This window comes from Macrosteles quadrilineatus, unplaced genomic scaffold, assembly GCF_028750875.1.
Source record: "Macrosteles quadrilineatus isolate MER2022 unplaced genomic scaffold, UCM_ALF_1.0 Scaffold_6__1_contigs__length_79288215, whole genome shotgun sequence".
NCBI lineage: Eukaryota > Metazoa > Arthropoda > Insecta > Hemiptera > Cicadellidae > Macrosteles > Macrosteles quadrilineatus.
The window spans coordinates 13,273,297-13,335,326 of record NW_026542599.1 but is presented as its reverse complement, the minus strand read 5'-3'; the positions used below and the strand labels follow the sequence as shown (position 1 = coordinate 13,335,326).

General features: G+C 35.2%; 3 protein-coding genes across 5 annotated transcripts; 2 read left to right on the top strand and 1 right to left on the bottom strand.

The window, feature by feature from the left end:
* The first annotated feature begins 1,817 nt into the window (after window positions 1-1,817).
* On the top strand, window positions 1,818-14,405 carry LOC128996327 (actin-related protein 2/3 complex subunit 4). Of its 2 annotated transcripts, none has more exons than XM_054421581.1 (2): window positions 1,818-1,954; window positions 13,573-14,405. In XM_054421581.1, the coding sequence occupies exon 2, from the start codon at window positions 13,643-13,645 to the stop codon at window positions 14,147-14,149; it is 507 nt and encodes a 168-aa protein (XP_054277556.1). In that variant the 5' UTR covers window positions 1,818-1,954; window positions 13,573-13,642; the 3' UTR covers window positions 14,150-14,405. The 2 variants fall into 2 exon arrangements, with proteins under 2 accessions (XP_054277556.1, XP_054277557.1); XM_054421582.1 differs by lacking the exon at window positions 1,818-1,954 and adding an exon at window positions 12,766-12,891.
* LOC128996326 (polyadenylate-binding protein 2-B) lies at window positions 1,818-30,486 on the top strand. Of its 2 annotated transcripts, none has more exons than XM_054421580.1 (7): window positions 1,818-1,954; window positions 17,782-17,908; window positions 19,076-19,190; window positions 23,791-23,858; window positions 26,297-26,491; window positions 27,068-27,195; window positions 30,200-30,486. In XM_054421580.1, the coding sequence occupies exons 2-7, from the start codon at window positions 17,786-17,788 to the stop codon at window positions 30,225-30,227; spliced, it is 657 nt and encodes a 218-aa protein (XP_054277555.1). In that variant the 5' UTR covers window positions 1,818-1,954; window positions 17,782-17,785; the 3' UTR covers window positions 30,228-30,486. The 2 variants fall into 2 exon arrangements, with proteins under 2 accessions (XP_054277555.1, XP_054277554.1); XM_054421579.1 differs by having other exon boundaries at window positions 30,197-30,485.
* Window positions 30,487-31,154: 668 nt separating this feature from the next.
* On the bottom strand, window positions 31,155-53,600 carry LOC128997001 (SAGA-associated factor 29). Its single transcript, XM_054422573.1, has 8 exons — window positions 53,263-53,600; window positions 51,349-51,505; window positions 50,742-50,876; window positions 48,751-48,873; window positions 44,524-44,682; window positions 44,091-44,213; window positions 33,440-33,539; window positions 31,155-32,210 (listed from the first exon to the last, which is right to left on the bottom strand). Exons 2-8 carry the CDS (start codon window positions 51,385-51,387, stop codon window positions 32,020-32,022), a joined length of 870 nt encoding a protein of 289 aa, XP_054278548.1. The 5' UTR covers window positions 51,388-51,505; window positions 53,263-53,600; the 3' UTR covers window positions 31,155-32,019.
* Window positions 53,601-62,030: the final 8,430 nt, after the last annotated feature.

The following is a 62,030-nucleotide window of genomic DNA, read 5'->3' as shown; positions in this document are numbered from 1 at the left end:
AAGCTTAGAGAAGTTATTACTGAAAACTACTTGATTACCATTTATCACTACTTAATTGTTCCATGGCCATATATATACTGTACTGTATGGAATAATACTTTGGGGCCAATCTCCTTCAGCCCAGGAAATAATACTTCTGCTAAAGAAAGCCTTGAGAGTCATATATAACATCTTCCACCCCAAGAGAACACTGCCGACCTCTTTTTAAAGAATTGGGTATACTGCCCTAGACAGCCTAGTACTGTTAAATGTGGTGACACACTATCGATCATTTCTCCGATCAAAACCCCGAACCGAGCAGGGAGAAGGGAGGTAAATACAAGTAAAATTTCAATACGAAAATTTCCCCGAACGAGACTAAGACCAGACAAGTTCTACCGAGCGCGGCAAAAGGGAGTTTAGAGATAGAGATGGAGAGCGTGTGTGAGTAAGAGCGCGAATAAGGCAGTGATAATTAAACAGTAATAAAAAATGAAATAGGTAACATATGTTACAGAATGATAACTTTAATTGCCTTTAGTAATATTTATATTAATTTTAAAAGAATTTTAACATAAATTACATTGATTTAACGGTTTCAACTTGTAAAATACATTTTCAACCTTCACCAAACAAACACCACACATTTACAACACAAATGCTTAAAATATATAACGGCAAAATATTACACAACATTTATTTTTATTTTATCAATTTAAGAGTTTAATTTCCATATTAAATTAGAATTATCAACGCTAGTGCAGTTAGTTGGCCGCTCGGTGCAGCGCTCGCGACGACGTGGGCAAAAATATGACGTGGCACACACTATCTATCACTCCGTTCATCGGCAATCGGATCGACCTTTTATTTGATCTTTCGCCAAAAAAACTGCCTCCAAAGCACTCGTCTGTGTCTCCCTACTCGGCCTGATGTCTGGTTACCGACTAGATCGGGTGTACGGACCCGGGACCCCTGACCTAGGAGGATTTAACATTAAGGACAGGGATGACATGCTGTTTTTGTTTCGTTGAAGCCAGCATACTTTGAGGGGGGAGGCCTCTCATGTATTTATTTTTATCAACGGTTCCACCAATTTTTACAAAGTGAGTTAATAATAACAATCAAGACAGCTAGATTTTAAATAAATAACAAACAATAATATACAATCAATTAATAACAATATTACAACTATAATCTATTTACAATAAAGATTTTGCAGTTTACTCATACTGCGTTGTATGGGTTACTCGGAGATTTGGTAACAGTAATATCAATTAACTATTTAAAAATTAGACTACATCATGCTAAGAAAATTAAAAACTTAAATTCTAACCATAATATTGGGAACCTGTTAAGAGGATGGGATGGACCAGTAGTACGTTGAATGTGGATCAACGTGTAATCCATATGTTAACAACAAAATATTTGCATTAATTTCCTCATGTAATAAATTGTCAAGGTAAATGATTCATACGATGGATAATTATACTTTTCAAAAGCATTACCTTTGTCTCTATATTTAAATTTAATCTGTTGGTTTTAAGCTCTTCATGATTTTTAAATTCTGCCTGCGAAAGAGAAATTTAACTAAAAAGTGATTTACTACTGGAAAGAGGTTGATAAACCCTGATAAACCCCAAACCCGGACGTTTCGTTTCTGCTTCACTCCACTCCACTTCCACTTTTCCACTTCAGCTCTTCAGCTCAGCCAGCACTTAGCTGTTCTTGTTCTTTCTTCTTTCAGTTTCAGTTAGCTCGGCGTCGGCCATTTTGAATTAGGTGCCCACCGGTGTTGTCAAATTAGATTTCTTTACCATTATTAAATTCGATATAAGTAGTTTAAAAGTGTTAAAAATTGGGTTATAAATAGACTTAGTTTGCGGCCAAATCCAATATCGAACCAAAACTTCATTGTTGTAAAAACAGTACACAGAGACATCATCTTATTTCTCTAATTGTCTGGAAATTTTACGAGGTGGGTGTGAACAACTTGTACTTTCCTTCTTTCACAGACGATTTTGAGTTTAGCTATGTAAAATACCTAGTCGATAATATTTTTAGCCTTAGCTTATAATGTACAAACTAAAATCATAACCTGATTCTAAGAGCTGAACTTAGCCCTTAAGTAACATAAAAATAAAACAAAACAAAGGTAAGCCTAGCCTAATTCTGCTACCCTAGGCCAGGGTTGCCACCTTAGGTTAGGGGAAAATCGGGACATGGCCCCCCTCCCCCCGGATTAACATAGGCTTAACCCTAGCAGTGGCCAATGTTAGAAGTGGGGAATGGCCAACCCATTTTGGCGATTTTGCAGACCTTTTTTTGAAAATTCGTAAAAATTCAACCGTACAAGTAAACCTAGCCAACCTCATATTCATTTTGTTCGGAAAGAACAGGAGAATTTAGAAATAGTAATATCATAATGATTTAGACAGTGTATTTTATCGATAAAATGAAAAAAATAAAAAAATTTGAATTTTTTTTTTGAAATTTCAAAAGCGGCCTTGGTATTTTTTTTCTACGGATTTCTTTATGGGAAATTCATTATATACATTTTGTAGAAAATCTAATTCCCTACATAGAAATATATAACATGTTAGGAAAATATTTTTTTTTTATAAGTTTTTGGGGCAAAATATAATGACAAACGGAGAACCGAAAAAATTTAGAACCGTACAGTGTTAGTTTATGTTGTAAAAAGTTCTATAATACATGTGTATACTAATAATGATATATACATGTTTGTAAAGCTAATGAAGTAAGGAATCAAAAAAAGTCATAAAGTTTATGGTAAAAATAATTTTTTACCTATAAACATACGTATATAAAATAATGTTTATATATTTTAGCGATTTCTCGAAAAACAAAATTCACAGTACTTAGTATACAACTTTTGTACCAAATTTTTTTACTTCAAACCAACATAATAATCTTGTAGTGTATTCAATTACCAACATAAAAATGTATAACATGTTAGAAATATTTTTTTTGTAGGTACGTAATAGGGACATAATAATACAATAACCGCAAAACCGCAAATAAGTGTAAACTATAGCCTACAGTGTTTGCTTGTGTTGTGAAACATTATGTAGGCTGATGATATGTAGCCTACATATTTGTAAAGCCAATGAAGTAAGGAATCCAAAAAAGTCATAAGTATGATGGTAAAAAGTTATTTTCACCTATGATTATGTAGGCCTATCAATTTGAGAACGTTTTGAATTTTTTGCGCATTTCGAGAAAATGGAGTGTACAGTATTTAGTAGCCTATATAATTTTTTACCAAATTTTTTACACCCAAACCAATATAAACATGTTGTAGTGTATTCATTTACCTTTATAAAAATGTATAACACCTTGGGTAAATCATTATAACCCCTCTGAATGTCAGAATCGTCATTTTTGGACATGATGCTAACAAAATAGCCTACAGTAGTAGGCCTATTTAGTATAGGCTATAACTTTTTTACAAAATTGTTTACCCCCGAACCATTATAAACATGTTGTAGTGTATTCATTTACCTTTATAAAAATGTATAACACCTTGGGTATATCATTATATAGGTACAACAATCTCTGAATGTCAGAATCGTCATTTTAATACATGATGCTAACAAAATACAACCTTTTATGAACACTATTCCACACAATTCAGTAATATTTATGCATGAAGATAACTGTTATACACACACACAACACTTCACTTACACTAACACTACGAACTAATAACATATTTAGTAATAAATCGCGGATAAAACTATTACGGCAACAACACAAACAAACAATGGCAATACAAGACAGCTGACAGACTGTGGCAGTAATGACTCACTTCCGTCGTCTACATCACTGTCTACATGCGAGCATACAGAAATAACCCTGAGTGCAGGGCTGCCACTCTCTGAATCTAAATTTCTTCCTCTTCAAAATGATATACTATATGACTAGTAATAATAACTTTCACTGTATATAATTCGTATTTTCCATACTGTCACCAGACGACTGTTGGCCATTTGTTAGAAATTTCGAAAACAGCTGTTTTCATAAAATCGTACCGATTGTGCAATCAATATTTAGTTATAAATATCACTATCACAATGAAGATAAAATCAATGGCTATCCAGTGGTATCACCCGCAACATCCCAAGACGAAAATTACCCGAGCAGGGTAATGCCAAACAAGACGTGTTTTGCCAGTTCCCAAGTGTCGGCTGCAAAAGTCGTACCGCGCCAAAATTTCATTTGATTTCTAATCGTCGTGACATTGTTATATACCTGCTACAGGGTTTGTTTATGTAATCAAATGAAAGTTCAGAATGTGATCTTTCGAATGGTATATATATTATTCTAATCTGAGTTGATTGTAAGTGTTTTTTTTACCGTTAAAAAAATTTCGGCCCATACCGTAACCAGACGACTTTGGCCATTCTAAGCATCAACGTCATACCGTAACCAGACGACGGTTGGCCACTGCTAGGGTTAAGTGCAGGCACAAGGAACCAAAATCGGGACTGTCCCGGCAGAATCGGGACTGTCCCGGCAGAATCCGGACTGTCCCGGCAGAATCGGGACGGGTGGCAACCCTGCTCTAGACCTAGGCCGAGGCTACTTAGGCTCATGATAGGCCCTAAGTTAGGCAATGACTGTCGTTTTCACTGGAAAAGTCAAATAGGCCTAGGCTAAGTAAAATCGGAAAAAGACACAAACTTTTCAATTATCAAGCCACATATTTAGCCCACTTCCTGGGCTATGGACAGATATAGGCTAGGCTATCCGTCAATCTCCGTTAAAGGTCTAGGTGGGAAACGGATATCCTATATCTGTCCTGAGAAAATCCTTTTCTGGGCTAAAGACGTAGGCTAACTTAAGTTAGCCTATATCTAGTGATGTAAAATACCTGGGTATTTAAAACTCGGGGTAAATACCCTGGGTATTTACCCGGGTAAATACCCATAATCCAGAAATACCCGGGTATTTCTGGGTATTTATGAAATCGATTGAAATTAATTCATATTTACCACTAAATATCTTATTGTTATCATTACATGATAAATTAGGATAGTCTATAACACCTTTTACAGTAACTTGAAGCTTTGCTAGTACCTTTTATTGAATGATTTAGCACTTTTTTGTTATAAAATCAAGACAACACCTCATCAGAGAAATAGTGAACCTAAACCTACTTCTATTGTTATTAAACTAGTAGTACGCTTATTCTTCACGTAACAGGATGAGTGAACATGAGCGCAATAATGAAAGAGTTTACCCACACCTAGCACACTTACCGGTGTCACTGGTGTACACAAAAATGTTATTTGTATGGGCAAATCAACCCATGAGTCGGGGCAAATAATGGTGAGTCGGTGACTCAAGTCGGTAGCGTCACGCGAACTTCGGGCCCAAGGCAGCGATGTAGTGAGTTCGGATCCTGGTCACTGCCACTAAATTTTATCAGTACAGTTCACCTTTGTACTGTACCGGCTCACCAATTGCTTTGCTGTAAACGATCCACGCACGGGCGAGGTTAAAAGAGGCTGGACCAACCTCTTAAAAAAACCAAATCTCAGTCAACAACAATCCTAACTTCTCGTCCATTGATTAACCAAAGTCATTGGTAATATACGTAACGTATTTCCTGTTTCCCTCTCTTCTCATAGCATTTTATTATTGCTGATACGTTAATCTAACTGTCACAAAGAGTTCCCACACTCTGGACTGTTCACCTTGACTACTTCCTTTACCACTTCCTACGTCGTGGACCTGTTTCCCTCTCTTCTCATAGCATTTTATTATTGCAGATACATTAATCTAACTGTCACAAAGGGTTCCCACACTCCGGACTCCTCGCCTCGACTACTCCCTTCGCCACTTCCTACGTCGTGGACCTGTTTCCCTCCCTTCCAATAGCATTTTAGTATTGCAGGTATATTAATCTAACTGTCACAAAGGGTTTCTACACCCCGGACTGCTCGCCTTGACTACTTGCATCACCGCTTCCGACGTCGTGGACCTGTTTCCTTCCTTTCCTATAGCATTTTAGTATTGCAGGTATATTAATCTAACTGTCACAAAGGGTTTCTACACTCCGGACTGCTCGCCTTGACTACTTCCATCACCGCTTCCGACGTCGTGGACCTGTTTCCTTCCCTTCCTATTGGAATTTAGAATTGCAGTTATATTAATCTAACTGCCACAAAGGGTTTCTACACTCCGGACTGCTCGCCTTGACTACTTCCTTTACGGCTTCTTATGTCGTGGACCTGTTTCCCTCCCTTCCTATAGCATTTTATTATGGTAGATACATTAATCTAACTGCCACAAAGGGTTCCCACACTCCGGAATGCTCGCCTTGACTACTTCCTTCACCACTTCCTAAGTGTCGTGAACCTGTTTCCCTCCCTTCCCATAGCATTTTTAGAATTGCAGATACATTATTCTAATTGTCACAAAGGCTTCCCACACTCCGGACTGCTCACTTTGACTACTTCCTTCACCACTTCCTACATCGTGGACCTGTTTCTCTCCCTTCCCATAGCATTTTTAGAATTGCAGATACATTATTCTAACTGTCATAAAGGCCCCCCACACTCCGCAGCGCTCGCCTTGACTACTTCCTTCACTATTTCCTACATCGTAGACCTGTTTCCCTATCTTTCCATAGCATTTAAGTATTACAGATACGTTAATTTAACAGTCATAAAGGGTTTCCGTACTCCTTTCTTTTCACTGCTCACCTTTCCGCTTTCTTTACTACCCTCTACGTCGGGGACCTGTCCCCCCCCCCCCTTCGCATAGCATTTTAGTATAAAAATATACCAACATTTTTGAATATTTAATATTCAATGCCAACATTAAATTGAATAATGTAAAAAGCTGCTTTGTTCTAAATACATACATACCTATATACTTTTAATTAAAAGGCGAAATTTTAATACTGAACATAAACGGTATATAACTGCCGACTAATATTGTTAAGTTCAATTTATTATTATGAAAGTTGTGAGATTTAATTAGCTTAAATAACATTATTCTGAAAGCTGTGAAATTATAATGATATATATTCATAGACGCCAAACTGTTTACTCCATGAATGAAAGAGCTTAGAGTAAAAGTCGTTCTCTCTGTCTTAAGTAGACAACAAAATTATTGGTCGCAAAACGTAAACAAATAAAAAGAAGAAGAAGGTAGCTCCTAATGTTATTCTTATGGGACAAATTTAAAAATGTTTTTTAAGTATTTTATAATTAATACTGAGCGGTATCGTCTAGAATTTTAATGGTGTCTTAACACTGGTGTCATAACTATTTGTGCAAAATTTGAACGCTATAAGTGCAACGGTTCTTGAGTTTTAGGTGCGAACACACACACACACATACTCCAGCGGACAACTTTTCTCCGACTCCGCTATACACGATACATAGATTCGTTCACTTCGTTCACTCATCTATTATGATAGTTAAAATTTGTATTGTGTAAATGGCTTGGATGGAAGGCTAGACAGACCCAAAGCCTGATTGACATAGGCAGAATGGCAGAATACTGAAAGTACAGTAGACTCCCTCTCATCCGGACTCCTCGGGACCGAGGCTAGTCCGGATAACGGGTTTTCCGGTTAAACCGATGTCCCCAAAAATTTTTTGTATCACAAGTTTATGAAATTAGTTTTTTTTTATACCATTGATACCAACAGATATTATTAAATCCTGCCATCCTACAGATTGAATTTTAATTATTTTCTTAAGTTGTTTACACATAGGCTACTACTATGTTAAATTTTCCTGTTTTTCTAAATACGGTAATAACTATTACTTTACAAATTATTTTTCTTCACTTTCAATAAAATAAATTCATCCATCTATCATTGAAATAATAAAAAAAAAAAAAAAAAAATTATAAGTAGCCAGGACCAGTGCAACCATGCGACCAGGGTATTTATGCTTTATGCTCAGACCTGGGTATTTATGGCGATTATACCGAGAAGTAAAATGCTAGTAGTGTCCATATGAAATTTTGTTTAACACATTTTATTATCATTTTACTATCCTTACAGGGTAATAATTGCAAAAAAACATCTCAATCTTCTCTAACTTTAATACAAATTATAAATACCCAGTTTTTGGGTATTTACCCGGGCCTGGGGTAAATACCCAGGTAAATACCCAATTTATATTTACCTACCCACTGGGTATTTACCCGGCCCACATCACTACCTATATCTAACAAAAGATAGCCTATAACTAAGCCTAGGCCTACAGCCTACCTATGGTAAATTGTTTGGTAGCCTAACTTACTTAAGTTATTTAGCCTTAACCTAAGTTAACTTAGTTGCCTCCAAACAAATTTTTAATTTTGATATCTTACTTTGGTAGGCCTAAGTTTTAATTATTTACTGTACTTACACTGGGATATGATGTAATTTTGATATGTCTACTTACTGTAGCCTTTTTTTAACGCAGAATCCAAAAATGCAATCAATTTTGGTCGGAGAGATTCCTAAGTGGCCGTACATTAGATAATTAATATTAAGCTTCAGTTTTGTGGTATGGACGAGTCCAAGTTATAGTGGCGACTAACACTAAAAGGGGTGGAAGGTTCCGGTTTGTGGAGTGGAAACAGCTGTCAGTTGTTTACATTCGATACTAAACAGGCAAAACCACACACAACGCCATGAGAGCAAAATCAGAGTTACAATATAGGCCTATGCAATAAATAACTAGATTTTTAAAAGTAAATGGACTTTGGTGCTGTTATGAAAATACAATAAATCAACTACGATACATAAACTAGGGTTGCTTTCAGAGAGGTGAAAGCCAGTTGAGCGGAACAAACGTGATTTGATATTTGTATAAGTAACTAAATGTAAAAAAGTCAATAGATGTATTAATGCTTGTTTTATTGATTATAATTGTAATAGGGTGATTGTGGGTAATTGTGAACTGGGGGAATTGTGAACTAGGGCTGTAATTTCTTAGTGTATTGTTGATTTGAGTAGAAATCGATGTTTTATGTTTATTTGGTTTGTTTTCTATACAGGATAAAAATTCTAGAAAGTTAAGAGCCGCTTAAACATTTTTTTTTAGGTTGAAAAAAAAGTTGCGTTTTTCGTTGACAAACAAGTTGCGTAGACCTTTGCAAATATTTTTTTTGTGAAAAAAGTAAAAGTCAGATCAACATGAAAACCAGTAATTATGAAAGAATTTCAAATGTATAATGCATTATATATCCTCAATCCATCCTCTGTAAGCAATTTTCTTTTTATTTTATCAAATTCACAATTACCCTCAATATTTTATAATGTGGGGGTAATTGTGAACCTAATCTTGGGGCAATTGTGAACGCTGTTCACTTACTGACTTACTGACTGGTGGCGGACACCGGTGTCCGCCACCAGTTACCGGCCGGGAAACTGCAGTGGATGGTACAGGCAACTTACAAGCCACTCTACTACAGCCACTGTACTGGTAGAAATGCTGTACATGCTGTCGAACAATGAACATCTCCTTCTTCTCGCGTTGATAATAAAGAAAATAAGGCAAAGACTCAGGCGTACTATACCGAATAGCCGGTTACTTTTCAATTTCGCAAATTAGATCATCAGTATCCACTTTGTTTTCTATTATTTTATTTATTCTATTCTTCTGTTGTTTTCCTTTGTCTTTTTCTTTTTCAGCAACGTCCTCTTTATTTTTCTTCTGATCACTCATTTTCACAAACAAACAGTTCAACACGAAAACACTCGACAACTACAACCATAGTGCGTTTGTCTTTGCAGTCTGCACGTGAAATGATTCAAAATAGCTGCGTGCTCATCCACAGTGGCGGCCACTGGTTGCTACGTGTGAAAGCTCCCATATAATTCAATGCCCCGCGACGAGTTGCCGCCACTGCAGTTGCCGGCGGTGGCCGACTAGCAGTTGCGCGAGAAGACACTGCTCGGCCACTGTGTAGTGGCGGGCAACTACAGTGGCTGTGTGTGAAAGGTCCCATTTAAAATAATGTTAAAGCTGTGGCGGGCAACCAGTGGCGGCCACCGGTGGCGGCCACCAGTGGCCTCGTGTGAAAGGGCCCTAAAAGAAACACATTTTTGGTTCTCATTAAAGATTATTCTTCAAACCAATTATGCTGCCAACCCCAGAAACACTGTATAAAAAAATACAGATTACTTACAAGTTTCCAGGTTGTGTTTCAGTTTTTGAGATGTAGGCGGACAAGACAGTTAATGATTTGATTTCTAAATAGGTTTTTCAAGATAAAAAAAAAACATTTTTAGTACAAGTAATATTTTGTATAGCCTAAAAGGAAAGTGCCTAATTATTCTATCCAACCAATGTAATTTAGTTTTCTTTTCTAATTGGTTGATTGCTATTACAGTAGGATTTCAATAATTTTATTAAACAAATTTGTACTCTTTCGTTTGTTAAAGTGAGATTATTTTGTCATTTCCTTTAAATTTTTGCTCTACTGTATCAAATAACTACTCTATATTATTTTCTCTTGTATAAGAATACTATTTTACCCTTTAAATACATTAATTTTAAATATTCTGCAAATTTGTTGTTATTTTTACATCTACCTGATTTTCTAACTATTTCAAAGTACCACGGAAAAATCTCATTTGCACACTTATTTTTTGTCACATGCCATTGAAAGTGGGTTATTTGTGAACAGCTTGAATTAGGCTTTAATCACAATTCCCATCATATGCTGTAGTATGTAATTTAATATTTTTCTCAACTAAGTTCACATTTACCCCAAAATTGTAGGTAATTGTGAATGCCGTCCGGGCAATTGTGAATGCTGAATAACTCCTTAACTAAATAGGGTATGAAATCGGCTTATATGAAATATTAAGCCCAAAATATGTATAATTCTATAACACTGACCACATTTTCAAAATTGCTTAAATTTTTTTTGTAAATTGCATTTATCTGAAAAATTTGTCATTGGCGTTCACAATTACCCACGTTGACCCATTCACATTTAGCTTCGCTCAACTTAGGCCACTGCCGACATGATCATCGTCCTCATTCCAATCCTCAACCATTGACTAATGCCTCAACGTCTGTTAATGAACGTGCCATAGTGCATAATCCCATAGGCTAGTACAATCCCATTGTGTTGTGTCTAAAAGTGAAAACGTGCCACAGTGCATAATTTAATGTAAGCAACTAATAAATGATGTTACATAATCTAATCTAATCTAACCTAACCCAACCCAACCTTAATATTAGTGTTTAAATAGCATTTTGTGCCAGGAAAGGCATGTGAGGAAGATAGGTCGGATTTTATGCGGATTCTTTATTATATTAACCCTCCGAGTGTTATGTGTCGTAAAAGCGACTCATAACACATCCGCTGTAGTGTTATGTGTCGCTTTTGCGACTCACAAACACTGTTTGCGGCGACGGCTCTGGGACTGACTGAATCGGATTGAACTGGATTGAGTTGGGTATCGTTTTTTTGCCTAGGGTTTTAGGGTTGCCTTTAAGAAAACTCAAGTTACCCCTAGCAACCCCTCTTTGATGGTGGGGGGAGGTTGAATTTCAAAATATCACCAAAAGGTACTTTACATTACCCTAGTAACGTGTATCAAAGCTCGTTTGAATACATGGAGCCGTTTAAAATTAACAGGGGAGGAATATTATGGGACATCCGGTTTATTCATATTATAATCTGTACGTAGCGTCATTGACATTTTTTTAACACCTTAGGAAACATGCCTGCTTCGTCCTATTCCTCTTCAGGAATTTAAAATTATGCCCTTAATCTCGTATATTACCTTCGGTACCTTATGGATAACTCCACGTAAGCAGTAGACTCTTGACACATGGAGAAAATTCTAGGGTATAATGAATTGTTACCTGTCTGAATAGTGACAAAATATATACCTACAGTATGTGCAGGGCTTGATTTGTAAAAAATTAGGTGCCGGAAATGTAACCTAGTTATTTAATGTGATTAGTACCTATAGGCTTACTATTAGGAAATATTTTTCTCTTTCTGAAAGAGAGGTTTACAGAACGCCATTCCGCTTCAAATCAAACACTGGATATAAGACTTATTTCAATGTATGAAATATGTTCTCAGTCTTTTTGGGTTAAGGCCTTTTCACACCCGGCGTACTGGACGTACTGTACGTTTGGTACATTTGTTATTCAACAAATCCCTGCCCATGTTATCATATGAGCTCGTTCACACCGCGCATACAAAACGTACTGTACGTCCAGTACGTACGCGATGGTTTTGTGTGAATCGCTCGGAGAGCGATTTTTCTAAAACGTACGAGGCGTACATGGGCTCGCGCATGCACAGTGAACACTTCAAAACCACGTGCTCAGCCAGTGTTACTTGTCTGACTGCAAACGAACAAGTGTACGTTTTGGAAGTTTCTGTGCGGTGTGAAAGGACCACGTACAGTACGTACTGTACGTCCAGTACGCCGGTGTGAAAAGGCCTTTAGGCCTATAATGTATATGATTTTAATTACCTTTTTACCTCTTAGCCTATATTAAATGTTGGACAGTTATTCCCATGTTTTTATAGATTGAGCTCTTAATTACTATTGAGGCTAATGATCATTGCACTTATATTTGAATAACTTATTTTGTATGAAATTAAATTTGTATTTTGGATATTGCAATTGGACTTGTATTGCATGCTGAATTCTAACCATTGGTTTCAATAGATTTTGATGGAAGTTCCATTATTTGTTCTTCAGAAATAATAGCATAGGCCTACCTATTTGCTATTTTACTAATAATTGTTCTTGATGATTGTGGCAGTGTTGCAGTAATTTAAAGAAGACATTTGAGCGGATTTATTTTTAGTTCATCAGTTAAACAGCCTGTTAAACCATATGAACGTTAGCCTTTTAAGTTGATGGAAAATATTTCAATGCAAGGAAAAAAATAATAGGTGAGTAAGTTACTTTAGGCCTACCTAATTTGTAGAATTTCTATTTGTTAAATTTGTTTGTGTTAGTACCTTTTGAATTGGGCTGTTTTCTATTTACATCACATAACATTAGGCCTACTGGTGGAGTACCGTAGCTTTTATATATTTTTGTGGATTATAGGCGTAGTGATTGTAGATTTGAGATTAGTAATACAGTATTGACATTGCTGAACATATAAAACCAATTAGATAAACAGTAATCTCAACTTGCTTACACGAGACTGTCTGTATTGCAATATCCGTATTAAGATGTTTAGTAAAAGAAATTAGGCCTAAGATGTATTTCAGAAACCTCATGACCTAATACTGTATAGGCCTATTAATTAATACCTAGACCTAAATATTGATTGATATTAATTTTGTTGCTGCCAAATAGGTCGAATTGACAAATGTAAATTCTGGCCTGATAAATCCACTTAACTCAAATCGCCCTTTCTCGATAATCCCAGTCAATGTATGAATTTCCCTTTTTTTCTGCACCCTCCCTTACAAAAATGATAAAAGTTAACAACAATGTTAAAGAAACAGTAGGTCTAATAGTTAATTTGTTTTACAGAGTGTAATGATCATTGCCTCAAATTACTGAGCTATTTTTATTGAATTGTGCTTATTCTATCAATTAATTGCTTTGTATTTTTCCAGATAAGGCTCCAGCAGCTGAAACCAACTGATGCTAGGCCTATCTCAGCTGAAAGCGAATTGTTGAAGCAACATGTCGGCGACTCTAAGACCTTACCTGACTGCGGTTAGGCACAGTCTGACGGCAGCAATGTGCCTGGAGAACTTCTCGTCTCAGGAGGTAGAGAGGCACAACAAGCCAGAGGTGGAGGTGCGATCCAACAAAGAGTTGCTGCTCACACCGATCGTCATCAGTCGGAACGAAAGAGAAAGAGTGCTGATCGAAGGTTCTATCAACTCTGTGAGAATCAGCATTGCCGTCAAACAGGCTGACGAAATCGAACGAATACTTTGCAAGAAATTCATGAGATTCATGATGATGAGAGCGGAGAATTTCATCGTCATCAGGCGAAAAGCTGTACAAGGTTATGACATCAGCTTCCTTATCACCAACAACCACACGGAACAGATGTACAAGCACAAATTGGTGGACTTTGTTGTTCATTTCATGGAGGAAATCGACAAAGAGATCAGCGAGATGAAACTGGCTGTTAACGCTAGAGCTAGAATTTGTGCTGAAGAGTTTTTGAAGCGGTTTTAAAAGTTTTATTTCATCCGTATTATTTTTACATAATTATATGAAAGCTAAGGGACGGTTGTATAATTATTTATGCCAAAGTTTTAGCTTTTTTTTATGAAAAAATATTATGTCATATTGCAGTTTCTTTATTTAGTCCGTCTGTTAAGACAATTCTAATTGTTTTAAAGCATGTATTAATTTACCTTAAATAATAAATATTTAGGTTGTAAGGAGATTATACCCATTTTGATTGAAATACATTTTTTAACTAATCAAACTTATCTTGTGATTCATGCCCATCCAGCAATAGATGGACCTAGTTCTGATTGCAAATTTAATTGTTTCTTGTGTATGATCAAGTGATATTTATGAGAGTACTCTCCTATCTGGTAATTAATTTTGAGGTATAGGTCTAATAGATTAGAAAACTGTCACAATCCTAGTATAGAAATACTAGGACCACATTAGGGCTACTGCATTATTAGTAGTAGAAACACTGTGAACTACAGTGCTGAGTGCTAGAAGTTGGTTTTCGGCAAGACATATTTCATTGATATAATTGGGTTTAAAAGGGTAGTACGTGAAAGTCAAAACATTTTACACTTTGTACTGTTCCTAATTAACACCTCTAAAATCGTAAAATGATTGGGCCTAACATTTTTTCCAAAGAGAGTATTAGTTTTGAACTTAAATGTTCTACAAGTCAGCTATTCAATTCAACTCAAACTTCTTTATTCATTATTTTGTACAATATATACATCGAATAGTGTCAGGTTGTACAACAACTCAAACTAGCCTAAGTGACAATCTCATCCATTCTATGCAGGAGACTGAAAAAGTGTTTGTGTATTCATTATGACTGTGACTACTAACTATCTACTTCCAATGGGTAACAGTTTCAAAAAATCTTTCAGTTTTAATGTTTGCAGGAAAAGCAAAATTTTTACAGTTTTAAATCTTTTATCCTTGCCTCACAAAATTGACACAGTATCACAAAACAATTTTTTGGGGTTCGAGATTGAATGTTGCCGTACATGTTTGCCTACTATAAAGTAAATTATACCAGATTTTAAATTTGCAGTGGCAGATCACAATATTTAAACATAAGTTATGGAACTAACCTGACAGGTATTCCTATGAGACTAAATCAAGCAGAGCTTGATTAAACGGGGCACAAAAATATACTAGCTACCAGCTGTTTTTTACCTGCAGCTCGTCCACTAGTTCACTAGTAGTGGTATTTATATCATTGTCACTTCCTGGAGTGGTGAAAATGGATGGAAAAGATATGAATATTTGTTGAAGATAGAGTGAGTGAGATAATCAGTGTAGCTTTGTTCCATTAGAAAGGATAATCTATTAAAAGCCCAATGATCAAGGACTGCTGGGTCCAGTTTTGAACTTTCAATAAGGTACAGTCTTCTCAGGATTGAACCAGCGACCCTCTGATTGTACTGAGCAGAGCATGATAACTACTCAGCTATTTAAGCCCCTGTCACATGGAGCTGTTTTTTTCACCGCTAGTAAAGTACTACGAAATTGTAAATTAACAAATTAAAATTGAATAAGTTGTGGTAGGCCTATAACAAAAGTTCTTTATCTTTTAGCATCACAAAAAATCAAATTTATTTAGTTTATATAGGTGAGATGTAACAATCGTAACAATGAGAAAATTATGGCAATTTATGAAAAAAAAATGTCTAAACATGAAGTTTTAAATTTGTTCTTAATTAGTTTAATTTGTTAAATTAATTTAAATTCATTTTCTTATTGCAAGAGCCAGCACGATACTGTCAGACAGAGCTGGAATGGTGCTAGAGCCCACAGCTGGGTGGTCACGTGACCTGCTAGTGGTTCTTCAAGCGCTTGGAATGTTAAACCTAGTTTAAAACCTCCAGCGGCCAGAGATACCAGCTCATGCCAATGTTTCTAGCAGCTGGAGGAATAGTCACACTATACTAGTTTTCCGCTGGTTCTGGCTACTTGTTACGGTAAAAAAACCAGCTCCGTGATAGCGACATTTTTCGCCCTCTAGCACAATAACTAGGCCTACTATTGATAAGGCCCTGGCAAAAGTTGACACCGACAACTTTGCATAGAGTAAACATTTTGTTGAGCGAGCTGAATAAAATGTAAAAATATTTAAGGCTTTTCACTCTTGGCCAGTACTGAAAACCTGTAATTTCAATATTGTTGAGCTTGTTACTGGATTACGTAAGTAATTTAGCCTTGCATTATGCCTAACAGCTCAGGAACTCAAACATGGATATTAATTACATAAATAATTAGTTTCTGTAACATAATTTCATTCAGACCATTGTGTATGTTGATTTTATGTGCGAGAAGAAAAATATGTGGGTTATTACTAATTGGTGGACTATTAAATTGTGTTTAGACCAATTACATCAATCAGATCAATTATTTAAGATGGGGATGCCACTATGTGCTTATTTAAACCCAAATGCGAGTGTAGGATGAGTGGTACGATCTTGTAGTCATGTTAGTGACAAAGGCATGTACGTTCCTTAGACACAGCTGTTAATAAATAAATAAATTGCCCATACAGCCAATGTCAACTAAGAGACCTACAGTTTATCCAAACCAAATTTTGTCCTTGTAATTAACAAATTGGTCTAATTATCCGAATCTACACCAGGGAGCATCACATCCACAGTGCATGCCTATAAATATCCACAATTCGTGACCTAACAGCTGGAATACAGGACGACGCCACCGTCCGATTTATAAATGGACATTTATTATAACCATTCAGTTTAAATGGAGTCATAGAAGTGTTCTGGAGTGTAGTTCTGTTAATTTGATCGCGAAGCAGCAAGATCGGCTAATGAAGAGTAAGTTCTAAGGTGTAAAGGGTATTTTTTGAATGCTTAAAAATATTTATTTACTCCTTCTCTTAATACTGCCTAGTTTTCATTACAGCCATCTTGTAAGAATAAAAATTAAACAATTTTGTAAATTGAAGCGTTATTGTACGTCTAAACTAATTATTGCAGGGATTATTTCAAAATATATAAATTTAAAATTACGATGTTATTTTAATGGAGAATAAGTAAACCCTTGTTGTTAGCTTGTTTATGGATATATTTTGATCAAATTTGACAAATTCATTTCATACTAAGCTATTAACAGTTCAATAAAAGATGTGAGTTATCTTTCCTGTAGCACCAAACCTAAGTAAGCCTACTCATTTAACTTGATGTTATTTAAATAAGGAAAACATCATTATCAATATAAGATGGGGACACTACCTAGGTCCAGGTGTGTATTTTAACCCAAATAAGAGTGAAGGATGAGTGTAGAATGTTGTAAGATGATCTATGTAGCTTTATTACTGACTGGTCATTGAAACCCTTCAAATTATTATTTACCATGGTAAAATTTTAGAGAGAGGGAGCTGGTTTAGTGGTCCCTGAGGTCTCAAGTTTAAATCCCGCAAAGTCACCAATGGATTTGATCTTAGTGATAATGCCACAACCCCTAGCCTGAAGTAATTTGCAAACCAAGCCCGGGCCTAGCGTGTTAGGACAAAAGAAAATGGTGAAATTTTCAAACATAGATTTTTGCGTGGTTTAAATCCATGTTTAAACCTCAGTTAATTGTAATGTTCACCTAAATGAATGTTTTCATTACAGGAAGATGGGCGAAGAGGCTGGAGTAGACGATGTGTTTGAGCAGATGGACAACGGACAAGACACTGAAGTCACTGAGGATACGGATGGCAATGATGACAGCCTTAGATCCAACCGTGTGGACGATCCTGTAAGTAACCGGAAACCAATGTTTTACAATATTACATAAACATAACTTACACACATACACACATACATACGTACATAAATTACATTTTTGTTTTACTCCTGGAACATGTATTTAAAAACCGTTTGTTTGATTAGTCTAGGTGTTCATAATTTTTTGATTTGTATGTCACTGGTAGTAACTTTGATTCTGGTGCTTACTAGTTCCTAGTAACAATTTGATACATGGGTGACTCCCTGTGAAAATTAATGTTAAAACGTATTGTTTTAAAATCGATTAAACTTTACTAACATATTAATTTTTCGAGAAATATTACTATTATGGTATTCTTGTTTTCTTACAAGGCCAATTTGTTTTGTTCCAATTTTCTGTTTGGAAGCTTTCCCCTTTATATTCATATCTTTTTCCCTAATCAAAATAATCATTTCCTGTGAGCAGCAAGTATGTTTTTCTTGTTTACTTGAACAGCTCTTTGCCGTATTGTGGTGTGCTGGCAGGATGTCGGTTAGTTGCCCTTCGGTATAATATTTATAACCCCTTTGACACATAATTCAGAGAGAATATACTGTAGTATAGACCTAAGAGGGTAAATAATTTCATTAACTTAAACTTATTACCGATGATTTTTTTTTATATATCAATATTATATTTTTCTATCCAAAATATCGATATTTTTAAGGAAGTGAAACCATTCTCCCTTTTAGTGAAGATAAAACATACTCCCTTAGTAGAAGGGAGTATGCGAAGGGAGCTACTAAAAAAATTAAATGAAACTGTTGTAAACGTACCTAACCTAACTAACCAAACTTGCTGTAACATTTCAAAATTCCCCACATGCCTTTTCTGTCATCAAACAGAATTTTGAAATCGCACAGCAAGTTTGGTTAGTTATGTTAAGGACTACTTAGTTTAGGACAGTTTCATTTCTAAATCCATAATAGGTGTATGTTATTTTTGCCTAAACAAATCAGGTGTCAATTTGTAATTTAAACACATTTGAAGATATTAAAACAGAAGGCATGTGGATCGTAAAGGAAAATAAAAATATCGATATATATAAAAAAAAATCATCGATAATAGTGAATGTTCCCTTTAACAGGAAAGTACCTATCAAGATTATCTATATAATCGTCAAAGATATAGATTTTTACATTTTTTAAACTGTTTTAGGAGTTGGAAGCGATCAAAGCAAGAGTGCGAGAGATGAAGGAAGAAGCGGAGAAGTTGAAGCAGCTACAATCAGAAGTGGATAAGCAGATGAACCTAGGCAGTCCTCCATCAATCAGTGAGATCATATCTTCATTTGATTTATTTGTTTTACCGGGATGGAATAGGATCGCAAGTAGAGGATTGACAGTTTCTTACTGGTCTATCAGGGAAAAGTTTGGTTGAGCAGTTAAGCAGGATACTTGCAAAGTTTGTTTGATTAAAGTTTGTTAAGGAAGCTTGTTTCTTATGGAGGCGAAATTGACCATCAGATCAAGCGCATAAGATTCACCTTATATTTTTGATGGGAAAAATAAAATTTACTGAAAGTGTATCTCTGAATTCCCAAAGGAATTATTTCCACTAAACCATTGATAACTGTAGTAAATTATCTAGCTTACTTTCTCCAGTTTGATTAGATTAAATCTAACCCTTGACAGATTTTATGTCAACAATGTGTAATTCCTGACTGCTAATAGAATACTGTAATGAAACAAACTAGTTTCAACTTTCAAAGATGATTTTGAGTTTACCTACCTGGTAGTTAGAGATGTTTTAAATTATAGTTGGAAGTCACTATATATTTCCATCCCGGTACTTTGGATGAGTTTTTTATCCATAGAGACCACAATTCTGAAAAAGTTAAACAAGAGTGCTGCAAAATTTAGCGTTAGAATAGTTTTTGCTCGTTTCTTATTGGCAACGGTCAAATTTCCAATTTAAAAAAATTTGGCTTTGTAAAACATGCTAATATAAATAAAATCCGCTTTGTCAAATTATTATAATATTTGAATCATAATGTTAAGTCTAATGTGTAGTATAGGCTAATTAGTGCTGCTGAAATTAGTAAACTTACACTGTTAAATATTATTTACTTTATGTAAATACTTTTTGTGTGAGCAAAAACAGTGGTGTGTCCATGCTGAAAATATCTACAAAAAAAAGTACTAAAAAAACAAAAATATAAAAAAATACAAAAGACAAAAAAGAAAAGAAAAAAATAAAAGATAAAAAACAAAAAAAAAACAAGATAAAAAGATAAAAAATAAAAAAAACAAAAGATAAAAAACAAAAATACAAAAGATAAAAAAACAAAAAAAAAAGATAAAAAATACAAAAAGATATAAAAAAATACAAAACAAAATATAAAAATATACAAAAGAAAGAAAAAGTACAAAACAAAATATAAAAAATACAAAAGAAAAAAATACAAAAGAAAAAAATAAAAAGATAAAAAATTGAAAAAAATACAATAAAGAAAAACAGGACTCTATTCCAACACAAAAAGTATCTAGATTGACTTTTTGTACCTGTTATTTGGTTATATAAATCTGGTATGTAGGCTAATTAACTAATACTACATTTTTCTCCAAACAATATAACATTTATTTTATGTTAAACTAAAATTTGTTACTTACAAATAAATATATTCTCCACTGGATGTATTTCATTGAATATGTACTCTATTAAACCTGACTTTGTTGTTTTGACCTAAACCCTTAAATTAAACAGTCAATAGGCATCTTGTGAAATAATTATGATTTGAGAAGATTAGCAAATTTCAAAGAGCAAAAATGGAAGTTTTATAAAGAAAGCTATCTCACATTTCTTTGTGCTCGGTGTTTAAAATAAATTGTTCTCACAGTTAAAGTAACAAAAATGTCTTCTTTCTAAGCAAGTAATGAAACGTTGCTGTTATGGGCTTTGTTAAATGCATTCACAATATGCTGCAATCAATGCTGTGAAAATGAAATATGACATAGGCCTACACTAATAAATCCTTAGTAAATATTTGACACAGCTTCAAGAGTATGGAATTTAAGAACAATTAAATATCTTTGTGATGAATAAAAAAGAATACAAATATTTCAAGGCTACAAATCTTGTACAAGGTTGTACAAGTGAGAAAAATGTGAAATAAATCACTTCAACTAATGTTATCTGCATATGACTACTCAGAAATTGCTGTAATCGTTTGAGGTCTTAAACAAAATTAAATTTGTTTCACCAGGTCTTGACTGGAGGTTTTAGATTTTCTTTAGATAAATCTCAATTGATTGTTTGGTCCACTGAAATAATGTCAGAAGGCACATTTATCAGATAAAGATCACCCAATGTTGAACCAAGTGTGATGGGCATCTTTAATATTTATTCCCAAATTGGTTACAAGGATTGCAAAGTTAAATAGCATGTTTGAAAGCCGAACAACCGACACTCCGGGCCGAGTATCTGTAAGGTACTAGTAGCCAGTAACCTTAAAGAAACAAGATGGTTGAAGTGGTTACTGTGCAAGAAGACTGTTCCTCATGAACATCTAGGAGCATCGTCTCTACCGACATTTTCTGCTGCTAAAACGTGGTTTCATAGGAAAAATATGTGGACAATGTTAAGGCTGGGCTTGCCTCAAGGTGCCAGGCCTTATGACGTACCTAGAAATAGGAATGGGTAGTCTCCACACACTACGTATTATACAAAGGCCAGCATTGAGGCACTCCAGTTTCTTCAAAATAGCGTCAAAATGCTTTGTTCTTAACTAGGCCTATTAAATGTGGTGAAAATAAAGCGAGGAAAAAGTTATAGGCTAAAGATTGGTTTCAGAAAAGAAAAGTTAATTCACATGTAAATAATAAGTGTATTAAATAAACAGATTTTGTCCGAACATTGGTGACGCCTTTCAAAAAAAGATACCATAATGAAGACGGCAATGTCGCCTCATGAACGAATGGGTGCCACATTGCAATTTTTGGCTACAGGAAGATGATACGAAGATTTAAAATTGTCTGCTGTCATATCTTCCCAGGCTCTATGTTATACAAATTATTTTAAGAAAATAAACCTCTCAAGTACAACACAAAACACTGACTACTGATCGCCTGAAGTACCCTCCACACGTTCCTACCGCCTTTTGAGACAACTAACCTTGAGGCAGACCATACCAAATTTTTTGCCTCCAGACGTCAGAGTGGCAGGTATAACATAACTCATCAAATTTCAAATTTCTCCATGTACACACTTTGAGACATTCCTCGAGGTTGGGCTTCTTGAGATAGGCCTTCATGTATATCGCTGCGTGTGAAGCCGCCTTTACTTGCGCCTCTTGGAAGATCTTTCAAGTACAGTTGTTCTATGGGAGGTTTTAAACAAATTATGACATTAGTAGCTGGACTGTCACACTGGTAATCACTCAGCAGCGTAAACTAAACTTCCGCACTAACGGTACTTTTGAGTGTCCATTTAGGAATTTTAGTTAGAATTGATAAATATTTTCTCTTTCAACATAGAGGATCATAGTATAAATTTAATGCTTTCACACTTGAGGAAGGTATCAATTGAAGACATGATTCAAAATTATGTTAGATGGGAAAGTAACCATCTTAAGTAGGCTATCTGGGAATTCACTTTTCATCTCTGACTTTTGAGCCTTTCAAAGACGTCAACTAAAGTGTGGAGCAGAAACAACATTGCTTATCATATTGTCGGCAGTAAGAAGAGTAAACACATAAGTTCTTTGTATTACTGCTTTGCCAATAGTATGTGTTGCTGAATGTTGTATTCGCATGTGGCTGAACATTGTTCATGTTCATGGCATAAATAGCCTTCCCCACAAAATAGGACGGTGAGAGCAATGGCTCAAATAAGTCAAATATTTGGATGGACAATCAAAGTCAATGTAATTCGATCTTCCCCACTTGAGAAGAGAAAATCTTTCTCTTAAGGATGGTTATTGGTTAGGTTTCATCATATGATTCACTTTTCTCCTTGATGTCTGTTACCCCAGGGAATCTTTCATGAGAGGCAGTACATTATACTTAATACTCAAATAACACTTTTAGGGAAAGCAGTCCAAACCCATATATTATGTACATGTGTTGGGAATCGAACCCATCCCTTCCTCACCAAAGTCTTTTTTATGTCTTTTCTAATTTAGAATTGCCTCTTGCTTTTAAACGTTAGTGGAACAGTTCTTCAAAAGTAATGGACTATTAATTGTATTGACTGGAATAGGTTAGCCTAAGTGTATTTATTGAAAGTTAACAGAGACAGAAAGATTATCAGTCTTTTGGATCTGTTGCCGAGTTTCGAATTATGAAGAGCACATAGCCAATGAGTGCTGTTAACTACTTTTCTTGGGACAGCTAATTAGCTAATTGGTGTAACACAAGAAATAGACAGGTTATTTATACATTTTTGTTTCTGACTATGACAGCCTCACTATATTTTGTTTGCAAGAATACAAGATTTTTTAGATGCAGAACCCGGCTATATAAATCTTAAAGAAGTTTATTGCCATTGTTTGTTAATCCACAATTGACTAAAAAATACCTCGTACTAAGATTTGTCAAAAGCACTCGTCTTCAAAACAATTTTAATCAATGCTATTTCTGATCCTGGTACTTAAATTAATTGCAATGTAAAAGAATTCACCTACATGTAAAGAGGTAGGCAAACAACATTTTTTAGCGGTCTAAAATCTGACAAAAGACTTAAGAAATAGGAAGGAATCAGTCAGTGTCAATGGCACTAAAAGTCAAAACCAATAATTAATATTATAAAAATTCTTATATTTTGTATTTAAAAGTCTTGACATTTTCTAATTGTCAGAACCCAGGAACCGTGGCAAATTTGTTGTTCACCATGAATTGTTGGATGTCTCATTAACAACTTAAGTTATTTTTCAGCAAGCCCTATGAATTTATCCATTGAAGAAAAGATAGAGGTTGATAACAGATCAATATATGTCGGAAATGTAAGTATTTTTATAGCTTGTTAATTTGATGTTAATGGTTTATCTAGCTTTTCACTTTTTAAATTAGCTGTATCTATATTATTAATACCCTACATGAAACTTTGTAAACAATAAGGCTTTTTTGTTTTAAGACTTGACCCCACATGTTATATACCAAAATGTCCGTCTAGGTGTGTGTGTGTAGATTGGAAAACTGACCTTACATTTTTGAAAAAGTCCCTTAGGCTCTGCCCCAGTGGCTTTTAAAGTTCCCATGTTATCCGTATGAAGACCATATTTGTTTACATTATGATTAGCTGGATAATTTAATTCCTGTTAAGATTTTAGTTGTGATTTAAGGAAACGTGTGCTACAAACATTTACTGACTTGGTTAAAATAAAATATTTACTAATAGGGTTTGGGTTGGCGTAAATATTACAATGGAAAAAAACAAGAAAGCCTGGACAATTTGATAGACTAAAAAGAAAACTGAATCAACCCTGTGTTGCATTTCTTGAACAATCATTGAAAGAGCCGATTTGCAAAATATGGAAACATAGTAAAGTTATAGAACACCACCAAGTAGAAGAAATAGGAATAATGTTTTTTCAAGAATTTATAATCGTTATTATGTTCAAACTAATGCGGCTATGAGTGGGGAAACATTTGTAAAAAATGCTAAAAAACAATATCAGCTTTTGAAAAATTATAAGATATATTTATATTTACAAGAAATGTTGATTTTATCGAACTGTTATGTACATCGTGAGTATTTCCAAAATCTTTGAGTCGACTCTTTTAAAAGTAATAGGATATTATGACTGTTATTTTATCTGTAACACCCATTTATCAGCCGTCCTACTGACTAAGTGAATTTCCTTTCTTTTCATGGTCGAATGTCTATACTGAAATATTTCCTGAAAGATGTTAGATTTATTTCCTATTTAAATGACATTGGGTTGATTGAGTACTTAGGTTTGCTGCTCCTAGGAATGTCATAAAACATGTTTTTTTTTTGTTTATAGCTTGGTATAAAATAAATAAATTTACTAAATTTGATCTAAATAAATTACGGTTGTTTGAAATTCTCTCCAAATCTATTAGAAAACAACTATAAATATACAAAATTATTTTATACTGAGCTCTACATATAATGGAAAGCATCTGACAAATTGTATATGGTAAAAAAAGGAGAAATACATTTTTTTTACCCAATAAAACACCATTTCTATAGTCCGATCATGCTGATTCGTGAACTTTCGAATAAACATGGGCTTACAGGTTTGTACCGAATTTCATCAAAATTGGATAGTACTGTATTAGTTTGAGTTATCATGCTAACAGACAGACACACACATTATTAATATATGAATTTGAATGGATGGTGTTTATGCCCTCTGGGGGATCAAAATGAAAAACTAAAGTTGTCTTTGTCTTACCAAGGGACCTAGACGGTAATAGCTTATTCCTTACACAGGAAATTAGGCCTAACATAAAATTATTTTTTTATTTGTGTATCTTAATCTTGTTTATCTTATTAATTTATTGTTTATCTTAAACAAACATGATCTTTGAAATGTAAAAGGTTTTTGCATGATATGTTTTATGCCTCAAAAACAAATTTCAAACCCTATATTATACTGTTTGCTGCGGGTTACCGCCCGGGCGGTAGCCCCGCCACGCTGCGGCGCGCCGCCCGGGCGGTAATGTGCACCCGCCAAACTTATTCCGTTTGAGTGCAGCCGCACTCCGGTGTAGGTCGGAGTATTTTTGTCCGTGCTTCGTGTATGACAGTGGCAGTTTTGTGTTGCGATCCATTTGTAATTATCGTTACTCGTTCCAAAACTATACCTGTCGGATTTTGACTCACTCATTACGTTTGTTAACTGTAATTTTGTGCTATGTTAGTTTTGTTTTATTGTAAAATAATGGCATCTACTGTGGGTGTTTAGCAAACTACGTCGACTCTTGTCATGAAACAGGACATCACCACACGTTATTTGATATTCGTCATACTGAAATATGAAAGCCAATCACCCGGCAATCGGGTTTGTTCGACGCTGCGGGCTGCGCCGCACTGGGGCTACGCCTGCCATTTGATGGGCAGTAGCGAACGTGTTAAAATTCTCAAATTGCTCACGGGCCACTTTTTAATAATATTTCTCGATCTGTAAAGAATATTGACATTCTAGTGTCAAAGGTAAACCAGTAGCGTGTTATGCTGCAAAACTGAGACATTATTTTTGTGAATTTGCATCCCCCTACTGGCACTAAAAATCAACCAGAATCCAGTAAACTATTATTTTTCCTCACCATGTCACCCCTTCCCTTATAATGTTCCACACATAGTTCTGACTAACATCCAAACAGCTTAATAAAAGCGAAAACCGTCTTTTTAAAGCTCATTTAAGCTTCTTGAACCTGGTATTGTAAAGTTTTAACATTACAATTGTTAAAGGTTGATTACGGAGCAACAGCTGAAGAACTGGAACAGCATTTCCACGGATGTGGATCTATTAACAGAGTTACAATTCTGTGTAACAAGTTTGACGGTCACCCAAAAGGATTTGCTTACATTGAGTTTGCCGAGAGAGATTCAGTGCAAACAGCTATGGCATTGGACGAGTCCTTGTTTCGAGGACGACAGATCAAGGTGAGAAATCTTTACAGTAAAATTCTTTTTTTAAACATACACAAGGTGTCAGAAATATGCATATAGCTGCTTTACAGGAACTGATTTCAAATAAAATTTTAAATGTTCAGTAGTTTTGTTTATTTTGGGCTTGATTGAGTTGCTATCCGCCATTTTGTAATTTGTTTACAAATTTACTCTCAAGTCAGTAATTTAAAAGCTTTTGGAGATATTCAGGTTTTTGATAGATTCCAAAACAGCTTTTCTTTTATTTATCAATGAAAATTAGGTTCTGACACATCACAAGTGGCACTGGTAGACCGATTGTTCAAGATGTGAATTCATATCAGGTAAAACCTCAACAAACAAACCACAATAAAACTATAATTATCGATTTTTTTCTTTAACATGTTCCCTACGAACCATCCCACTCTTCTATATGTGTGATTTCTTAGTGATTGTGCTAACACACTCCTTTACAATATGATATCATGTCACTTGTAAGTGATTGTGTTAATGCCTTAATATCTAAAATACATCTCCTAAATTCCATTGATCCAAATTGTTTTTCCAATATCTAATGAGAAATGTATCCAGGTAAACCCCAAGAGGACCAACCGCCCAGGATTGAGCTCCACCAACAGAGGTCCTTACAGAGGTGGGAGAGCGCGTGGTCGGTCGTCTCGTGGGTCTTACTACGGCTATCGGCCAGTCAGAAGACCAAGGTAATGTGCCGTGTGAACATTGCATTGTGTGTGTTGTGTTGTGTTACTACTGAGGACCCACCAGCATGTAGTTTGAACAGGGAATCTACTGGTCACTAAATTTAAGAAATATATACATTTCATTTAAGAAATATCTGATATGAAGGGTTCACAGAAGTCACTAATTTTAATAGCGGACCAACAAAGATACTGTTTTTATTTTAGGAGGCTACACTGGTTTCACCTAGCGGGTTAGGTACAGTTTCGTATTTAGTTAGGGAATCATCAGTCACTGATATTCCTATGTCACTGACTTTATTCGGGGGTTACATCAGTCACTGATTCTGATTATATTAGGGGTTACCACACAAAAAAAACATAACATTATTTATTTACATAACAACGTAAACATAAGACAATAAACAGCTGTTTTCAATATATTACACATTTCCCTCACCATCGTCTACCTTCACTTCTTCGCAGTTTATCCGAACGTTCTTTTTAGCCTACCACCGCACATGACTTCATATTGTATTCTGTGACATAGTATAGTTTATTTAAAGTTAAACAAGGGAAAAAAATACTTATTGAATAAAAAAGCAAACTGTGATATAACAAAAATTGTAATAATTGCTGCAGACAAGCCACAAATGGCTCTTTTTTCTAAATTGTATGAGTTTTGTAAATTTGTATTTGTTGGAAATAAATCTGTATATTAATAGGCAAGCATTTTTTTTTTAAACCTTTTTTCTCAGCTCGTATACATCACAGGGAACATCTACGCATATTGTTGGAAAATTATTTTCCTGTAGATGGCCAGAATCCCTTTATAAATTAAAATAGGCAAAAAAATAAGCACAAAAATGAATTTAAAATGTTAACAAAATTAACATGGGCCTTATGGGTTGCCATGCTGCTGACGAAATAACAACGAAACATAAAAAAAATGGAAAACAAATGGAAGAAATTCCAATCACATGTTTTATTTACAATGTGGGGTGAAATATGTCTGTACATTACATATTTTTGGTCGAGTTTTTTACCACTAGATGACCTCTAGTATATATAAAAATAAGAGTATAAACCAACCATTTTATTTCTATTTTGTTCCTGCTATCCAACCAGGTTATTCTTTTTTCTACCTATACTTGTTCCTCTTCACTGAATGTGCTTCAAGTTTTCTTCTGTTGGGTAATTTATTGCATTGCTTTAAAACACAACAGATGATTTTTAAACCATATAGTATAGCCCCGAGTGACTTTTCCTAATCACCAACTATTGTGTAGGAAAGTGTAATTGGTCCCACTTAGCTCGGATTAGCCGAACTCAAGTGTATAAAAAGATAAAATGACCAGAAAGTGACGTCGTCAAATTCTGGGACACAAGTCTTCCATAAGCACCGAGTTAGTGTCAACCATGAGAGATGCTTTGTGTTCAATAAGCACATGTTGAAGTCGTTCACTATTCACTCACCAATCAGTGATTCAAATCACTCCAACAAGTGTTATCTTTTACTAATATACAGGGTGGCTGAAAAGTAACTTGCACCTCCCCTTAACTTTTCAACCATTTGAGATATTTGAAATTGGTTTGCGGCAACCTTCTTAGATATGAGGGGCTACAATAATTATGGTCAATTTTGAAAATTTTGCTCTTAGGGGTAGCGGGGGTAGAGGGTAGCTCAAAATTTTCAAACGACAAGTATAGTCGAGTTTGGTATCATTTTACAGGTCTTGACGAAACATAAAAATTGACATAAAGAAAACCAAAATCGGCTCACTAATAACAAAATGGCGCCCTAAAACGTTTCAAATCCAAATAACCATGAGGGTGGCAAAAAAATTAACTTGCACCCTCATTAACTTTTTAACTATTTGAGATATTTGAAATCGGTTTGCGGCAACTTGTTTGGATATGAAGGGCTACAATAGTTATGGTAAGCTTTGAAAATTTTGCCCTTAGGGGTAGCGGTGGTAGGGGGTAGCTCAAAATTTTCAAATAGCAAGTATAGTCGAGTTTAGTATCATTTTGTAGGTCTTGACGAAACATAACAATTAACATAAAGGAAATAGAAATCGGACCATTAATAACAAAATGCCAGTTCAAAATTACTTTAAATAACCATTGTCTCAATCATTTTTAGCTGCCATTTTGTTATTAATGGTCCGATTTCTATTTTCTTTATATAATTTGTTATGTTTCGTCAAGACCTGTAAAATGATACCAAACTCGACTATACTTGCTATTTGAAAATTTCGAGCTACCCCATACCCCCGTTACCCCTAAGGGCAACATTTTCAAAACTGACCATAATTATTGTAGCCATTCATTTCCAAACAAGTTGCCGCAAACCGATTTCAAATATCTCAAATAGTTAAAAAGTTAAAGAGGGTGCAAGTTAATTTTTTTGCCACCCTCATGGTTATTTGGATTTGAAACGTTTTAGGGCGCCATTTTGTTATTAGTGAGCCGATTTTGGTTTTCTTTATGTCAATTTTTTTGTTTCGTCAAGACCTGTAAAATGATACCAAACTCGACTATACTTGTCATTCGAAAATTTTGAGCTACGGTACCCTCTACCCACGCTACCCCTAAGGGCAAAATTTTCAAAATTGACCATAATTATTGTAGCCCCTCATATCTAAGAAGGTTGCCGCAAACCGATTTCAAATATCTCAAATGGTTGAATAGTTAAGGGGGGGTGCAAGTTACTTTTCAGCCACCCTGTATATGCAATAATTACATAACTAACTACTATATTCAAGAGTGTCCCCTACAGACTAAATAAGGGCGTGGTTTTACAGACGAAAGATCGCACCACCTGTACTGTACAACAGATTGTACTACTCAAACTGAGAATATTTCTCCACATGCAGGAAATATCACCCTTCTCCGACCAAGCCTTGACTCACACTAAGGTCTTTGTCGTCAGGAGGGTAGGTTGGGAAGTGAGTAAAGTAGTAAAGGGCTCTATATTCTCAATATTATACTTATTACTAACTGTATTTGTTGTTTGTTCCAGAAGGCGAGGATCATACTATTTTCCGTATTGATTTCATGTGTAGATTCTTTGTAACTTTGTTGGTACGTCAATTCAGCCAAAAGAATGTGATTTTAATTTCATCTTTGACGATGCATGTTTTATTGCCTTTTGCCTAAAGACAAAACTTTCAGAACCACCAATCAGAAAACATTTCAACTTTAACTGTATGCAAAAATTTGTTCCTGTGTTGTATAGGCTATTGTAATGTGCAAAGTTTTCACTTTTACATCAATTTATGATTATCAGAAATTTCCTTTAGTTTTAACATGTAAATGGTAAAATCTTTAAATACACTTTTTTGAACAAATGTTTGTATTCTTTTTGCAACCTTTACAAATTGTGTACGATTTATAATTACTTTAGAATAAATATCTACTGTCAAAGAAAGGTTCCACGATGTGCTGCTCGGTGTTTGATTCGCTGCTGTCATCGGCTCCTCGCCGTATGCTACCAGCAGACGCTGCAGCTGTGTGCACCATACCTACACGGCAATCCTAGCGGTGGATGCCAGAACGTATGCTAACTGCAGCACAGCTGACTTTGTCTTGTTAATGGTACTTAATGAGTTTTATCATGTGAGAAATGTTTTATTAAAATTTACGTAAGTTATTGGACCCTGCCCATTCATAGATAATGTAGGCAAACTGAAGTTTGCTCACCGTCACCATAATTTGTATTTAAAATAAATAGGTAGAACCATAGACAAATAGAATTCTCACATGATAAAACTCATTAAGTACCATTACTAAAACAAATTTTAATGTTTTGCTTCTGATTGATATACTTCATATAATTGACAAGAAAACTTGACTGAAAAAAGTGACTCCAAGAAAAAAACGAATCCAAGCATACCAAAAAAAGTTAATTATTCTACAGGTAATGCTGCCTATATTCCTATATTCTATGGTTGGTGAAGAATCCACAACAACTGGTTGATAAGGAGTACAATATTTGAACCAAATACACTGAAATACAAATTTTAATGTTTAGGTCTACGTACAAAACTATTAAAAACTGAAAATATTGTTATCTTTGCAATACATTGAAGCATAACTAATTCTACAACAACCACTTCACACGCAAAAATCAGTTCTCAATTGTATTGACAATTGTATTGACACCATTCTGTGCTTGATGCTCACGAATAAAGTACTCTGTATTCTGTATTCTCAAAGTCTAATGCGTAAAACATTCATTGTAACTTGTAACATTGATACTAAAACATCAGCAATCTTTACACCACAAGTAGAAACTAATTTTAGTTTATTTTACCTACACAACTTGGAAATGAGTTAAAAATATGATGAATTTAGATTCTAGACAGTTATTTTACAACAGAGATCCTATGAGGTGGGAGAAAAGACAACATTATACTACACATAACTACTACGTACACAACATGTAAATACAAGACTTTTCAAATAACTTATTGAGGCTTCCGAACATGACATGACAAAATTTGATTTTAGGTGCCAGTTTTTTTTGTAGTGGTTTCAAATTTATACCAGTCAGTATATTATGCAAAAACGCTTCATACAAGAACTACTGGTTCTGGTTTTGAAAGAAAACAAATTTTTGTTCCTGAGTTGGAGCTCTGTTATCACCAGACTATCCTGAAAACTGCAAACACCGACACAAACACTCGTGATAGTCCTAAGCTCTACCCCTGTATACAAAACGTACGTGTCCCTTGTGCACTTAATACCAATGTTATTTCACACACCCCAATCACAATCACCGCGGTTGAAAGTTTCTCATTAAGCCTAGAAAATGGCCAACAATTGAGACAACGACTCCTGCTGTCAGGATTGACTTTTGTCCTTCTTGTCCTTGATCTCGATGACGTAACGCTGGGGCACGTTGAGAGGAGGCGCGTAACCATCCGGATACGTCGAGTCCTCAAACAACAACTCGTAATCGTCTGTGAATGTCTGCGGCAGCTGGTTGACGACTGCCTTGTAAAAGCAGGTTGTCTGTGGGAACAGCGCCATCACTGAAAAATGACATTGATTTTTAGGTATTTGAAGTAAAATGGGTTTTACAGTTGTTTTATGGTTCTACACACTGGTACCTATATTTCAGATTAGACCTTTTAATAACTCTTTGCAGTACTTTTTCAGACAGAGGTTGTATGTATGTTAAAGCTTTACAACTCTTTTTGGATGCTTCAAAAGGCTCCATAGATTTTGAAACGGTGAATAGGGGAGGTTGTTTTATTAAAACTATTTTGAAACATGACTTTTATTGCATATTGGACTCATTGTCTATCATCGTTTGATAAAACACAAGTTCCACGATGATTTATAGTCTCGTCTTGCTTCCACGAGGAAGGAAGCTGGAACATGTCAAAATTAGTATAGAAACAGAGTATTCCGATACTGTAGTAGCTTTTGTATTCTTTTAAAGAGCATTCAAATGAAGAAAGGCAGACAAAATCAAAACTGTTAAAAGTTTTCTATTAAATTTTACCGTCGAATATTTCTTGTATCTACCTATTGAGTTTTCTGTGCTGGTTTTTGTTGCTTTAGGTGGGTTACACACACGGTGTTGCATAAATCATGTTGTAAGACACGTTTATGATGGAGTTAAAAGAGACATGCATGTTTGTGTCATTTATTTTGCAATGCAGTATAAAATGTATTTAGAAGACAAAGGATTGATGTTAATTTTAATAAATTGCCAACGGTGCAGGTTTTAAAATAGGTTTGACCCATTCTCTAGTGCAAAATCAAGCCAATTTGTTACGATCTAACAATCACTTGTTTGAAGAAAACTTCCATATTAAACTCAGCACTATGATCAATTAACCATTCAAAGCATGCTTTGTAGATGGTTGAACATCCTTGTTACTTCGAGGATGAGTGCCAGTCCCATGGGCTACGCTTGATGTACAAAATTTCTCACCAAACACTGATCAACCGTTCTTGTGCGATACATGTCTGATACACTGACAATGTTATGGAAATTGACATGTGTCAAAAGCAGTGTGTTTAAGCTCTGATTTGATAACATGTTTTGGTTTCACGTATGACATGCCTCCGACACGAAAGATGTCTCAGACATGATGTCAATGACACTGGGGTGTAACCAGCCTTAGGTAGGCCTATTTTCCTTTGTAAGATAAGGTGGAATTTGAGTATCCTAACACAAACCAAATTTGGTTTCCATCAGTGATAAAAAATGTTTGCTTAACTCTTTAACGTTACTGTTGTTTCCACTTACCTACGGAACCTTTGGGGAAAAGAGCATTAGGATCAGTCTCTGGGTTTGCTCTCATCAGTGGTAGAGGGACGACACTTTTACGACTTAATGTGTGTCTGTCCTGAAACAGAAGAGGCTGATTTAGTAATTAACAACCTACAGTACAACACTGCACTGAAAGAAATTAAACAGCACAACCATATTGATATAGTAAGGGTAAACATGGAACAAAATGACTGACAATGGTAACTGTGATGCATGAACACTAAATTACCGTATCTCCTTAAAAATGCCAGATTTATCTGTTATAAGTTGTGTTATATTGTAAGAGCTCATTACTCTATGTTGTTCCTTTTGTACTTTATAAGCAATGACGTGGAGTTTATTCTTTGTTTTTCTTATTCATGGATTTTGGAGCGAAACCGTTAATTCGCTCTCTCTGATTTTGGCCTTCAAATAGAGAACATGTAATCTGTAAATCAAGTATTGTGTGAAGTTAATAAAAGTTATGTAGAACCAGTAAAATCTGTATATTTATTAATAAAGCCCCACTTGCAACTAAATAATTAATTAAATGAATACAAATTAGAATATGGCGCAGTCTAAATCATTGCAAGTGGGTGAAGATGTTAAGAAAAAGCCTTGTAAGTAATTAAGCCTAATTGGTAAGTACAATGAAAGCATGGCGAGCATCGGATTTTTTAAACCGCCAGAACCATTAAATATCACAGAAAATGTTGCTCATGAATGGACTATATTTAAACAACAATTTCTTCTCTTTCTAAAAGCTACAGAGGCTGGGAGTAAAAGTGATGAAATTAAAGTTGCCCAGTTGTTGAATGTGATTGGGAGGGAGGCATTGGCCATTTTTCAAACTTTTAAGTTGGGGGACATTGATAAACTTAAATTGAACGATGTCCTTACAGCATTTGATAAGTATTTTAACCCTCGTAAGAACATTGTATACCAAAGGTTTTTATTTTTTAAAAGAGTCCAGAAAGAGTCCGAGCCCTTCATACATTTTCTTACAGACTTAAGAAAACTTGCGTCCTTTTGTGACTTTGGGGAGCAGGAGGATAGTTTAATAAGGGACAGACTAGTTTTGTGTATAAGGGACGAGAACTTGCAAGAACGGTTGCTCAGGGTCCCAGACCTTAAACTCGATGAGGCTATTAAACATTGCCAACTGTCCGAAGCAAGTAGGGAGCAGTTTTCGGCATTGTGTGGAAATCGTAGGCCTAATCTATTACAGTCCAATGGTGATAGACCATCAGTACCAGTATTAAGGCCTAAACAAGAAACAGAAATTAGTTTAGCCTCAAATGGACCGAGTCAGATCAAAGAAGAAGTTGTGCATGCAGTTGAAGGTGGTCGCGGAAGACATCAGCAACAGTACCATAGGCCTAAGCCTAGTACGAAGGTAGGCTACAGAGGTAATGCTAAAGGTAATGAAGATAATGTGTATCTGTGTAAAAAGTGTGGGACAAATCATGTTAGATTTAATTGTCCAGCTTATAAAAGGCAATGTCTTAATTGTGGCGAACTGAATCATTTTGTAGTGGGATGTACAAAGCCTAAAGCTAAAAATAAACCTGTAGGAATGCAAAAGCATGTTAATGAAGTGTATGGAGTTGATCCAGACCCACATAACTTTCGAATTGATGCTCTCGATTCTCTTAAACCAAATGTTAAGGAGGAAGTGAAAGGCTGGTTACAAACAGCAAAAATCAACAATACGGATGTTATTTTTAAGTTGGACACGGGGGCGGAAATAAATTTACTCCCATTAGAAACCTTGAAGAAATGTTCACCTGATAGTAAACTTGAAAAATGTGATTTAAAGTTAGAATCCTATGGCGGTTTCAAGTTGGTTCCCGTAGGAAAAGTAACTTTAGTTTGTACCTGTAACAATCTCATGTCAAGGGTGGAGTTTATTGTTGTGGATAACGTTAAGTGTATTCCTTTAATGGGGTTACAGACTTGTATGAAATTAAATCTAATCGTGAGAGTCCAAAATGTTGAAGTAGGCCTACAACCTATCAACAAAACTGAATTTGTTGAGCAGAACATTGATGTATTTACAGGAGTAGGTTGTTTTCCCAAAGTGTATGAACTCAAAATAAATGAAAATGCAGCTCCGGTTGCAAAGCCTCCCCGGAGAGTACCTTATGCGGTACTTCCAAAGCTGAAGGAGACCCTCAATGTCCTAGAAGAAAACACCATCATTTGCAAAAATCCAGAGCCCAAAAGTTGGGTTAGTAATTTGGTAATCGTGGAAAAACCAGACAAGTCGTTGAGGCTGTGTTTAGACCCGCAAGAACTGAACAAAAATATTAAACCTGAACCTTATCTTATTCCTACCATGGAAGAAATCAAGTCTAAGCTAGCCGGTAAGCAGTATTTTTCTGTATTAGATTTAAAAGATGGTTTTTGGCATGTACAGCTTGATTCTAAGTCAGCAGACTTGTGTACATTTAGCTCACCGTTTGGATGTTATTCATTCTGTAGACTCCCATTTGGAATTTCTGTAGCTCCTCAAGTATTTCATAACATGAATTCTGAAATATTTACAGGCATTGAAGGTGTTACTGCTTTTTATGATGATTTATTAATTTCTGCTCCTAATGTACATGAACATGATGTTATTTTGCAAAAAGTAATTCAGTGTGCCCGAGAGAATGGCGTTAGGTTTAATCCTAAGAAATTTCAGTATAGGCTAAGTGAGGTTAGCTTTTTAGGGCATATTTTTTGTGCAGAAGGTGTTAAACTTGACAGTAAGCATGTAGAAGCCGTAACAACTCTACCGTACCCTACAAGTAAGAAAGAATTGCAAAGGGTATTAGGTATGTTTAACTATTTTAGAGAATATGTGCCTAATATGTCCACAATCATAAGTCCGTTAAGAGAGTTACTAAAATCTAATGTTCAGTGGTATTGGTTACCTATGCATTCTAAGTGTATAGAAGATCTAAAGAAGGTCATAACAACGGCACCTGTGCTTGTGCCCTTTGATTGTAGTAAGCAGTTAGAACTGCACACAGATGCGTCAAAAGATGGTGTAGGATTTTGTTTAATTCAAAATGACAAACCGGTCAGCTTTGGTTCTAAGAGTCTTACGCCTACAGAAATTCAGTACTCTCAGGTAGAGAAAGAGTTGTTAAGTGTCGTAATAGCTGTTCGTAAGTATCATCATTTGTTGTACGGGCATAAATTTATTGTATATAATGATTGTAAACCCCTTGAGTCTCTCATGTTAAAACCAATGCATAAGATAATGTCGCCTAGGCTTCAACGCCTTAAGCTTAAGTTGCTCAAGTATAACCTAACAATCAAGCATCGCCCTGGCAAAAGTATGGTAATTCCAGACTTATTTTCTCGGACTAAGAAACTTAATGAGGCGGACCAGCTCTCAAAGGAAGATAGTTGTCAGCCTATCAATGAACTGATGGGCAAGGTAGATAATGTTGTAATTCTTGATGAGTTAGCTTTATCTGAGTGTAAAAAGGTAGAGTTTAAGGAAGCAACAAAAAATGATGTAGCCTTAAGTTTGGTATGTAAATATTTTCAAGAAGGTTGGCCTAGTAAGCAAAAGATTCCTGAATGTGTAAAGGTATACTTTAGCAAGAGAAATGACTTAATAGTGAATGAGGGTCTTGTTTTTCTAGATGGGAAAATAGTAGTACCTTTAAGCTTAAGATCAAGTATGTTAAAGTTGTTACACGAAAGCCACTTTGGCATTGAAAAGACAAAAGCTAGGGCTCGAGAATTGATTTATTGGCCAGGTATTACGGTAGACATTGAGCAGCTAGTTATGAATTGTCAAATTTGTAATAAGTACATGAATGCAGAAGCAAAAGAAAAAATGATATCACATGATATACCAGACTTGCCATTCCACAAAGTAGCTGTTGATATTTTTGAAATAGGGCCTACTTTGTATCTTCTTCTCATAGATTACTTTTCTAAGTGGGTCGAATGTGTGGAAATTAGGTCAAAGAGTGCATCTGAAACAATAGTTCATCTGAAAAAGATTTTTTCTGTTCATGGAATTCCTCTTAAGGTGGTAGCAGACAATAACCCATTCGGTTCGTTTGAATTTAAAGAATTTGCTAACAATTGGGGTTTTGAAGTGATTAATACTAGTCCTTTGTACCCTCAATCCAACGGGCAGGTAGAAAGGACTGTACAAACAGTTAAGAAACTTGTTAAAAAGTGTAGAGAGTCAAAAGACGATTTCCAAATCGCTCTTTTAGAATTGCGTAATACGCCTACGGTGAATGGAGTTAGTCCAGCTCAAGCCTTAATGAATCGTAGATTAAGAACTAAGGTTCCTATCAATAAGAGGTTATTAAACGCAAGGGTACCTACTGAGGTGAAAGAAACATTGTTAGATAAACAGAGTAAATCTGAAGATTATTATAACCGAACTGTAAAGCCTAAAGCTGAGTTTAATTTAGGAGAATTAGTGTTTGTGTATGATTTACGAAAGAGCATTTGGGTACCAGGTCACATAGTAGGGTTTGCAAATGTACCTAGATCTTACATTGTCAAGCTAGACAGTGGTCCAGTATATCAAAGAAATAGTCGCTATTTACGCAGAAGGTTAGGTCTGAGCCGTGACTTGTCCACCAAGTGTCCCACCAATGTCACGCCTCAGAGTTTTTTTTTATAGTGCGAGTACTGGCTTTGCGCCGGAACTCAGTCGGTTTGGGGCTGGCTGCAGTCCTGCAGACCCCAGGGCTTTTTCCGCTGTGTCGGACACATTTTCGGCAGAAGAACAGCGACTGTCATCGTTTCATGTCAAGTTTTGTGTTTGTAATGTTATTTTTATATCAGTTAACATCTAGTCACATTCTCACTGTGCTTCTTACTAACCAATTTCTTGTAACATGTAATTAAACAGATTGCCAGTCGTCAGATGAGTAAGTTGATTGATTATTTTTGATTTGTTTAGGTTAGAAAGTTTCTGATTTAGTTTTGGCCTTCAGCCACATGTTGTGCAGACTTTGAGTGGGTTTTGGCTAGTGAAAAACAAGTATTAAGCACCTTCTGTGCATTGGTGTTACTTTTAATTACCAATTACTTGTTTTTCAAGGCGCTAGACCCATTTCTGAGGCTGGAATTGAACAGAGTTTTGTTGGGCCTTTGGCCAAGCTTTGTGTGGTCAGCTCACAAGTTTTCCTGGTTAGTTTTGTAGTTTTTGTTGTTGCCAAGTTTTCAAAGCTTTCCCCGAGACTCTAGGCCAGATATTACCCAAGAAAACTCACTTTGAAACTCACTTTTGTGCGGGCTAGGGTCCGTTTGTTCTGTGTCCCTGTTAACTTGTTATTAGGCCTAAGGCCTAGTTTGTGCTCAATTTTGTTTTGTTATTGTGGCCTACAGCTTATTTAATGTAAATTTCGTCCCTTTGTCCCCTGTAAAAGTGTTTTTTTTTGTTATTTGTAATGTAGGCCATGTCACTCAGCCTAATTCTTTTTAGTTAAGTAATGGCACCTTCTGGGGGCCAAGCTCGGTCATAATTAGTTAGTTTTAGTGCTCTTACTTGTCCCCTGCAATTTTCATTAGGTTTGGATAATAAATGACCGAGTTATTTAAGTTTTAGTTTAGCGCATTTCTGTTTGCTGAGTGACCGTAGGTAACTGACCCCCTACCTAGCCTCAGGCTAGTTGGTAGGCATGGGTTTGTCTTTTAAAAGCTGCGGGCACTTGTGCCACAACTTTTAAAAGCTTTTTGAGCAAATTTGGTTGGTAATAACCGGAGTTATTACCGGTTTTACCTGAAAATGCACCTCCAGCCAAAGAATTTTTAAGATTTTGTGTAAACTGTTTTTTGAAGTATTTATTGTAGTATTTATGTAATTGTTTTGTGTTTTATTAATGTGTTTTACCCTTCTGGACCAGATAATTCATATTTTTATTGTGAACTCAAATCTTTATAAAATTTTACTGTCAGAATGTGTTGTTAAAATTAGTGATATTTAAAAGTCTATTTATTGTTATGTTTTAGAGCTTTATTGAACTGAATTAATTTATTTCTAGTCATTTTTCTCTTTATCACTCTTAAATACTGTTTTATAAAGGAAAGTCTAATTTAAAAGAAGAATATTATTAATAAAATCACTCTTAAAGGTTTGGACGTTGTCCGAGTGGGGCGGAAACTGTTTTTTGGAGTGTTTTGCTTAAAAAACTAGGTAGGCCTAAGGTTACACTCCAGTTATATGAACTCCTACTAGTTAGACCTGGAAACTGTTTAAAGGGTCCCAGATGGGAGGCTCTTACTGGTTGCTGCTTCCGGAGAGGTTCGCCCAGGGAGACACTACTCCTTCTCCGTCTTCGGGCTGCTCATTACCCTGCTCCTGGGACCAGTAAGCCTTCATCTGCTTTCTACTACTATGCCGCCCTACGCCATCTTCCGGATGGATCACCGCCGCCCACCATTAGTGTGATGTGACTAATGACCACGTTCCGCAAGTTACCATATTTTAAATTTGTTGAGATTTTTGGACTGAATTGAAATTTTGAAAAGGAGCCCCAATAATTATGGTTTAGCTTACTAGTCGTGATCCGTTATTTATTTTTTAGTTATTGTGAAGTATTTATTGTTAATTTATTTAAAGTTTATATATTACAGTTACCATTTTTTTAAAATTATTTTTATTGTTAGGCCTAATTTTGCTACTGGTACCAGTTGTAAGTTTAGAAGGGTAAACTTAAAATTCTAATTAATTTATTTTTTTTAAAAAGCCTTAAGAGATAAAAAAAAAAGAAAAATTCTTTGGATGGTTACTTTGTTTGATTGTTGATTATTTTGTTGATTTCATTGAAAAATTATAGGCTTTGTTCACTATTTGTTTTGTTTTTGATATTCACCCACGGCCTTTCACTTTTGTTAGGGATGTGGGGCGGCCACTCGCACTGTCACTATGGGGGGCATGCTTCCAATAGTTGTTCGTCTGGGGGCGGTGCGAGGGGTCGGCTCAGATGGTAGCAGAGCGTGGTTTTTTGTGCTCTTTCCACGAAAGGCCGTGGTTGGATTTGATTTTTGGGTGATTCTGGTCTGGCAGTCTTAGGAATTTTTTGAAGAAATGTTGTCGTGTTGGGGTAAGCACACTGTTGTTGTAGTTTTTTATTAGGAGCTCGCCCTTGGCCGAGTCACCGGGTGGAATCTGGTTAATGACTTGCATCCTTTGGGAGCAAGAGTGTCTAAAGCATGGCCAAACCCAAAATTGAAACTGTGTGTGTGTGTGTGTGTTTACCTCATCACACAAATGTTAGGTGTTGTCGTTTAGTGTATGTATGTATGTGTGTATGTGGTGAGTGTAAGTCCGTGTTTTTGTTTTGGTGCCTAAGGCGGTGTGTATGGGCAGGTTCTTCTGTTTGGGACCTCATCTGACTGTAGGCATTTCAGTCCAGAGTCTTTAGTTAGGCCTAGTTAAGTTTGTGAATTGTTCGTTGTAAAAAAAAATTTTTTGTGTGTGTTTTGAAGGTAGACCGACTGACTGAAAGCAAAATGGGTTTGTTTGCTCCACTGCCCAATCCCATTGCTGGGGTTTTGAGCGACATTCGCCCGGTTGATGGTTTAGAGGTGGAACCTTTGTTAGAGTTTTTGGGAAAGGTGTTGCACCTGAAGGAGTTCCCAGGCATGGAGGACTCAGTAGTGTTGGAACTGCTGGTTCCACTCTGCCTGAGACCTCTTGGTGACAAATTGTTAGATTGTTTGAAACGGGGAGTAAATTTTGACAATTTTCACAGTGAAGTGCTTGAGCTCTTTGTCCCCTTCAGGGTCATGGAGAGATTGAAGGTTGAGAGAGTGTTTCGACCTCAAAAATTGGATGAAACTCTCAGTCAGTATGTGGGTGACATTTGTGGCGTGTGGCGTGTCCTACGGCTGGGCATCCCTGAAAACCAACTGGTGGACATTGTCTTGCAGGGGTTGAAGCCTGAGGAGCGGTCCAGACTGATTTTTGCTCCGAAGCCTTCTTCTTTTGCAGACCTGGATAGGCTGGTCATCCTTTCACGGAGCGTTCAAGACGCTGATTTTCAGAGGGAGCATGTTTCGGGGCATCTTCCCCAGACTGTTCTCCATCCCGTTGTAGCTTCCGTGGGTCAGGGTCCTGAAACACCGCAGAGACAGAGGCGTCCTATTGTTTGCTTTGGCTGTGGTCTAACAGGTCACTTGAGACGAGAGTGTCGTCAGAGGGTTAATCTTGGGACTTTGTCCAAAAACCTAAGTAGCTCACAAGGGGAAAGTTTGCCTAAACCGCCCTGTGAGAAAGCTGTTTTGGAGAAAGTCAGCAGGAATTTGGTTTCTCTGAGTACTGCCCCTTCTGGGAGTGCTGGTTTTGGGGAGCCTCTGTCGCGGGGAATGAGGGAGCTTGCATGCATGGGAGTGAAAGCGGCGCGCTCAACTTGCCCACGGCTCAGGTCCAAGCAGTGTCACTAGCAGAGCACAAGTAGGCTATTCTAATAGGTCTAGTCAGAGCAATGATGATTTGGTTGATTACAGAATAGGAGGTAATTCAAGTAGGTCCAGCCCAAGTAAATCGCCTATTGTTCAACCAGTTATTGACAATAGTTCTAAGGAGTTGTCACCAGTTAGTACATTGAGCCCAAATCAAAGTAAATCTCCAGAAGTTGTAGCTAAATCACCTAGATATGTGTCAAGGTCAGGAAGGGAGATAAAAAAACCATTGAGGTTTCTAGATAAAGAGTAGAAGTATGACTTAAAGATGTTTTCAAACTTATATTTGCCAAGTGTAATTTAATTTTGATTGAAGAATTGATTATTTTCCGTTGTTGAATTGTAACCGTGTTATAGCCTAATTGGCATTTTAGGAAGTGCCTTCCAGTTTTAATATTTTCATGCTATAACTAAATGTTTTGTAACTAGGCATAGCCTATGTTAAAATGCAGTGGAGAAGTAAACTGCTAGTTTCTTTAAGCCTATTTTGGGTGTGAGTTTTGTTATAGGCCTAAGCCTAAGGTTGTGTTTTGGAATTTTTATGTAATCTTGTAGCCTAAAGCTATTCAAAGAATAACCCTGCTAGTAAGGGAGAAACTATTAAAGGAGATAGTTTATTTGTGTTGCATTTTAAAGAAAATTAAATCTGAAGATTTATAAGCCTAATTGTTGTAACTTTCACATTAGCTAATAACTAACTGAGTGGAAACTGATCAAATGTATTTGTCTACTAATTTCTTATATAAATTGTTAGTATGGTAGGCTAGTAAGAAGTTAGATTGAATAACTTCAATTTGCAGTTTCATCTTTAAATTAATTGTTAGTATGGTTATGTTAGTAAGAGGTTAGATTGAATAACTTCAATAATTATCATTGTTCCATGAGTAAATAAATGATTTGTTAGTAAGAGGTTAGATTGAATAACTTCATTTAGCAATGTTCAATGAGTAAATAAATGATTTGTTAGTAAGAGCTTAGATTGAATAACTTCATTTAGCAATGTTCAATGAGTAAATAAATGATTTGTTAGTAAGGGGTTAGATTGAATAACTTCATTTAGCAATGTTCAATGAGTAAATAAATTGTCACTATGTTTTTGTTAGTAAGGGGTTAGATTGAATAACTTCAATAAACAATGTATAAATTGGTAATTTAAATTTTTGAATTGAATAACTTTTATAAACACTGTATAAATATTAATTTTGGAAAAGTTAAAAATAATATAAGGGGAAAGTTTTTTATTTTTTGTTTGAAGGAATTGTTATAAGTTTTATTTTTGTCAAAGAGGGAAGTGTTATAAGTTGTGTTATATTGTAAGAGCTCATTACTCTATGTTGTTCCTTTTGTACTTTATAAGCAATGACGTGGAGTTTATTCTTTGTTTTTCTTATTCATGGATTTTGGAGCGAAACCGTTAATTCGCTCTCTCTGATTTTGGCCTTCAAATAGAGAACATGTAATCTGTAAATCAAGTATTGTGTGAAGTTAATAAAAGTTATGTAGAACCAGTAAAATCTGTATATTTATTAATAAAGCCCCACTTGCAACTAAATAATTAATTAAATGAATACAAATTAGAATACAGGTTATTAATTAATTAACTATTTAATTAACATTAGTTTAACAAGTACTTAGCTTACTTAGTTACTTTGCTGTTGCAGGGAAGGAAATAGAGCGCACTTTTCTGCAAAACGTTAATAGTTAGGAGAAAATAAAAAAAATTTCCAAATTTGATCAAAATATGTTCATAAACAAGCAAACTACAACAGTTTGCTTAGCTTCCATAAAAATAACATAAGAATTTAAAAATTTACAATTTTCACACATATTTTTACCCCATCAAACCCCCATTCACCTAGTTTAAACATGATGGTTAGCAACTCATTCAAATTAACACAGGTTTATGTATGTATGAAACAAATTTCTTCAAAATTGGATCATTTTTATTCCAGTTATCTCACTAATGAACACACCCAACATACATATATGAATTTGAATGGATGGTGTTTTTGGCGAACTCAGATTGAAAGTAAATCGGTCCTGGGTCTAGGTTTTACCATAAGACTTACGGTAATAGCTTATTCCCTATAGGAAATTAAATGAAAAGATAACAGTGATAGCCATGACAAAAAATATTGATTCTGATAGTTATAAGAACAAATATTTACAGTGATAGCAGTAATACAAACACTGATATCTAGTTTTTTCCTACCTTTTGTTCTTCATCAATGTCATCAACTTCATACTTATTGGTAGCTGAGTTGAATGTCACTACTTCAGCCAAAATCCAGTTTTCTTCTTCTGATTTAACCAGAGCTGCTACCATGTCACCAGTCTGAAACAATAGTAAGCTGTAACATATATTAAACAAACAAAAAACATTGGTTGAGAAACCCAGAAATATTACCTAATTTTGTGAACGGACTAGTAATAGTAGGCCTACCTACCCCAGGTATTAGGTTCAAAATCTCTCATGCACCTGATGGCACCCCAGATATTTGATAATGCCTCAATCCTCTAGATATAGCCCGAAGTAATCTCTAAAACTTTTACAGACTAGATCCTAGTGTCCTGAGATGTGAAGCTACGGCATTAACAAACTATTTAGCACTAAACCACCAGTAAACTACCAGTGCAGGTAATACCTTTGCTATGTAGGAGCTCTCTGCAGGTACAGCGCCACACAGAGGAGGCACTTTCTGACCCGGTCGACCGACCCACAACGGCAGCGTCAGGGCTGAGGTGATCAACATGTTCATCATATCGCCTCGGCCAAATGTCTCCTTGTTTCCTGCACTTCGGGCCTGGAAAACAAACATTACAGTGATTGAATTGAGCAAGCTGTTTGGTGTTTGGAAGAACCCGTAGCAGCAATGTTGTGGGTTTGTGTAGGCCAACTTGATACCTGACACTGACTGTTATCTGAGCAGTAGACTCTCCACTGTGTTGACTCACCCCTTGCTTTGCTGTACAAGTTCCAGTATGAGACCTGAGGCCCGTATGGATGGACAGGCAAATTCTAGATTTAAAATAATTTTCACTTTTTCACAAAAAAAGCCAAAATATCTAGTAGGCCTACCACAAAACCGAATTGATCAACGCCTACAAATGATAATACAGTATTTCAGTAGTAGAGTCCAGCAAACTCGGCCTAATGTGGACTGGAAGGGTGCCGAGTTTGTGAAATGCCGGGTTATCGGGAACTAGGGTTAAAAATAAGAACAATAAAATTTTTAAGCCTTTTAGCAGATATAGTACAAAAAATCCTTGGTACGAGTTGCGAATGATTTGAGCTGGCTTGAGTCCATGTTGTACTCGGATTTAAAAAATCACTAATTTTCTGAGCCAGGTGATGGTCTACACCTTTTCCACTTTTATTTCAGAAAGGGTCAATTGTATTTCAGAATAGTCATTTGTATTTCAGAAATGGCAATTTGTATTTCAGATGTAAGATTTTAATTTTAGAAAGTGTCAATTGTATTTTAGAATAGTAATTTTAATTTCAGAAATCATCACTTTTATTTCAGAAATTGTCATTTATATTCCATAAATGAGTATTTGCATTTCAGTCTAGAAGATATCAATTGTATTTCAGAAATAATTTGTGTTAGGTAACAACTTTGTCATCAGAATTAGGAATTAGCTATGAATTCTTGATGAGAAAAAACCTTTAGTTAGTATAGTTTTTATATCATAGGATGAGAATTAACTCGGAAAAATATCTCATTAGGCCCTGGTCCAATCAGGAAAAAATGTGATAAACTTTTCTAGGCTAACCTAATTAACCTAAACTTATAAGGTTATAACCCTAGGCTTCTTTAAATTAAATTTGAATCAGATCCGCTACAACTGTGTAAAATTGTCTATTCGATCATTTCTGAAATACAATTGACTAATCCTGAAGTATATGCTACAATTTCGGAAATACATATGACTACTTCTGAAATTCAATTGATGTTTTCTGATATAAAAGTTACTAGTCTAGAATGCAAATGATACTTTCTGAAATGAAAATGATAATTCTGAAATACAATTGATGCTTTCTGAAATAGACTTGACACGTTCTGAAATAGAATTAGAAAAGGTGTAGTTATCCAGACTGCCGGGATATCAAGTGCCGAGTTTTCGGGACTCTACTGTAGGCCTATTCCAATATTAAGAAACTGTCATAAGAAATTGAATGAATCTTCAACAGATAAGATACTGTTTAACCTCTATGGTTATTTAATTAATATTTAACCATATGATTTTATTTACTTTCTTTAATAATATTGTGTCTTGGTTAAAAACAGTTTAGTTTCTTTTGACCTTTTAATTTTTAACTAAATAAGAAATAGAACATGGCGCAGTCAAATGAAGAACCCGTATCCCTGAACATTAAGCCTCCTGAAGCCTTTTCCTTCAACCCTCACGACTGGAAGACATGGAAGACTCGTTTTGAGAGGTAATATTCCCTTAGTAATTTAGCTCTACATTCTGGAAAGCATCAGATTGACATGCTTATTTACTGTATGGGGGAAAAGGGAGAGGACATACTTAATTCATTCAGGTTAAATGACAAAGACAAATCTAATTTCAAAGCTGTTATACAGAAGTTTGACGATCATTTCCTTCCTAAAAAGAACTTAATTTTTGAACGGGCTAGGTTTCTGAAACTTACACAAGGTTCCATGCCGATTGAGAACTTTATCACAGACCTTCACAATCATGCAAAAAACTGTGATTGGGGTCAAATTGAAGAGGATATGATTCTGATGGTTTTGATTATTGGTATGCGGGACGAAACACTAAGTGATCGTCTTCAACTTGAACCCGAATTAAAACTAAACACAGCTATAAACACTATCCGTAGATCTGAAGAGCTATCAAGACAGAAACAAACTCTTAACTTGACTGATTGACTGACATAGCATTAATAAATAGAAACACTCAACATCCAGGAATCCCGGTCAGAGACGAAGCCTTCAAGTATTCAAGTATTCAAGTAAGTATTCAACATTTAATTAAGACAAACATTATTCCCAGTGCTCAGCTAATATACAACAGATCACTGCGAGATAACCTGCCTGTTTTACCTAAAAAACTTGAAATCAAACCCGATCTCTCTCAACTAAAGGAAAAAGAAGATACTTACAGAGCATCTTACAAGAGAAACTACGATAGGCGCTACGCTACAAAAGAACTTCCATCGCTGCCTGTAGGTAAAAAAGTATGGATCCAAGACCTAAAAAGAGAGGGGATTATTATCAGCTTAGGACAAGAGCCAAGGTCATACTGGGTTAAGACAGGAAACACTACGATGAGAAGGAATCGACACCACCTTTTGCCTTACAAAGGTAATACAACCAAACCGAACAATCCTATTCATTTGTCCATCAAAGATACAATGTCAGATCCTCTGCCATTTACTACTGTTACTCAAAACAACTCTTCCCTATCAAATACTGCTGAAAGAACAACTACTACACCATCTAGAATAACTCAAGATAAAAGTAAACCTTTTTCACGATCAACTACTCCCAATCAAGAAGCTGCAATAAAACAATCATCAAGAGGCAGAATTATAAGACCTACGAAACGTTTTCCTGACTAAACTCTGAAAAGAAACTCAAAGGGAAAGATGTTTAACCTCTATGGTTATTTAATTAATATTTAACCATATGATTTTATTTACTTTCTTTAATAATATTGTCTTGTATTAGTGTCTTGATTAAAAACAGTTTAGTTTCTTTTGACCTTTTAATTTTTAACTAAATAAGAAATAGAACAGATACCAAGCAACACACATTCCCATATCTGGAGTTACCGGTACTGTAGCAGCCTGTGAAGTGTTAAGCCTAAATCTTCTGAATAGTTTGAAAAAAAATAATCTTAGTAGGCTAATAAAGACGGGTCGGAATAAAATATATTCAAGATTAAAAGAATTTTATGTAAGTAAACTTACAGAAGGCTTAAATTTACATTTCCTAGTTAATAAAATCCAATGATCAACATTTAACCTGGCTTAGTGAAACTAGACTAAACTGTTCACTATATACAGGGTTATTACAAATGATGTTCATGATTTCATACATACATAAAATATAGTTTTATTTGTTATACAAAGAAATAAAATGGTTACAACTTTTGAAAAACTCAAAAAGTTTCGACAAAGATACACAGAACTGTAAATGTTCGATACGGGAACCCCTTGTGGTACGACAGATGTCAATAATGTAGTCAAGCTCTTGCTAGACTTTGGAAAATGTGTCTTGGTCTATTGTTTCCATAGCATTGGTAATCTGTTGCTGGATCTCAAGTATGCTATCTGATAATGGTGGTGTGTACGCCTTATCTTTGATGTATCCCCACAAGAAAAAAATCAGAGGGTGATGTCCGGAGATCTTGTTGGCCAGTTCAGGGGTGCGTCATTATTCGGACCACCGAGCTCGTTCCATATCTCAGGCAGCACATTGTTAAGTTCAGCCCTACTACAAGTAACATTCAAATGCAGCCATTTCTCTTAAATTTCAAGTGTCACTTGCCAATATAGTGGTTACTAGGAGGATAATCGTTAAACATGGTTCTAAAGTGTCGTTGCACACTAATAACAGATTGGTTAATGTAATATTCCAACTGGCAAAAAGCTTTCCTGCCTTCAAATTCAGCCATTACACAACACTTACAACAATTGACTTGACAAACAGCTTATATGCACCCAAACCAATGTAAATGAAACTTTATGAGTTTTTCTTTCCAATGGTACCAACTAAAATTGTCTTGAAACAAATTAACCCAGTAATATTTATAATCAAAATCAGGAACATCATTTGTAATAACCCTGTATAACAAATTTGCTGTATGATGGTGATTGTATGTAAAGTATAGGTTACCTGTATTCTCTGGTCGTTTACAATATTGCGAATCTCATTGATGTAGGTGAGAGCCTGGCGTATCAGAGTCTCTTCCTGCTCAGCATCAGACACTGCTGTCGTGTACAGTCCTTTCAATTTGTTCTGTGCAAGTGAAAAAGTTAGGTCTACTACGAATGTGATTAGGATTAGAAAATACCTGATTAGAACAATACCCCCGCCGCAGCAAACCTGCAGACTTAGCGAATTTCCATTTGCCTGATTGGATTTAAACTAAAATGTCTCCTTAAAAATATCACATTTATTCCCTATTTAAACAGAATTAGTTTAATGAGTACTTAGGTTTGCTGCAACAGGGAGGGTAAAAAAGTTTTTTTTATGTATAATATTAAAAGGTACTGTGGTTTAGTAAGAAATTAATGTATTTTCCAACTTTGATCAAAATATGTTCATAAACAAGCAAACTACAACAGTTGACTTATTGTCCATAAGAATAACATGGGAATTTTAAAATTACAATTTTTTTGAATTTTCTCCGTAACAATTAGGCGCATAATAATGCTTCAATATACTAAATTATTTGTTTTTTTAAGCTCTACAAAATGGTTTAAAAAGAAATTGTGAAATTTTGTGTTTTTAGGATCAAAAATGGGAAAAACCTATTTTTACCCCATAAAACCCCCCATAAACCCCCGTTCCCATAGTCCGATCATGCTGGTTCGCGAACTCATTCAAGTTTATCCCGCCTTACACCTTCAAACCAAATTTTATCAAAATCGGACAAAAATTACTCAAGTTATCGTGCGGATGGACACATATATATATATATATATATCTAATATATAAAATTCTCGTGTCACAGTGTTTGTCTGCAAACTCCTCCGGAACGACTTCACCGATCGTTATGAAATTTGGTGTGTAAATTCTGTAGGTATGCGAATCGGACGTAAACTATTTCCCGTTTTGAAATTCTTAAAAGGGCTCCGCCCCAGTGGCTCCGGAGTTTCCCATGTTAACCTTATGAGAAATGGAATTAATGAATCTTAACAGCTGTTTCAATTAAACAAGTTGGTTCTGTTCTATGATGTTCAATAGCATTAAAGTTACAAGGATTACCAACAGGGTGCAGCACTATTATTTCTTTTACATTTATGACAACAGCTAATTTGCAACCAAAAGGTGAGTGAGCGTAGCGAACGAACTTCAACCTGGAGGCGAGTTAGCGTAGCGAACGAGCTAACCTGAAGGCAAGTGAGCGCAGCGAACGAACTTCAACCAGGACGTGATTGAGCGATGCGAACGAGATCATCTTGAAAATTAAACGTAACGGTACTTTCTTTCCACAGTCTTAGGGGAAACCTATAACTTAGGCGATACGAAGTTCGCCGGGTCAGCTAGTATATATATATATATATATATATAAAAATTTGAACGAATGGTGTTTTTGGCCTCTGGGGACATCAAAATGAAAAAGTAAATCGGTCCCGGGCTTAGGTCTTACCATGAGACCTACGGTAATAGCTACTTCCCTATAGGGAAATTCGCTAAAATGTGCCAAAGTTATAGTACCAAACCAAACTATTAACCTAACAACAAGCATTTGATTTGGTTGGCTTTTTAAATTAAAGGTTAGGTTACAAAAAGGGCTATTTAGAAAGTAAGGAACGTTTTTGACTGATGCCTCTAGGTACAAGCTGATCGCACTACACTTTCGAGTACAAACATGTTCACCTCCTCCACTGTCCAGCCAACAGGGGAAGTGTCATAGTGCTACTGGTTGTAGTAATATTTAAGTTAAAATGTGTGCTGTAATTGAAATGAGGAATGGGTCTGTATTTTGTTTTTTTTTTACTAAAAATTGTTTATAGCCTATACTAAGTTATTTTTAGCACAAAATACCAGCACCCAAATCTGTTTGATGGGAAGGGGCGGACACATCAACTTAAGATATTGAGCATTATCTTGATCTTCGGTTCTAAAAATAGTTTAAATGTTCGAGTTTAATTAGTTACCTGATGATAGGGTGTCAATTTGCCCTCCATTGTGATTTTATCATGAGTTTTAGTGATATTGTTCAGAGTATGATCACTTCTGTTCCTTTCTTCTTCTAAGTCAAAAACAGTGTGATGCAGGGACTTAAGTCTCTCCTAAAAGAAACATTTACAATGTTACGGTATCTCTTTCTGGCAAAATTCTACCATAAGTGAATATTACCCTAAATCTGAGAGGGTAGTAACATTGAATTAATTTAGCATAACAAATAATTGTTACCGATTTAAGTAGGCCTACCTCAACAGCTAATGATGTACATTGCTTAAACATTTGACCATCTTCTATAACTTAGTTCCATTTTTTGTGTGTGTAAAAGTTGAAAAAATATCCTAATTGTAAAAAACAGGCTACCTACCTTAACTTATTTACAGTTTAATATCTCAGGAAAAATTTCTTTATGGAACAAGCTAACCTATCACTTTAGAGATACATCTCAGAGAATGTAGCCTACTCCAATGACTAACAATTTGTTAATAAACTATATTCTGTTGATAAATTAGGCTAATATAATGTTTACTTTTTTATGAGGATTAAAGACAAACAATGATTCTTTCATATTTGGCCCACCTGAACTTGAAAAGCAGCTTGGTCTGGTGGGTAAGACATTTTGGTGGACCAGACGAATTGGTGCTTGACGAATCTCTTATATGCTGTATCTGATGTGAGCTCTTTTGGACGCTGAGAGGACGAAATACCAAGAAACAGCGACAACAAAGACAAGTACCTGTAATAAATAACAGATTCTGACCATTCACTTGAAACAACATAGATGAGGTGGTTAGCCTAATTAATAAATAAAATTTAAGACAGAAACACCCAACAGTCGAATGTGAATGCAGGGTAGGCCTAAGTGAGCGGTTTAGATCGTTTAAAAAAACTGTGCTTGGTCAAGATTTACATTTTTAGGCTGGGTGTAGAACCATGCATAGGCCTCTCTGTTTACCACGCCCTCTTCCACAGCCATATAACATACGGCGTGGTCCTGTAGGGTCACTGTTCAGCTGCACATCAGGTTCTTACTACTGCAAAAGATGGCACTTCTAATGATTACATTTAGGGGACACTATGACCACTGTCGCCAGATTTTTTTAGAACGGCAAGTACTAAGTAACTTAACTGTGTTCAGCCAGTAACTTATGTGTTTCTCCTAAAGGAAAAGGAAACTGACTTTGACAGAAGGAGAGACCAGCATGGCCTATGCTGGTCTCTAATGAGTCTACTTAATTCTACTTATGATTCACGAAACGCCGTAGACTTTGATAGGCCCCGATGTCATCCAAGCAGATCCCTGAAATGCTACCCACGGTATGCTATCAAGATTTTTAACACCCTTCCCAAAACTGTCAAATCAAATCAAAATCTGTTTTATTTCCAAAAATTTTTGTTTACAATATATATAGGCCTACAATATACGAACAATAGTGTCCTGCATAGGCCGTAAAAGACCTGTGCGTGGGACGAGCTCTATTACAAATCTATCTATATATTAATAGGCAAGCATGTTTCTTTAAAACCTTTTTTCTCAGCTCGTGTGCATCGTAGGGAAAATCTACGCATACCGTTGGAAAGCTATTTTCCTGTAGGTGTGCAGAATCCCATTATAAATTTAAATAGGCTCAAAGATAAGCACAAAAAATAAGTTTAAAAGTTGTAAAAAATTAACATGGATCTTATGCGTTGCTATGCTGGTTACGAAATAACAACGAAATATAAACAGAAAATCAAAACAAATGGAGGAAACTCCAATCACATGTTTTATTTACAGTGTGGGGTGAAAATAGTTAAGTGAGTACATTACATATTTTTGGTCGAGTTTCGACCACTGGACGACCTCTCGTTAGAAATAATCTAAAAATTAAAACTAGGCTAAATTAATCAAAATACTATTTACAACTAAGCTATCAGACAGCTACAGGAACAGTTAATGCTAAGGTAGTCGAGTGAATGGAGTTGCAGCTACTGATGTCTGTACGCTAAATATTGTTTGGTGTAGGCCCTACTTGTGTATTATTGTTAGGTATTTTATGTACTGAACTGATAAGTGTCTCAGACTGATCGAGCCCAATCTCCGACAGCCAACTGCTTGCCCAACGTTTATAAACTGGAAGAGATAGGCCTAAGTTACCTGTAGATCTCTAATCTCTGATGGTATATTCCTGTACAAAAAATTCAAAGAGAGACAAACTGTGAGACTTGAAGATTAAGCCTTTAAAAAGACCCTCCTTAAAGCACTGGTGAAAAGGCCGTTGTACTCGTTGGCCGAGCTAGAAGAGCCACTCTTGATGAATATTCAAACTAACTTAGCCCTAGATAATCCAAACCGCCATGCCACTCCTTCCCTAAGGAGGTTTTCATCGGTTCCTGACCAGGAACACAAGACGCTATAGCCCTAGATGGTTGACATCATGATGGACATTATATTAGCCTAGGCTACACTAAGTTAAACCTAGGCCTAGCCTGTAAACTGTTGCCCAAACTTACAATATTAATAGCAAAATGACTGTTACTCCTCATTTAATCTTCTTATCATTAGAATGCTAGTATTAAGGATAATTTGAACACCTCACTCAATATTGTGTAAATTCCTTTAAAGATATTGCAAATAAACACTCCACACTTCTTAAAATGTCCAGATGAGCTACACCAAGTCCAAATGACTTCCACTTCTTCAGAGCACATAACCAGTTTAAATTGACGGATTTTAGTTCTCAAAGATCACAAAAATAACAATTTGTAGAATTTGTACAAATATGGTACAGTATTAAGAATAAAAAATCTTTAAATTCCAAATTGTGGGATTCAGCGGTGATTGTTTTGTAAACAACTTAACAACATAAACTCAACTTTCAACAACAAACAACAAAACTAACAAACAGCTGATATTTTCCCGAGTTTTTATCTGAAACTGATTCGCAGCGCGTCCAAAGCATCATGAAGCTTTACTACTGTTTGGAGTCCACATGAAAAAGTATTATTCTTGGCAAAAAAAAAAAAAAAAAAAAAAAAATTAAAATTGAGGTTATTCTGCCGCAGAGTAACGGTAAACAATTATAGTTTGACAAAAGTCATTCCAAAAATCTCCTATTTCATAAAAAAATGTGGGGACTTGATAAAAATTAAATCCTTAGTTAATATTATTGATTTAACATTATTGGCCAACATTATTCAGTTTTTTTTCGTTTTCAAATAATGTACATTTAATTCCGATGAAATGCAGTTTAAAGTGATTGGAATGCGTATAATTATTTAAACTAGAGGTCGTCCAGTGGTCGAAACTCGACTAAAAATATTTAATGTATAGACATGTATAGACTTCTTTATTTTCATTCCACACGTTGAATAGAACATGTGATTGAAGTTTCTTCCATTTGTTTTGATTTTCTGTTTATATTTCGTTGTTATTTCGTCACCAGCATGGCAACTCATAATATCCATGTTAAATTTTTCAAAATTTTAATTCATTTTTTGTGCTTATTTTTAAGCCTATTTTAATTTATATAGGGATTCTGCACACCTACAGGAAAATAGCTTTCTAACAGTATGCGTAGATTTTTTCTACGATGCACACGATCTGAGAAAAAAGGTTTGAAGAAACATGCTTGCCTATTAATATATAGATAGATAATATAACTCCAGCTGCTATCAAAAAACGAACATACATAAAAATTAGACGAACTAACAAAAATGGCGGAATAGTCGATGCACAGGCTCGCTGCCCATGTCGGCTTAATCCTTATAAACATGTACGCTTTGTTAAACATAGATGTAACGAAAAGGTTAATTTTATTTTATTCTTTTAAATTCAATTATGTTTTTTTTGTATTTATATTTTATATTTGTGTACAAATTCTGTAAATACTTTGTTGGAATAAATATATAATTAATTCATTTAATTCCAGTTTCTTGCACGTTCTGGCTGTAAACGGTTGAGTTTTTTGGCTCATGCTTCCGGAAATAGAACTAATGTAGAAGTTGCAATGTACCTATCTCACCCCTTCTCGTCACTATAACAAATGAAATACTTTAATACTTTTACTTAAATTCTTTTTGATGAAATGGCGACCATACAAAGTAGGTATTTTAAGCCAAGTATGAATGGAGATAGAGACAAAGTAGTGACTTGTCTATGAGTAATAGCTAAAACCTAAACATAAAAAATGATTACAACTGAGGTAATTAAAATATTCGGCCGCCAAATATTCGGCGCCTCGGCCTGCCTCACTGAATACTCGGTATTCGGTAAATAGTACTATTCATTCCTACTATTGACCTCTTCTAGACGTCACAAATTATTTAGTATTAGGCTATAGATTCATTCTTAGCTTGTGTAACTGTTATTTACAGTTGTTTCCTTATACAGTACTGTACTAATATTTCAATATACTCAACATTCAACAAGCAATTCTAGTACATTCAATGAACTTTATATATGTTCGTCAAAATACAACGCTCAGTCTGTGTTCATAGATATCAATATCAGAGGCTCTTACTTCCTCTCGTCTCCAACAAACATTGATTGATTTCCACTGAAGCATATATTTGACATGAGTGGTATAGATTTCACCCGGAATGCATGTTTGAAATTAAATTAGGGAAAACTTCAATTCATATCTTCAGATATGTATGGGTCAGAAATTAACGTAAAATGTGATATACTTTTTATCTAGACCATCACCAGCCAGGGCCGGATTTAGCATTTTTGCGCCCCTAGGCCCAAATAATTTTCCGCCCCCTAGTCTGGTCACAGTTACTTTCCTTCAAACCTTTATTAAAAACTATATCATGCCCATTGACCTAAGTTAATTGCTTGAATACCACTCCTCGTTGGAATCATGGCAAGTTTTTTTTAAGAATTGACTTGTTTATAGCCTTAACAAAATGCCGTCTTAAACACTTTTAGCAATTTTATGCTTTTAATAAATGCTCACGTTTGTGGCCGTGGGACTGAAACAAAACAACTGAACCCACCGAGCATTCCTGAGAAAAAAAAACATGGCCATTGATTCCAATTCCAGGCCAAAAAACATGAACTCCATACAGTACGTGATACCATAGATTAAACATATTCCTTTAGTAGATTTGTCATCATTTCGGATTAGCTGAAAACAATTCTTGTTATTTAATAGGAGTATGTTTTATCTATGATAGTACCTAGTATGTTTGATCTATGTTTAAACCTAGTTTATCCAAAATAAAACGATCTAATCATCAACAATAGGTCGTCTCCTGGTTATATTACAAGAAATTGAAACACACATCATAGAACTAACCCTAAAATAATGGAAACAAAATTACGTCAAAACTAACGTCCAGTGTCACCAACATGAACTAGACATGAAAAAATTTTGAATTAACAATGTCATAAGAAGTCGACTTGAGTTATATTTAATCTATGGTCGTACTGCATCTAGGTTATATATTTCCAAAGCAAAACAGAGAAATATTCTGGCCAACCGTCGATCCTTAGGTCTGAGGAGAAAATGACAGCATTATTGGTGCTTTGGAGGGTATTGAATTTTTCTAAAACCTATTGCAAACTGAGATTAATATTTTTTGGTTAATTTTAAAGCTAAATTCATCGTTGTTTTAATATTCAACACAACTTATTAACTTGATCCTGCAGATTGTTGTAAACTAATCAAAAGTCAAAAGATTAGTTAATAACTTTTGTTTTGTGAGGTGAGGGTAGTAGGCCTAACAATGTCTAGCACGCATGCGCCCCTAATCACTCTGATCAGTAGTGCCGAGCCCAAACCAGCATAGTGGCAGTGCAGTGGCAATACGATGCGTATACCCCTTGGGCGCTCGTCAACGTCAACATTCCTACAGCCTACTCCCGTATAACCAATGTTCGTTACAAATTTTGTAACGAAATTGATGCGTAATTCTGAAAAATAGTTTAGATTTCCTAACAATTATTTCTTCCTATGAACTTCAGAATCACAATGCTTTGTAGTTTTTTTTTATCAACTGTGACTATTTATTTTTTTATTTTTAGATAGCCTAGGTATAAAAAAAATACTCTCGGCCGTGCGCCCTCTGGGACCTTGCGCCCATAGGCCCGGGCCTACCGGGCCTATTGGGAAATCCGGCCCTGTCACCAGCATAGTTAAGTGTGAGTTTTAATAAACTAAACAGACAACTATTCTATTTACTGTCAATTGACTTATGATTTGTGTTTTTAAGTTTTGAGTACATATTACAAGTTTTGAGTGGATACATTTCACTTTAACATTGTTTTAACATTATTTTTTAAAATATTTTTCGATTTTGACACAATGATTATTTTATTTATCCAGGCCAGGTTAAAGATATATCCGCTACACGTTATTGTCATGCGAATGTTTTCCTTATTTAAAAGATATTGGAAAATGTTAGCTAATGAACAAAATCACACTAAAAAGAAGATTTGTGTATAAAAATTTCTTTAAAATCTTAAAAATGCCTCGGGTTAAGTAAAAGTTTCATTACTTATTCATTAAGTACTAGATACTAGTCAAGTCATACAGCAATTATGTAAAGCATTTGAAGGCTGATGGTGTCTTTTTTATGTGCCGTATTGGTCTATTAGTTTTATATGGAATAGGCCTACTAACAGTGGTTAGAATCTTTTATGATGACAATAACAAACAATATCAACGAGTGCCAACACCTGCATGGCATTAAAAAGCTCTCCCAGGAATCCACCCTACGGGGTTTCAAAGTTTTAATTTAATCCTTATGAATCAGTGTTCCATACATAAACAAAGGCATATAAGATCAGCTGTTGACTTTTAAATACAGTAAATCAAGAAAAGGTAATAATAGAACTATAGAAATTGTCAATCCTCGTAAATCGTTTTATGTATTAACTAGAGGACCCATGATGCTCCGCAGCGTTAAAATAAATATAATATAAAAAAATAATCATTTTTATGACTTTTGATTGAGTATCATAGTACATTGAGCTTAACTGATTCAAACGATCAATAGCTCAAATTAAAGCCTATAATTTACTGATTATTTCGGGTCTAAAACATATATGAAAAAATGAACAATAGCTGGAGCTATTAATTTTTAATCACAGAAAAACTGAATGAAAAATAATTTTTATGTTGGTTGTTCACCTTGCGTTTGCTTGAAACTCGTCCGATTTGAATAAATAATAGCTTCAATGAAAGCCAGTATTTCACTGAAGGTTCTTAGACGAAAATATATAGGATTATATAATTATAACTAGTGCAATATATCTTAAAATGAAATCTTGATTCTGGTATCCCTATATTTTGCTGCTAACATTTTTTGCATTTCTAGCTTCACTAGATATAACTTCTTGATCAGGATTGTTGTAATTGTTGTTATCAAAATATTGTAATATTTGGTCAAAATAGTTGAACAATTTTATGAATAACAAATATACTAAACGAAAACAAAATAACAACATGGGTTTATAGATTTAAACGCAGTTACACCGTGCAAAGTATCCAAGATGAGAGCTAAGACTATATATATGTATTGTTTAAATTACCCGCTTAATTGCGCTGTACTGTAACTCCACTTTCTTCAGCAACGCGATCTAGCGGATTTCGTTAGAACTAAGTATCGATAACGTAGATTGAAAACTTTAACACGTCCAAGATAAAAGTATATGAAATAAACCTCTATCACTCCAAATAGTGTTACAAAAGTAAAGGATGTATGATAAATAATGGGTATTTAACATGTCAAACCCCGGAGGTAACTATGTTTTTATAAAATCGACGAGAATGAATTAAGTTCTCGCTATGAAGATGAGTACCGACGTTTCGATATAAGCCCAAGTATGGTCAACGATTAGTATCAGCTAGTCTGGTCGATGGATCCTGAGGTAGCCCGATGCAAGAAATCCAAAGGGTTAAATTCCTGGGTGAAATCGATATTTTGATTGTGTAAAAATTGACGCGAACATTTTGCTGAGATTAAACAAAATTTAATAGGTAGAAATTTAATTTTTGATCACTGATATAATTAATTTGAAATATAGTCCAAGTAAATGTTTGTGGCATGTACATTCCAAATGGCGGAAACAATAAAATTTAAATTTGGATTAATTACTTTAAAGAATCTTTATATCTGGATTTTAGTTTTCAGCCTTGTCTAATGAAATAACATTAATGATTTTTTATTGACAAGAGTAACGTTCCATTAAAACATGGAAAATATTTTTGTTATCTAAAATGACACAACACTCCAGACCCCAGCTTTTTATATTTGTTTCACTGTTGTATAGATTGTATGTATTTAACGTATACTATTTGTTTCAGCTAGCTATTGCTTATTACCTTTAATACCCCCGCCGCAGCAAACCTGCACACTAAGTGAATTTCAATTTACCTGATTATATTTTCACTAACGCATATTCCAAAAAATATCTGATTTATTCAATATTTAAGTAACATTAGTTTAGCGAGTACATTTTTTTGCTATTACAGTTAAGGTAAAGGCGTGTTTTTTAGTAAAAAGTTAATAGTTCAGAATGGAGAAAAATCAAAATTTATTTAAAATATGTCACAAATAATCAAGCTATAAAAGTTTACTTATTTTTTTAAATTTTCCATAAGACTAAAACGGGAATTTAAATTTTACAGTTTTTATTTTCTCCATAACCATAAGACCCATAACAATGCTTTATACTGATTTGTGTTTAAGCTCTACAAAAGGTTCTGAAAGAAATTAAAATTTTTATGTTTTTAAGGTAAAAAAGCACCATCTTTTCCCTCTTAAAACCCATTTCCTTCCGATCATGCCGGTCTTTGAACTCGTTCGAATAAACATAGGTTTTCACGTATGTACAAGTTTTCATCAAAATCGGATCATTTTTGCTCCAGTTATCGTGGAAAAGGACACACACACAAATATAATATATGGTTTTGCACGGAAGGTATTTTTGATCTCTAGGGTCCTAAAAATAAAAAGTAAATCAGTCCCGGGTCTAGTCTTACCATGATACCATTGATGATACCTACGGCAATAGTTTATTCATATTGGAAATTCAATAAAAACACGTATATCACAGAAAGATCTGAATTCACAGAAAATATTGTTTTCCGATTATTCCCTTGAGTGAGATAATCCTCCAGTCCGAAAAGAGATTTACAGATTTATAAACGTAATTCTCTGAGTTCCCGAGAGTTTGGAAATCGTTTACGATCATTACTATTACTGAATCTACGTAGCTCGGAAATACACGGTCTCAATAAACGATTAAAGCTTAAAACATTCTAAAGTAACAAACAATATACAGATAGTTTTGAACATAAAAGCCTGTTAACCTGTAAAACTCCTTTTTAATTTGCATGTCACTAACAAAGTTTCCAAAAAAGATTCTTCAAAATTTATTTTAGCTTTTTAAGTTTCAGTCTAAACAAAAAATATGTTTGGTACAATGGAAAATAAATTAAATGACTTGTTTTTATGAACTAAAAGGCAACAAAAGGTTCGTGTTATTATGTAAAAGTATTGCAGAAAGTCTTTTATAAAAGCTATATTTTTGAAATTAAAATATATTTACTAAATTAATCGACAAGTTGAGCTGATCTGCAATTATTATACTTCTACCCTCATATCTCACCTGCAAATAAAAGACTAATTAAACCAAAAGAATCATTGATGCTGTTTTTCACTTATTATTTCAAAATTCGAATTATATTTTACCTATTCAGTCACAGCTATAAATTTTATTTTCAAATCGACGAGATTAAAATTAATTAGAAGTGCTGAACTATTAACTATTTGTTAATTAAATCTGATAGGTTATGTAAGTGCTATATAAGTGGTATTGATATCTGAAATGCTGGAAGTGGAAATCTATTCGTGTTCACTCGAAATTGAAAAAAAAAAAACCGTCAATGCAACGCCATTACCTCCCAATTTCAGTTCCAAACATACTTTGAACACAGGATTGAAATGTTCTCTTTCATTTTCGGTTCAAAACTCGTGTAAATACCGTCGGTTTTAATAACCGTAGGATTATAGCTGTGTGAATCATGAATCTCATCCCATTTGAAATAAAACTGGGTAAAGTTGTTTTGAGCTCATACATTTTGTCGAATTTAGGGAATAAGCTACTAGGACCCGAGACCACCTTACTGATTGGTAGTTATGTCTTTAGAGGCCAAAAACACATCCGTTCAAATTCATTTATAAATTTATGATGTCTATATTTTGCTTTGTATATACAGTGTGCGGCAAAAACCGATCTATTTTATGCAGCCCACTGTTACTGTTCAGCGGCAGGTCGTCTGAGAGTGGTGAGATTAGGCTCGTTGGAAAGTCTACACGATGCCATTATCTGTAGTAATTGATCATAGCGCTGCCCTAGTGCAACACTGTAACATCTCAAAATGTTTGCATTTTGAGATGTTACTTATTCCGGTTGAATGATACCAAGATCTTTCCAATGGAACACAGTAATATCTGAAAATATTACATTCTCCTACCTTTTTTACCATATGTTGTACTCTTCCTTTATGTTGATCTGGTGGTTTTGGTTGGGACACACAATGACATCTCAAAATAGTGCACTATTTCTCAAAGAATTGCCTTTTATGGTTGTAGAGCAACAACATTACAAAATATTTCTGCTGTTCCATGCCCTGAGTATGGGGCAATAGTGTAACATCACAAAATGTTTTTGTATTGCCCAGCTGTTTGAAGGTCTGTGGTTTGTTTTTCTGTTCAGAACTGTGAACAATCAGTAACAAGCATAATATAAACAAGTGACTTGAGCAAGAATCTCCCCAGTGAAAGATCTTGCAAAAATAGTTATGTAATGTAACTAAAACTATACAAATCTGTATGGGAGTTCAATCACTTTAACTGTTGTCAGTCTGTTGGGGAAATTTAGTTGTCCAGCAAGTTAACGGCTAAATTGTTCTGGTGGGTTTCTAGTTATTCTTGATATTTCTTGCTAATTCTTGTTATTTCTTCAATTACTGTAGGTATTTTGACATCTTCATGGATTGTTTGATTCGAGACAAACCACGGGGCATCAACTATTCTTCGTAGCGCCTTTGACTGAAATCTTTGAATAATTGGAACATGTTGTACTGGGCGCTTTACGTATCTCGTTTCCTTTATACGTGTAAACTAACTGTTCTGAATTGATAATCGACTATTTGATTCCCGTACGTAGGACGGGCCAACAGCTGGTTAAATTTTATGTAAACTGCTAACCATTAACTAAATAAAACCATAGGCATATGGCACATCAAAATGAAGCTAAGGGTTTG

What these genes read in the sequence shown, in the direction of transcription:
- LOC128996327 (XM_054421581.1), top strand. Translation starts at nt 13,643, where the DNA reads ATGTCGGCGACTCTAAGACCTTACCTGACTGCGGTTAGGCACAGTCTG.
- LOC128996326 (XM_054421579.1), top strand. Translation starts at nt 17,786, where the DNA reads ATGGGCGAAGAGGCTGGAGTAGACGATGTGTTTGAGCAGATGGACAAC. An exon ending in CCAACCGTGTGGACGATCCT is followed by an intron (nt 17,909 to 19,075) that starts GTAAGTAACCGG and finishes AAACTGTTTTAG; the next exon opens with GAGTTGGAAGCGATCAAAGC. An exon ending in TTCGAGGACGACAGATCAAG is followed by an intron (nt 26,492 to 27,067) that starts GTGAGAAATCTT and finishes AAATGTATCCAG; the next exon opens with GTAAACCCCAAGAGGACCAA.
- LOC128997001 (XM_054422573.1), bottom strand. Translation starts at nt 51,387, where the DNA reads ATGTCTTACCCACCAGACCAAGCTGCTTTTCAAGTTCAG. An exon ending in TAAACGACCAGAGAATACAG is followed by an intron (nt 44,683 to 48,750) that starts GTAACCTATACT and finishes TTTGTTTTCCAG; the next exon opens with GCCCGAAGTGCAGGAAACAA. An exon ending in TTTCCCCAAAGGTTCCGTAG is followed by an intron (nt 32,211 to 33,439) that starts GTAAGTGGAAAC and finishes GTCATTTTTCAG; the next exon opens with TGATGGCGCTGTTCCCACAG.